Here is a 61,481-nt window from a genome sequence, read left to right as displayed (position 1 = left end):
GCCCCACTCCCCACTGCAGATAGTTGTCTCACAGCCGGGTTATGAGCCGTCGGGAACCCGGCGTAGGGAAGGGCGTTAGCACCAGGAGCAGGGACCAGCAGCAATGCCCGTCTGGAGGGGACCCAGAGCCCCGGCCTCTGCCCCCTGAGTCCCAAACCAGCAGCCTCAGTCCCTCCCCAGTACACCCTTCCCGACTGCCTCCGGGCTTCGTCTGTCCCCTGGGCAAACCGGTCCCCTGGGTGCTCTGTACCCAGCCCCTCCGGCTGGATCCTCACAGGGGACGGGCCCCAGCCATGGGGTGCCGGGCTACAGCGTGTGGGCCGGTCTCTGCACCCTGTTAGCCAGTCGCCGTCACTCCGGCCTCTAGGGGTTGCTGCACCCCCGAGAGATAGGAGTGACACGTGGGGAAACTGAGGCGCGCACACAGTGGTCAGACATGACATGAAGAACGTTCCCGCTTTGGCGCAGGAAGAATCTAGAGTGCGGAATGACAGAATAACGGACAGACGTTCATGGTTACGCTGCGAACGCCATGCCCAACAAGCTCCGAGGGTGAACCAAGCCAGCGTGAAACAAGAAAGTGTCGTTTGGTTGCCAAAGGGTCGGGCTTTGAAGAGTTTACAGAAGCTGTGGAAGCGAGTGATTAACCCGGGTGGGGCATCCGAAGCACGCTGTACAAAGGTGTCACACCATCGCCGCGTGTTCAAGAGTTGAAGAGAAACGCGGGCCGAGTTTGAAGAGGACAAAGCCAAGCGGAAGCAGAAACTTCAAGACTTTGAGGGGGGAAAACACCACAATGCCCAGGTCCTGCCATACTTTCCCCGTCCTGTAGCAAGCCGTGGGCTGGGAGAGGATTGTCGCAGATGAATCTGCGTGGCGAGATGAGAGAAATCGGTTGGAAATGGACGCAGAAAAAGCCGAACTACGGATTTGTTTTGGTTTTCAAAACGCTGCATGCGAGGCCCCGTCTCCAGCGTCCCTCGGCCATAAGAAGTCCTTCGTGGCTGCCGGGCAGGGGAAAAAATACAAGTAGACAGTGAGGTAAGGTTCGGGCACGCTGTCTGTGCCATATAATTAGTGTTGACGGAGCTTTGTCCTCGTTTTTAGAAGCAGTCCGGCTGATTAACGGTAGAGGCGACGGCTCATGCACCGTGGGGTTCAGTATGAAATACACTCGAGCGCCCAAAGAACCAGCGTCAGCCAGGTGTATAAATACGGTACAGGAAACAAGTTCTCTCCGGTGCCAGTCTCCGGGAAGCCGGCCTGTGCGGCATCGTTACGTTCCCCCCTGACGCACTTCAGCCGGTGGTATTTATACCGCATTTTCACAAGTGACCTGTCGCTACCCCCCCACCCAGCCGCCTGGCCCAGTTCCCTGGCTGGTTCGGTCCCGCTCTTCGCTGGGTTTTGGATCCGGGGGCCGGGCCGCGCACCCAACGTCTCTAGCTTGATTTCGAGCCGTTTTCGATTGGCTTGGGCCAGATGCCGACTTTGGCGAGGGCCGGGGGGTGATGGGAGGGCGGCGGCTAGCAGGGTGCAGGGCCAGGCTGCGTTAGGCCAATTCACCGGCCCAGGCTGCGGGGTGTATGAATGGAGGGGTGTGACGGGGAGAATCCACGTTCGGAGGAGCGGGGTGGGGGTTGACGGGCGGGTGTGAGTCAAGGGGACCACGGACTCGTCCTCCAGGCGCCTGGGATGGCCACCCCGCCTTGCCCGGAGTCATGGCCAGGTCCGCAGGTGACCCTGCCCTTCCCCAGAGTCACGTGACCCAGTCCCCATGCCCTTGTCCAGTCACGTGACCTGGTCCCCATCTGACCCTGTCCCCATGTGGCCCTTCCCTTCCCCAGAGTCACATGACCCGGTCCCCATGTGGCCCTGCCCTTGTCCAGTCACGTGACCCTGTCCCCATATGGCCCTGCCCTTCCCCAGAGTCACATGACCCGGTCCCCATGCCCTTGTCCAGTCACGTGACCTGGTCCCCATCTGACCCTGTCCCCATGTGGCCCTGCCCTTCCCCAGAGTCACATGACCAGGTCCCCATGTGGCCCTGCCCTTGTCCAGTCATGTGACCCTGTCCCCATGTGGCCCTGCCCTTCCCCAGAGTCACATGACCTGGTCCCCATGTGGCCCTGCCCTTGTCCAGTCATGTGACCCTGTCCCCAATAGGCCCTGCCCTTATCCAGAGTCACGTGACCCTGCCCTTGCTCAAGTTAAGGCCCTGTCATGTGACAGCCCTTCCCCCACCGCCCCAGTTCTTTGGACTGTACCATTTGCGCCAGGGAAGGGGTTGTTTTTCATTCCCCTTATTTAACTCTCCCAGCTTATGGGGATTTTACCCACCCCCACTCCTGAGGGGGATTTGGGGCTCTCGGAAACCCGCGTCTATAAATAGCCGGGGTTCGCCCCCCCCCCCCCGCCCGGTTGAGGATGGAACGGTCCGGGGGCGCTCGACCAATCGGATGGCGGAGCTGGAAGCGGCCGGGGCCGGTTCCATTGCGCCACAAGGGGGACGTGTCCCCACCCCCCCCAGTCTTTGCAGAGTGGTTGCGCCCGGTCAGCTGACTCCTCCCTCCGGGGGCCGCGGCCGCCCTCAGTCTGCTGCGTCGGCCCGGCCAGCAGCAGCCCGAGGAGGAGGCTCCGCGCCGCCCGCCCCCCCGGCCCGGCCATGGCCTCCCTGCTCTGCTGCGGGCCCAAGCTGGCCGCCTGCGGCATCGTGCTCAGCGCCTGGGGCGTCATCATGCTGGTGAGCGGGGCCCTGGCCGCCTGGGGGGGCGGGGGGAGAAGGTTGGGGGCGGGGGGGAAGATTGGGGTGCACCAGGGCTGGTGGGGGGCTGTGGGGGAAGGTGGAGGGCAGGGGAAGGATTGGGGGGCGGGAGGGTTGGGGTGCCCCAGGGCTGGTGGGGGGCTGTGGGGGAAGGTGGAGGGCAGGGGAAGGATTGGGGGGCGGGAAGGTTGGGGTGCCCCAGGGCTGGTGGGGGGCTGTGGGGGAAGGTGGAGGGCAGGGGAAGGATTGGGGGGCGGGAAGGTTGGGGTGCCCCAGGGCTGGTGGGGGGCTGTGGGGGAAGGTGGAGGGCAGGGGAAGGATTGGGGGTCGGGAAGGTTGGGGTGCCCCAGGGCTGGTGGGGGGCTGTGGGGGAAGGTGGAGGGCAGGGGAAGGATTGGGGGGCGGGAAGGTTGGGGTGCCCCAGGGCTGGTGGGGGGCTGTGGGGGAAGGTGGAGGGCAGGGGAAGGATTGGGGGGCGGGAAGATTGGGGTGCCCCAGGGCTGGTGGGGGGCTGTGGGGGAAGGTGGAGGGCAGGGGAAGGATTGGGGGGCGGGAGGGTTGGGGTGCCCCAGGGCTGGTGGGGGGCTGTGGGGGAAGGTGGAGGGCAGGGGAAGGATTGGGGGGCGGGAAGGTTGGGGTGCCCCAGGGCTGGTGGGGGGCTGTGGGGGAAGGTGGAGGGCAGGGGAAGGATTGGGGGGCGGGAGGGTTGGGGTGCCCCAGGGCTGGTGGGGGGCTGTGGGGGAAGGTGGAGGGCAGGGGAAGGATTGGGGGGCGGGAAGGTTGGGGTGCCCCAGGGCTGGTGGGGGGCTGTGGGGGAAGGTGGAGGGCAGGGGAAGGATTGGGGGGCGGGAAGGTTGGGGTGCCCCAGGGCTGGTGGGGTGCTGTGGGGGAAGGTGGAGGGCAGGGGAAGGATTGGGGGTCGGGAAGGTTGGGGTGCCCCAGGGCTGGTGGGGGGCTGTGGGGGAAGGTGGAGGGCAGGGGAAGGATTGGGGGGCGGGAAGGTTGGGGTGCCCCAGGGCTGGTGGGGGGCTGTGGGGGAAGGTGGAGGGCAGGGGAAGGATTGGGGGGCGGGAAGGTTGGGGTGCCCCAGGGCTGGTGGGGGGCTGTGGGGGAAGGTGGAGGGCAGGGGAAGGATTGGGGGGCGGGAAGGTTGGGGTGCCCCAGGGCTGGTGGGGGGCTGTGGGGGAAGGTGGAGGGCAGGGGAAGGATTGGGGGGCGGGAAGGTTGGGGTGCCCCAGGGCTGGTGGGGGGCTGTGGGGGAAGGTGGAGGGCAGGGGAAGGATTGGGGGGCGGGAAGATTGGGGTGCCCCAGGGCTGGTGGGGGGCTGTGGGGGAAGGTGGAGGGCAGGGGAAGGATTGGGGGGCGGGAAGGTTGGGGTGCCCCAGGGCTGGTGGGGGGCTGTGGGGGAAGGTGGAGGGCAGGGGAAGGATTGGGGGGCGGGAAGGTTGGGGTGCCCCAGGGCTGGTGGGGGGCTGTGGGGGAAGGTGGAGGGCAGGGGAAGGATTGGGGGGCGGGAAGGTTGGGGTGCCCCAGGGCTGGTGGGGGGCTGTGGGGGAAGGTGGAGGGCAGGGGAAGGATTGCGGGGCGGGAAGGTTGGGGTGCCCCAGGGCTGGTGGGGGGCTGTGGGGGAAGGTGGAGGGCAGGGGAAGGATTGGGGGGCGGGAAGGTTGGGGTGCCCCAGGGCTGGTGGGGGGCTGTGGGGGAAGGTGGAGGGCAGGGGAAGGATTGGGGGGCGGGAAGGTTGGGGTGCCCCAGGGCTGGTGGGGGGCTGTGGGGGAAGGTGGAGGACAGGGGAAGGATTGGGGGACGGGAGGGTTGGGGTGCCCCAGGGCTGGTGGGGGGCTGTGGGGGAAGGTGGAGGGCAGGGGAAGGATTGGGGGACGGGAGGGTTGGGGTGCCCCAGGGCTGGTGGGGGGCTGTGGGGGAAGGTGGAGGGCAGGGGAAGGATTGGGGGGCGGGAAGGTTGGGGTGCCCCAGGGCTGGTGGGGGGCTGTGGGGGAAGGTGGAGGGCAGGGGAAGGATTGGGGGGCGGGAAGGTTGGGGTGCCCCAGGGCTGGTGGGGGGCTGTGGGGGAAGGTGGAGGGCAGGGGAAGGATTGGGGGGCGGGAAGGTTGGGGTGCCCCAGGGCTGGTGGGGGGCTGTGGGGGAAGGTGGAGGGCAGGGGAAGGATTGGGGGGTGGGGGGAAGGTTGGGGTGCACCAGGGCTGGTGGAGGGAGGGGGAGGGTGGGGTGCACCCGGTCTGGGGGGGGAGGGGAAGGATGGGGTGCACTAACGGTGCAGGGGAGGGCAACCTGGGTGTGTATGGGAGGGGGGACTTGGGGGCAGAAGTGGGTGGCAAGAGTGGTTGGGTGGGGACTAGTGGGGTGGACGGGGGGCACGGGGAGCACTGTGTGACGGGGCGGGGGCTGCCCCACAGTGGCTGGATCCAGCCTGGGCTGCGGTGGGGGGCACCTCCCCCCTCCAACTTCCCCAGCGACACTGACTTCCCCACGCGAGTGGGAAAAGGTGACGGGGCGGCTGAAGCGCCAGCTGAATCACCCCTGGGTGCCGCAGGGGTGGAGCGACCCCCGAGGCCGTGCCCGGCGCCCCCTCTGGGCAAACCCTGGGGCTGTGTGCGGGGGGTGTGTGTGTGTGTGTCCCGCTGCCGGGCCTGGCGCCCCTTGGGTCTAACAGGCGCCCCCTTAGTAATGGGATAGATGAAGACACAAAATCTCCTGAATGTGAATCCGTGGGACGCCCGCGGCTTGAGTCCTGTGCGCTGGCGTGGTGGCCCCGTCTCTTGGGACTGGAAAAGGCTCAGCAGAGGGCAACGAAATCGGTTAGGGGTGTGGAACGCCGGCCGTGCGAGGAGAGCTTAATAAAACGGGGACTTTTCAGCTCGGGAAAGAGACGGCTAAGGGGGGATATGACAGAGGTCTATGAAATCATGATGGGTGTGGGGAAAGTAAATAGGGAAGTGTCATTTTCTCCTCATAACCCAAGAACTAGGGGCCACCCAATGAAACGAACAGGCAGCGGGTTTAAAACCCACACAAGGAAGTCTTTCTTCACCCAACCGTTAACCTGTGGAACTCCTTGCCAGAGGACGTGGTGAAGGCCAAAACTATAACAAGGTTCAGAAAAGAACTAGAGAAGTTCCTGGAGGACAGGTCCAGCAATGACTATGAGCCAGGCTGGGCAGGGCTGGTGTCCCTGGCCTCCGTTTGCCAGTAGCTGGGGATGGGCGACAGGGGAGGGGTCACTGGATGATTCCCTGTTCGGTCCATTCCCTCTGGGGCCCCTGGCCCTGGCCACTGGCCACTGTCGGCAGATAGGACACTGGGCTAGATGGACCCTTGGTCTGACCCAGTCTGGCCGCTCTTATGATCTGTCCTGGGCATTGACTTTCTGCTCCTGGGAAGGTCGCGTTCTCTCTCCTTGGCCGGTTCCATCCGACCCGGGGCCAGTTCTCTCCAGGAGCCGGCTGGGCACGGTAGGGACGCTCGGGTGCCGGGTGTTGTGTACACAGGCTCGGGGCTAGGTCCTGATTCCCTGGTGTAGGGGATGGGGCCTGCCAGGTCCCTCTGCCCTGCTGCGGCTGGTCCCTAAAGTAGGACTTGGGGGCTGCCCCGTGGGGCGTGGATCCTGCTGGGGGCACAGGGCCAAGGTGGGTTGAGGGGGTGGCACTGGGCTTAGCCAGGTGTATGTGGCGGTGGTCTGGGCTGTGCCCTGCCCATGGGCGGGGTGCAGTGCTGGGATGAGGGGGGTGCTTTCCCTGCCCTGCTCACCCCCCGATCTCTGGCCTCTCCCTGTAGATTCTCCTGGGGATCTTCTTCAACGTGCACTCGGCGGTCCTCATAGAAGACGTTCCCTTCACGGAGGAAGATTTCAAGGGGTAAGTGCCGCCCACGGGGCCTGGCCCCTCTCGGGCAGGGACTGGCTGGCTCAGGGGGGCGGGGAATGGGGCACGGGGCCTGTCCCCTCTTGGGGCGCCGGCTCCAGGACTGACCCCCCCCCCCTCCTTCCGCCTCGCAGCGGCCCGGAGAAGATCCACCACCTCTACGAGCAAGTCAGCTACAACTGCTTCATCGCGGCCGGGCTCTACGTGCTGCTCGGGGGCTTCTCCTTCTGCCAGGTCCGGCTGAACAAGCGCAAGGAGTACATGGTGCGCTAGGCGGGGCGGCCGCCCCCCGCCGGGACCCCGCCGGGACCCTCTATTTATTACAGCTCCTCCCTGGCGCCCCTGGGCTTGGGAGCCCCCCTGCTGGTGGGGGCTGTGCCTGGGCCCTGCCTCCCCCCATCCTCCCCGTGTGTGGCAGGCTCTGTGCCCCCCAGTGTGGAGTGCCCCCTTGGTCTCACTTTCAAAATCCCACCCTCCGTTGTCGCCCATCCCCTCCCCCATGTCTCCAGCTAGGGGTGGGGGGGTCGGTAGCCGCTGAGATGGGTGAGATGCTGAACTGGGTCTGATGGTCCCCCCCCAGCCGGGTCGCGATCTGTGTCCCTTTGTGTCCAGTCTGGAATTGGTTCCTGCCCAATAAAACACGTTGGATCCCCTGCCTGTGGCCCAGTGTTTACTGGGGCGCGGTGGGGGGGTATGAGGGGAGGAGTGTGTGTGGGGGGGTGCCTGGGGACTGGGTGGTTTTAGGAGGAGGGCTGGGGGGCTTTGGGGGGGTGCTGGGCCAGTGGGGTGCTCAGAGGGGGGCTGCAGGGAGGGGGGAGCTGGGGGCTGCAGGGCCAGTGGGGGGCTCGAGGGGGGCTGCAGGGTGGGGGAGCTGGGGGCTGCAGGGCCAGTGGGGGGGCTCGAGGGGGGCTGCAGGGTGGGGGGAGCTGGGGGCTGCAGGGCCAGTGGGGGGCTCGAGGGGGGCTGCAGGGTGGGGGGAGCTGGGGGCTGCAGGGCCAGTGGGGGGGAGCTGGGGGCGGGCTGCAGGGCCAGTGGGGGGGGCTCGGGGGGGGCTGCAGGGTGGGGGGGAGCTGGGGGCGGGCTGCAGGGCCAGTGGGGGGGCTCGGGGGGGCGGCAGGGTGGGGGGAGCTGGGGGCTGCAGGGCCAGTGGGGGGGGCTCGGGGGGGGGCGGCAGGGTGGGGGGGAGCTGGGGGGTGCAGGGCCAGTGGGGGGGGCTCGGGGGGGGCTGCAGGGTGGGGGGGAGCTGGGGGGTGCAGGGCCAGTGGGGGGGGCTCGGGGGGGGCTGCAGGGTGGGGGGAGCTGGGGGGTGCAGGGCCAGTGGGGGGGGCTCGGGGGGGGCTGCAGGGTGGGGGGAGCTGGGGGGTGCAGGGCCAGTGGGCGGGGCTCGGGGGGGGCTGCAGGGTGGGGGGAGCTGGGGGGTGCAGGGCCAGTGGGGGGGGCTCGGGGGGGCTGCAGGGTGGGGGAGCTGGGGGCTGCAGGGCCAGTGGGGGGGCTCGGGGGGGGCGGCAGGGTGGGGGGAGCTGGGGGGTGCAGGGCCAGTGGGGGGGCTCGGGGGGGGCGGCAGGGCCAGTGAGGGGGGCTCGGGGGGGGCGGCAGGGTGGGGGGAGCTGGGGGGTGCAGGGCCAGTGAGGGGGGCTCGGGGGGGGCGGCAGGGTGGGGGGAGCTGGGGGGTGCAGGGCCAGTGAGGGGTGCTCGGGGGGGGCGGCAGGGTGGGGGGAGCTGGGGGGTGCAGGGCCAGTGAGGGGGGCTCGGGGGGGGCTGCAGGGTGGGGGGAGCTGGGGGCTGCAGGGCCCGTGGGGGGGCTCGAGGGGGGCTGCAGGGTGGGGGGAGCTGGGGGCTGCAGGGCCCGTGGGGGGGCTCGAGGGGGGCTGCAGGGTGGGGGGAGCTGGGAGGGTTCTGGGCCAGTGGGGGGCTGGGGGGTGCAGGGCCAGAGGGGGGCTCAGAGGGGGGCTGCGGGGTGGGGGAGCTGGGGGGCTGCAGGGCCAGTGGGGAGTCTCAGGGGGGCTGCAGAGTGGGGGTAGCTGGGGGGTGCAGGGCCAGTGGGGGGGCTCGAGGGGGGCTGCAGGGTGGGGGGAGCTGGGGGCTGCAGGGCCAGTGGGGGGGGCTCGGGGGGGCTGCAGGGTGGGGGGAGCTGGGGGGTGCAGGGCCAGTGGGGGGTGCTCGGGGGGGGGCTGCAGGGTGGGGGAGCTGGGGGGGTGCAGGGCCAGTGGGGGGTGCTCGGGGGGGCTGCAGGGTGGGGGGAGCTGGGGGGTGCAGGGCCAGTGGGGGGTGCTCGGGGGGGCTGCAGGGTGGGGGAGCTGGGGGCAGGCCATGGGGTTGCGCGCGGGGGCTGCAGTGGGGGGTTCTCGGGGGGGCTGCAGGGTGGGGGGAGCTGGGGGTGCAGGGCCAGTGGGGGGTGCTCGGGGGGGCTGCAGGGTGGGGGGAGGGCCAGTGGGGGGGCTGGGAGGGGGGGGAGCTGGGGGGTGCAGGGCCGGGGGGGCTCGGAGGGGGGGCGGGTGGCCTGGGGCAGGGGGGGGGGCGGGCAGCAGCTGGCTCTGGGGCGGGGCTGGGGAGCGGACGGGGGGCGGAGCCTGCGCTGCGAGGGGCCACGTGCCCTGCGGGGGAGGGGGGCGGCGAAGGGGTTAAGACCAGCGAGCGCTCGGTCCTCCCGCAGCCTAGAGCGGGGCCGGAAGTGGCGGCCGGTGCTGCTTCCGGCTGCGGCCCGCCCCGTTTTCCCGCCATCGCGCGCAGGGCGCGCGCGCAGCACGCCGGGGGCGGGGCCAGCAGCTGGGGGCCGCGAGCGGCGGCGCCGGCCGGAGAAACCCCCCGGGCGGGGGCAGGAGCGTCCGGGGCGCCATGACGTCAGCGTCCACCAAGGTTCGGAGAGGGGCGGGGCCGGCAGTGGGCGGGGGGGGGGCTGGAGGCGGGCCCGGGGGGTCCCCGGTGGGGGGAGGGGACGCGGGGGGGGGGGCTGGAGGCGGGCCCGGGGGCTCCCCGGGGGGGAGGAGGGGATGTGGGGGGGGGCTGCAGGCGGGCCCGGGGGGTCCCCTGCGGGGGGAGGGGACGCGGGGGGGGCTGGAGGCGGGCCGGGGGGAGGAGGGGACGCGGGAGGGGGGCTGGAGGCGGGCAGGGGGGTCCCCGGGGTAGGGAGGGGACACGGGGGGGCTCTAGGCGGGCCGGGGGGAGGAGGGGACGCGGGGGGGGGCTGGAGGCGGGCAGGGGGGTCCCCGGGGTAGGGAGGGGACGCGGGAGGGGGCTGGAGGCGGTCAGGGGGCCCCCGGGGGAGGGACGGGACGCGGGGGGGGGCTCTAGGCGGGCCGGGGGGAGGAGGGGACGCGGGAGGGGGGCTGGAGGCTTGCCCGGGACGTCCCCGGGGGGGAGGAGGGGACGCGGGGGGGGGCTGGAGGCGGGCAGGGGGGTCCCCGGGGGGAGGAGGGGACGCGGGGGGGGGGGCTGGAGGCGGGCAGGGGGGTCCCCGGGGGGAGGAGGGGACGCGGGGGGGGGCTGGAGGCGGGCAGGGGGGTCCCCGGGGGGAGGAGGGGACGCGGGGGGGGGGCTGGAGGCGGGCAGGGGGGTCCCCGGGGGGAGGAGGGGACGCGGGGGGGGGGCTGGAGGCGGGCAGGGGGGTCCCCGGGGGAGGAGGGGACGCGGGAGGGGGGCTGGAGGCGGGCAGGGGGGTCCCCGGGGGAGGAGGGGACGCGGGAGGGGGCTGGAGGCGGGCAGGGGGGTCCCCGGGGGGAGGAGGGGACGCGGGAGGGGGGCTGGAGGCGTGCCCGGGGCGTCCCCGGGGGGGGAGGAGGGGACGCGGGGGGGGGCTGGAGGCGGGCAGGGGGGTCCCCCTGGCGGGGGGGCTCCCTGACACCCCCGTCCCCCCGCAGGTGGGCGAGATTTTCTCCGCGGCCGGCGCCGCCTTCACCAAGCTGGGGGAGCTGACCATGCAGCTGCACCCCGTGGCCGACTCGTCCCCCGCTGGGTGAGCCGGGGGGGGGCCTGGGGGCGGGGGGAGGCCTGGCCGCCGCCCTGCCCCCCACGGCGGGGGGGCTGTGTTATTGCAGGGTCTCCGGGGCAGGGGGCGGTCTGGAGGGAGGGGGAGCGGCTGGGTGGGTGGGGCGGGGCAGGGGAGGCCCTGACCCATGTGTGTCCCCCCCCCACGCCCCCCCCCCGTTACCCCAGGGCCAAGTGGACGGAGACGGAGATCGAGATGCTGCGGGCGGCCGTGCGGCGCTTCGGGGACGACCTGAACCGGATCAGCGCCGTCATCAAGGAGCGGACGGTGTAAGGGGGGGGCGGTGTCTCTGGGGGGGGACGACGATGACATGGGGGGTCCTGGCTGGGGGGGGGAGCCCTGCGCGGTGACTCCCCCCCCTCCCCTCTTTCCTCTCCCCGCAGGGCGCAGATCAAAGCCACGGCCAAGCGTAAGGCCTATGAGGACAGCGGGGTGCCCCTGCCCGCCGACTCCCCCAAGAAGGGCCCCAAGAAGGGGCACGGGCTGGGGGGGGCGGCGGCGGTGGCCGCCCCGGCCCTGGCCCCCCCCGCCCAGGTTGGGGGCCCCGCCGGGCTGCAAGACACGCCCGCCCCGCCCATGAAGAAGCAGAAGGCATCGGGTGAGCGGCACCCCTGGGTGTTCCCGCCCCGAGGCCCTATGGGGCGGGGTCCTGTCTGGGGGGCGGCTATGTGCCTGGGGGGGTCGTGTGCCCTGGGGGGGGCCGTGTCTGGGGGGGTCGTGTGCCCTGGGGGGGCCCGTGTCTGGGGTGAGGCGTGTGCCCTGCGGCAGGGCCGTGTCTAGGGGGTGTTGTGTCCCTTGGGGTGGGAGCTGTCTGGGGGGAGGCGTGTGCCCTGGGTGGGGCTGTGTGTGGGGGGGGGTTGTGTGCCCTGGGTAGGGGGGCTGTGTTGGGGGGGGTCATGTCCCTTGGGGTGGGAGCTGTGTGGGGGTGTCGTGTGCCCTGGGGCGGGGCCGTGTCTGGGGGGGTTGTGTGCCCTGGGTAGGGGGGTGGTGTGTGGGGGGGTATGTCCCTTGGGCTGGGGCCGTGTCGGGGAGGGGGTCGTGCACCCTGGGGTGCGGGAGGGGCCAGTCTCTCAGTGGATCGGGTGGGGGCGGGGTCTCTAGGGTGGGGGGGGCCGTGTGCGGGCGGGGAGGGGGGACCCCACGCGCCTGGCTGACCCCTCTCTCCCCCCCGCCCCCCCGGCAGACGTCACGCTCAGCGCCTTGAACGACTCGGATGCCAACAGCGACCTGGTTGACATCGAGGGGCTGGGGGACGCCCCCCCCGCCAAGAAACTCAACTTCGACCAGGGTATGGGCCGGGGGGCGGACCCACACCCGGGCTGCTGGGAAGGGGCGGAGGGGCGGCTGGGGGGACCCCCCTGCCCCCCAGGGAGATGTGGGGGTTTGGGCAGACCATTTCCTCCATTGGCAGACATCATCCCAGCGGGGGGTGGGCGGGGGGTGTCGATCGGCTGGTCCCCCCTCGAGAGCCGTGGGGTGGGAGTTCTCGGGAAAATCCCCCCCTTGGGAAGGCGGGAACCGACGAGAGAATCGGGGGCCCCCCGTCCCCAAACGGGGCTCCGGGGTGTGGGAAAAGGGGCAACACAGCTGGGGAGGGGAGAGATTTCTCAGGCCTGGAAAAGGGACGGCTCGGGGGAGCCGGGGGGGGGGGGGGGGTGTGATCAGGGTCTAGAAAATCCTGACCGGGGCGGGGGGAGAACGCGCAACTCCCTCCTCCTCGTAACACGGCCTGGGGGCCAGCCGATGCAGTGAGTATTGAAAACCAGGGAAAGGCCCTGTTTCCTCACCTGCCCAGCTGTTAACCTGGGGAACTCCTTGCCGCAGGATGTTGCGGAGGCCGGGGTGATCCCAGGTTGCAAAGAACTCGAGAAGTTCATGGGGGACAGGTCCAGCAGTGGCAACGAGCCAGGCTGGGCAGTCCCTTGCCCCTGTTTCTGTGAGGCCCCGCCCCCCCATGTGCAGGCCCCGCCTCCCCCTCCCTCAGCCTCTCTTGTGATCTCTCTCCCTCTCTCAGACAGTCTGACCCTGGACACCGGGCTGCTGATCACGCCCGGCGACCTGCCCCTGCTGTCCCGCTGAGCCCCCCGCGAACGGACCCGACCCACGCCTGCGAGGAGCCCCCCCCCTTTGGGGAGGAGTCACACACCCCCTGCCTATGGGGGGGAGGAGGCTGCTGGGAGGTGTCTTTGGGCAGACCCCCCCCCCCCCCCCGGCTTTCCTGCTGTTTTCCCGGCCCTGGGTTTGTTTTTTATTTTAAATAAAAGTGACCCCCCCCTTCCCCGGGTGTGTCTGGTAATTGTCAGGGAGGCACTGGGGTGAGCGGGGGGGGCCTCCCAAAGAGATGTGTTGGGGGGGTGCAGTGGGGAGCAGCCAGACCCCAAAGGCAGATGGCCCCAGGTCCCCGGAGGGGACAGCGGCTGTGGGACCGGGTTCCCTTCCCTGGCAGGCGACGGGGTTATTTTTGGGGGCCCGGGTACCCCTGTCCAGGGGCTGGGTTATTTGGGGGGCTGGGTTATTTGGAAGGCCAAGTTCCCCTCTCTGGTGGGGGACTGGGTTATTTTGGGGGGCTGGGTACCCCTGTCCGGGGGCTGGGTTATTTGGGGGGCTGGGTTTGCCTCTCTGGTGGGGGACTGGGTTATTTTGGGGGGCTGGGGGGGAGGGCTGGGTGCCCCTGTCCAGGGGCTGGGTTCCCCTCTCTGGTGGGGGACTGGGTTATTTTGGGGGCCTGGGTACCCCTGTCCAGGGGCTGGGTTAATTGGGGGGCCGGGTTCCCCTCTCTGTGTTTGGCTGAGCACGGGGGGGCTGCTTCCCTCCAGGAGCCAGGTCTCTGAGCCGCAGCCGGGCTGGACCCCCGGAGTGAGGGGCTGCGCCCCAGTGTTGCCACAGGCCCTGGGGGGGCCACCTTGGGGCACCAGCCCCCACCATGGCCCCGCTCTGCCTCCAGGGCCCAAGCCCGAGGCCAGAGACCCGCCAGGTTGGGCCCTGTGGCCGTGAGCCCCCCACTCAGCCCTGGCACCCCCCCACCCCGATTCCTCAGCGCCGGCCACTCCCCCGGACCCCCTTTATCCCCTGCCGCTCCTCACCCGGCCCGGTGCTCTCCAGCCGGGCCTCGGGGGCGGGGCTCAGTTCTTGGCTCCTGTCCTGTGCCACCCCCCACTTGGAGAAACTGAGGCACCGGGCGGAGTGGTACAAATCCCACCAGCTTTGTCATGGGAGTGGGTTTGGGGGGCTGGCGTGGGAGAGCCTGGGCAGCTGGCGGGGACCCCAACCCTGGGGAGCAGGCTCGGTTGGGGTAAAGTGAGTCAAGGGAGACCCCTCCAAGGCTCCCCAGAGCTGTGGGCCTAGGCGAGGAGGGTGGAGGGATCCCGCAGCGGGGACCTGTCTACTAGGGGAGCTGACCGCTGGGGGCCCTCGGAGAGACATGAGGGGCCCTTGGCGAAAGCCCAGCACAGTCGTGGGGGTGCTGCCGGTAGAGACCCCATAAAGCCAGGCCAGGGCGCGCCCTCCCTGGCATGCAGCACTGGCCGCCCCGCCCCAGAGCTGGCCGCATCTCAGCGCTGGGCAAGGGGTCCCCGTGTCACCCCAGAGGTGGCCGTGTCTCCGCGCCGGGCGAGGGGTCCCCGTGTCACCAGCTGCCCCGCCCCAGAGCTGGCCGCATCTCCACGCCAGGCGAGGGGTCCCTGTGTCACCGGCTGCCCCGCCCCAGAGCTGGCCGCATCTCAGCGCCGGGCAAGGGGTCCCCGTGTCACCCCAGAGGTGGGCGTGTCTGGGCGCCGGGCGAGGGGTCCCCGGGTCACCCCCGAGGTGGGCGCGTCGGGGCGCCGGGCGAGGGGTCCCCGGGTCACCCCAGAGGTGGGCGCGTCTGGGCGCCGGGCGAGGGGTCCCCGGGTCACCCCCGAGGTGGCTGCGTCGGGGCGCCGGGCGAGGGGTCCCCGGGTCACCCCCGAGGTGGCTGCGTCGGGGCGCCGGGCGAGGGGTCCCCGGGTCACCCCCGAGGTGGGCGCGTCTGGGCGCCGGGCGAGGGGTCCCCGGGTCACCCCCGAGGTGGCTGCGTCGGGGCGCCGGGCGAGGGGTCCCCGGGTCACCCCCGAGGTGGGCGCGTCGGGGCGCCGGGCGAGGGGTCCCCGGGTCACCCCCGAGGTGGGCGCGTCGGGGCGCCGGGCGAGGGGTCCCCGGGTCACCCCAGAGGTGGCTGCGTCTGGGCGCCGGGCGAGGGGTCCCCGGGTCACCCCAGAGGTGGGCGCGTCTGGGCGCCGGGCGAGGGGTCCCCGTGTCACCAGCTGCCCCGCCCCAGAGCTGGCCGCATCTCCACGCCAGGCGAGGGGTCCCTGTGTCACCGGCTGCCCCGCCCCAGAGCTGGCCGCATCTCAGCGCCGGGCCCGTGTCACCCCAGAGGTGGGCGTGTCTGGGCGCCGGGCGAGGGGTCCCCGGGTCACCCCCGAGGTGGCTGCGTCTGGGCGCCGGGCGAGGGGTCCCCGGGTCACCCCAGAGGTGGGCGCGTCTGGGCGCCGGGCGAGGGGTCCCCGGGTCACCCCCGAGGTGGCTGCGTCTGGGCGCCGGGCGAGGGGTCCCCGGGTCACCCCCGAGGTGGGCGCGTCTGGGCGCCGGGCGAGGGGTCCCCGGGTCACCCCCGAGGTGGGCGCGTCGGGGCGCCGGGCGAGGGGTCCCCGGGTCACCCCCGAGGTGGGCGCGTCGGGGCGCCGGGCGAGGGGTCCCCGGGTCACCCCAGAGGTGGCTGCGTCGGGGCGCCGGGCGAGGGGTCCCCGGGTCACCCCAGAGGTGGGCGCGTCTGGGCGCCGGGCGAGGGGTCCCCGGGTCACCCCCGAGGTGGGCGCGTCTGGGCGCCGGGCGAGGGGTCCCCGGGTCACCCCAGAGGTGGGCGCGTCTGGGCGCCGGGCGAGGGGTCCCCGGGTCACCCCAGAGGTGGGCGCGTCTGGGCGCCGGGCGAGGGGTCCCCGGGTCACCCCAGAGGTGGCTGCGTCTGGGCGCCGGGCGAGGGGTCCCCGGGTCCCCGGCCGCCCCGCCCCAGAGGTGGCCGCGCATCTCGCAGGCCGCAGTCGCACGCAGGCTCCTGTCGCTTGGCCCCCCAGGCCCCGGCCCCGGCCGCGCGTGGCCCGGCCCCGCTGGGGCAGCACAAGGAAATACTGGCCGGCCAGCGGGACGCTGCCAATATTTCTGTGCTGCTGGAGCGGGACGGGCAGGGCCAGGCCCGACGCCGGGGTAGATGGGCTGGGGGCGGCGTGGTCGCTCCGTGGCCGCGGTCCCGGCCCGCGCGGTAACACCACAAAATGGTTTGTGCGTCCAGACCCTCAGACAAACCATGATGTGCTGCTGGGGCGAAGGCCGGGGGTGGGTAGGTGGGGGGGGGCGTCCAGGCCTGCGGGGGGGGGCAGGCGGGGGGGAGTCGTCTGCCCAGCCACGGGACAGGACCGGGGTGGGGGGGGTCCTGCAGCAGATAAACACAACCGATTCGGGGGAGGGTTGCGGGGGGGGGAATCCGGAGTCAGACCAGGTTTAATTGGGGGGGGGGTTGTCTACCATATAAGGGGAGCTGGGGTGGGGGCGACTGGTAGAATGGGGGGGAGCCCTTCATGTGGGTGCCCCAGCTGGGTACATGTGTGGGGGGGGTGTTGCTGCTGGATCTCCGCCCCCCCCCCCCCCCGGCCAATCCCACCCAGCCCAAAATGGAGCCGGGCCCCAGTCAGAAAATGGAAGCCTTTTGTTTCCCAGCAGCCTCTGGGGCAGCAGCTGGCTCTTAACATCCCCCCCGCCGCCCGCTGCCCCCCACCAGGAAAAAAAAAACAGTCCGAAGGGTTAATTTCGTCACCCTCCCCAATGAAACCAGCCCCGAATACAACCCCCCGCCCCCCACCCCGGCCTCGTCCCCTCACCCCCTGTGCTGCGTGGGGTCCCCCCCCGAAAACAAGGACAGAAACTCCCCCCCCCCGGCCCCCGCTGCAAGCTGGGGAGATTTGTGGGGTTTAACGGCTGAGAACGAGGAGGGGGGGGTTGAGCCCCACAACGGGTCCCCCCCAAACCTCTCCCTGCCTCAGTAGGTCAATTTGTCCCCCCAAATCGCCACCCCCTCACCGCCCGCCCCTCCCCAGCTGGTATAAAATCATGGGGGCTCAGATGCCCCCCCCGACATGCACGCCCCCCCTCCCCCACGACTGGCTCACAGCCCAGCCCACTGGTTCTGGGGTGTGTCCGTGTGTGTGGGGCGGGGGGCAGCGACCCACAACGACTTGCGGCTCCCTGCCCTTCCCCACACCGACCCCCCAAACCCGGGGCACCAGCGAGCCCCCCCATCCACCCAGCGACACCCCTCCAACCTCAGCACACACGCCGGACCGACTGCCCCCGCGTACCCCCATTCAAAAACAACACACACAGAGCCCCCCCCCACACACATACCCCCGGCTCATTCACCCCCCAGGCCCAGCACCTCCCGGATCAGAGCCCCAAAGCGACGCCAAGATTTCGGGGAGCCAGCTGGGCCGGTGATGGGGGGGGGGCGCAGTCCAGTGTAAATCTGTGGGCATTTAGGCAGCGAGCCCCCCACTTCCCAATCTGCCCCCCGGGTGCAGGCCAGGCCGGAGCTGCCGCGCCCTGGGGCAGCCCGGGGGGTGCCGTGGGGGTGACGCAGGCAGAAATGGCGAATTGGGACAAAGCCACGGCCCTCCCCCCGCCCCGTGCACCCCGGATTTTCGTTCCCGAGCTTTTTTTGGGGGGGGGCGTCTCTCATTTAACCTCCTGCCTCCGAAATCCGGGGGGGGAGGGGGGGTTTGAAGGAGTTGTTCTAGACAGGGACCAAATCGCAGCCCCCCCCCCCGCGCTGGCGGGTTTTCGGGGTGCCGCGGACATTGCAGGGGGAGGCCGGGCAGGATCCCAGGCCAATTCGGGGCTCCCGGTTCTGGAGGGGGCGGTTTCCCCGAATGATGGTGATTTTCCAGTCGCGATTCGGGGTGAGGCCGATTCCGGGGCCTCTCAGGATCCCCCCCGGCCGACCTCTGCCTTCTCCCGGGCCCTTTTGGGGGGCGCCGATCCTAGGGGGTCCGGGGTCCCAGCTCCGGGCGGTTTCCCGGGGCACGATTCTGGGTTTTCGCCGTCGTTTTGGGGGGCCGATCCTCCGTCTTTTCCACCCGTTGGCGTTACGACGCCTCCGCCCCCCCCGGCGCTTTGTTCGGCTCCCGTTCGCCCCCCAGAAAATAATCGGGGGGGGGGTGTTTCGTTGCTGACGAGTTTCCCCATGGCTGGATTTTTTTCTCTCTTTTTTTTTTCCCTCCCTCCTTGCACATAAAAAAAAACCCCCCCAAAACCGCCCAAAGCCCGAGTGAGCGACGCAGCCGGACGCTCACTGGCTCACACCCTGCGTGCAAAGCGGGACGTTCCCCCGGCTGGGTCGGTGCCCGGCGGGGGACCCCCAGCCCCCCGCCGCCCCCTGCCCCCCCACTTACCTGCCGCCAGGCCGGGGCCCGACTTTTGTGCCAGCTCCTTCCTGACCCCTGAGAAATATTCGGGGAGCTGGGGGGAGTGGGGGGGTCGCCCGCCGGGCGCCCCGGGACAAAGAAATCCAACGCAAAAAAAGATCGGTATCCGTCCGGGGGGTGGGGGGGGAGGAATCCAGCCCCCCCGCCAGGTCCTGCCCCAGCCTGGGTGCCATGGGGCAGGTCCCTTTCCCAAAGCCGCCCCCCGGCAGGCCGGCACCCCTGCTCGGTCGAGGGGGGATCGCGGCCCCCCGCCTGGAAAAGGGGCGCCCCCCCCCCGAGCCGCAAGCCCGTTCGGTGCAATTGTGGCGAGGGAGGGGAAAGAAACCCCGAGCCCGGGTGAGCAGTGACGGCTCGGTCTTTTTCCCCCTGTACAACTTTCTACACTTGAATAAACCCCCTTGGGCGGGCGGGAAAAATCCGCCAAAATTCCCGGGCGCGGCCCCGGCCCCCCCCTGGGCGTGGGTGAAGTTTGGGGGCGATCGGCCCGGCGGGGCGCCGGGGAAAAATTCCCCTTTCCAGGGCTCGGCCCGCGCGAACGCGAACGTCCCCAGCTTGTCTTTGTCCCCGTGCCAACTCGGAGCCACTTGGCAGGCTCGGGCGCTTCGCAAGCGGCCAGTGTGTCTCCCCCGCCCCACGGGGCCCCCCCGGCGCGCGGCCGCCGGCCCCCCCTGCTGCCCCGGGGGGTGCCCCTGCCCCCCACGCCCTGGGAGCCCCGGGGGGCCGGGGGGGGGGAAGGGTCTGGTTTGTGCTGTTCACACTCGGGCTCCGCGCATCCACTGCAGGCTCGAATCTGCTGGTGCCGACCCACAGCCGGATTTACCCCGGGCCCGGCGCGTGCCCCCCCCCCCCGCCGTGGGGATGGGGACCCCCCCATCTCCCGCTGCGCTCAGCTCCTGCTGGGGGGCCGTGCCGATGGGGAGGGGGAGCTAAGGGCGACCCTCCCCCCCCTGCAGGAAATCAGAGGCCAGCCCCTTCCCCACCCCCCGGGAACAGAGCCGGGGCCCCCCAGTCTCCATGGGACAGGGCTGGGGAGCAGCTGGCTGGGCAAGGGCCGATTGAGGAGGTTGGGGGGGCGTCCCCCCACCCCCTCCCCGGAGCAGGATCTTGGGGGCAGTTGGGGGGTTACCGGTAAATGGGTTTGTGAGATTAAAGGGGACATTATGTGGGGGGAGGGCATGGAGAGAACCCAGGAGTCCTGGCTCCCAGCCCGCCATGCTCTGACCCACCGGCCCCCACTCCCCTCCCAGAGTCGGGGAGAGAACCCAGGAGTCCTGGCTCCCAGCCCCCCCACCCTACCCAGAGCTGCGGAGAGAACCCAGGAGTCCTGACCCCCAGCCCCCCGTGCTCTGACCCTCCAGCCCCCCACTCCCCTCCCAGAGCCGGGGAGAGAACCCAGGAGTCCTGGCTCCCAGCCCCCCCTGCTCTGACCCTCCAGCCCCCCACTCCCCTCCCAGAGCCGGGGAGAGAACCCAGGAGTCCTGGCTCCCAGCCCCCCCACCCTACCCAGAGCTGCGGAGAGAACCCAGGAGTCCTGACCCCCAGCCCCCCGTGCTCTGACCCTCCAGCCCCCCACTCCCCTCCCAGAGCCGGGGAGAGAACCCAGGAGTCCTGGCTCCCAGCCCCCCCTGCTCTGACCCTCCAGCCCCCCACTCCCCTCCCAGAGCCGGGGAGAGAACCCAGGAGTCCTGGCTCCCAGCCCCCCCACCCTACCCAGAGCTGCGGAGAGAACCCAGGAGTCCTGACCCCCAGCCCCCCGTGCTCTGACCCTCCAGCCCCCCACTCCCCTCCCAGAGCCGGGGAGAGAACCCAGGAGTCCTGGCTCCCAGCCCCCCCACCCTACCCAGAGCTGCGGAGAGAACCCAGGAGTCCTGACCCCCAGCCCCCCGTGCTCTGACCCTCCAGCCCCCCACTCCCCTCCCAGAGCCGGGGAGAGAACCCAGGAGTCCTGGCTCCCAGCCCCCCCTGCTCTGACCCTCCAGCCCCCCACTCCCCTCCCAGAGCCGGGGAGAGAACCCAGGAGTCCGGGTTCCTCCCAGCTCTGTCCTAGTGGTGAGCACTGAACTGTCAATCAATTATCTTGAGTCTCCCAATCAGCAAAGGTCAAAGGGCAGCCGTAACCTGACCCCTCAATGACCTGCCCTGGGAGCCAACCTGCAGCCCCCCCAGCCCTGCCGGTGCCCCTCACTCCCGACCCGCAGCCCCTGCCCCCCAGCCCTGCCCCCCAGCTCTGCCGGTGCCCCTCACTCCCGACCCGCAGCCCCTGCCAGCCCAGCCCTGCCCCCCAGCTCTGCCGGTGCCCCTCACTCCCGACCCGCAGCCCCTGCCAGCCCAGCCCTGCCCCCCAGCCCTGCCGGTGCCCCTCACTCCCGACCCGCAGCCCCTGCCAGCCCAGCCCTGCCCCCCAGCTCTGCCGGTGCCCCTCACTCCCGACCCGCAGCCCCTGCCAGCCCAGCCCTGCCCCCCAGCTCTGCCGGTGCCCCTCACTCCCGACCCGCAGCCCCTGCCAGCCCAGCCCTGCCCCCCAGCCCTGCCGGTGCCCCTCATTCCCGACCCGCAGCCCCCTGCCCCCCAGCTCTGCCCCCCCAGCCCTGCCGGTGCCCCTCGCTCCCGACCCGCAGCCCCTGCCCCCCAGCTCTGCCCCCCCCAGCCCTGCCGGTGCCCCTCGCTCCCGACCCGCAGCCCCCTGCCAGCCCAGCCCTGCCCCCCAGCCCTGCCGGTGCCCCTCGCTCCCGACCCGCAGCCCCTGCCCCCCAGCTCTGCCCCCCCAGCCCTGCCGGTGCCCCTCGCTCCCGACCCGCAGCTCTGCCCCCCCAGCCCTGCCGGTGCCCCTCACTCCCGACCCGCAGCCCCTCCCCCCAGCTCACCAGTGGATCCAAGCGTTTGCCCAAGGATGGATCCTGCCTGGGACCAGCATCACCTCCCTTCCAGGTAACCCGGCCCTGAGACCCCTGCCAGCCCAGCCCTGCCCCCCAGCCCTGCCGGTGCCCCCCACTCCCGACCCACAGCCCCCTGCTAGCCCAGTCCTGCCCCCCCCAGCCCTGCCGGTGCCCCCCACTCCCGACCCACAGCCCCCTGCTAGCCCAGCCCTGACCCCCCCAGCCCTGCCGGTGCCCCCCACTCCCGACCCACAGCCCCCTGCTAGCCCCCAGCCCTGCGCCCCCAGCCCTGCCGGTGCCCCTCACTCCCGACCCACAGCCCCCTGCTAGCTCAGCCCTGCCCCCCCAGCCCTGCCGGTGCCCCTCATTCCCGACCCGCAGCCCCTGCCAGCCCGTCCCTGCCCCCCAGCCCTGCCGGTGCCCCTCGCTCCCGACTCGCAGCCCCTGCCAGCCCGGCCCTGCGCCCCCAGCCCTGCCGGTGCCCCTCACTCCCGACCCACAGCCCCCTGCTAGCTCAGCCCTGCCCCCCCAGCCCTGCCGGTGCCCCTCATTCCCGACCCGCAGCCCCTGCCAGCCCGTCCCTGCCCCCCAGCCCTGCCGGTGCCCCTCGCTCCCGACTCGCAGCCCCTGCCAGCCCGGCCCTGGGCCCATTTTCTGCTTCTGGGGCTCCTGGTTCTGCCCCCGACCTCGTGGGGGTCCTCGGGGGAGTCCCTGCGGCCCTGGGGTCGCCCAGCCTGCGTCTGTCTATCGGGGTGGGAGCTTGTGAGAGTCAGGAGGGCGTTGCCCTGGGTCCATGCAGCGCCTGGCGCAGTGGGGGGGGCTGATCTCAGTTGGGGGGGGTGTCCGTGCAGCGCCTGGTGGGGAGACCCCCGGGGTAATTCAGCTGCCCAGCGCCCAGAAACGGGGTCTGGGATAAGCCCCTGGTGGGGGGAGGGGGGCAGGTCCCAAGAGCGACATGAGTTTGATGGGCCTCGACACCCCCCCTGCCCCAAAGGCCAAACAGGGGGAGTGGGCACCTGGGGGGGGTCTGTGGGGTGCCGGGGGGGCTCCAGAACCCCATGGAGGATTTGGGGGGGCTGCCCCCCCCGTACAGAAGGACAAGAGGTGACAAGTCAGCTCCTGCTTTATTCACCCTTTAAAAACAGTCGCTTAGCGGCAGGGGCGGGGGGCAGGGGCAAAGGGGGGCTCCCCCCCCAAGGAAATCGACCTCTATTGCAGGCCGGTAAGGCAACAACCAGCCCCCCAGACAACACGGGACTGGGGGACCCCCCTGCAAAAATGGGGATCAACCCCCCCATCCCAGCTGTGCCCCCCATGCACGGTCCCTGATGCTGAGCACACCCCAATTCCTTCTGGCTCCTCGGGGTCCCAGCTGGGGGACGCCTCCAAATATCCCACTTCAGCGCGGGCAGGGGCCCGGGTCACAGGCCGGGCGGGGGCTGAGCGGCTGTGGGGGGGCTCCCGGGCAAGGGGCTGCCCTTGGTGAGGCTGTGGGGAGAAGAAGCGAGAGTTAGAGGGGATCTGAGCCCCCATATGCCCCCCCCGGAACAGAACCACCCAGAACTGGGGACCCCCAGAGCGTCCTGGACCCCAAACTGCCCCCATAGAGACCCCCGCAAACATCTCTGAACCTACAAACTGCCTCCCCACCGACCCCCAGGATCCACCCCCCCGTAACGTGTGGGGCCGCGGGGCACCGGGCTACAAACAGCTGTTTGGGGGGGCGAGTCGACCTCCAGGCCTCTTGCAAAGGGGGGGTTCAGGGGAACGGGGGTGGGGCTATTTACGGCTGGGACAGACGCTTGCCCTGCGGGAGGGGGACAAACGGACAGGCCTGGCTATATACGGGGGGGGCAGAAAAAGGGGGACCCCCCCGGACCCCGAGAACCTGCCTCACCCCCACCTACCTGGGGAAGCGCCGGGTGAGGATCTGGGGGTCCCGGCCGAGCCAGGGGGGCCCAGGGGCAGTAACAGGGTACAGTCAGAGGTCTCCTGCCCCCCAACCCCCCACCTGCTGTCCCCGCCCCCCACAGAGCCCTGTCCCACCCACCGACTCTGCAGGCGGGGGGGGGGGGTGAACCTGCCCCCCAGCCTCCCCTCTGCCCCCCAACTGAGCTTTGGGGGGGTTGGTGGACTTGTCCCCGGGCTCCTCCCCCCGGCATGGGGGGCAGCCCCGCCCCCTGGCGCCCCCTGGCGCCCCCTTCCCGGCCCCCCAAATACCGGGATCCAGCCGCGGCCCGCGAGCTGCAAATCGGGGCCGGATGGGAGCCCCCTGGCGGCCACTAGCGGAACTGCACCATCCCACCACACGTGCCCCCCACGCCGACCCACAGCCCCCTGCCAGCCCCCAGCCCTGTCCCCCCCAGCCCTGCCGGTGCCCCCCACGCCCGACCCACAGCCCCCCCCCATCTCTGCCGGTGCCCCCCACGCCCGACCCACAGCCCCCCCCATCTCTGCCGGTGCCCCCCACGCCCGACCCACAGCCCCCTGCTAGCCCAGCCCTGCCCCCCCCCAGCCCTGCCGGTGCCCCCCACGCCCGACCCACAGCCCCCCCACAGCCCTGCCGGTGCCCCCCACTCCCGACCCACAGCCTCCTGCTAGCCCCCAGCCCTGCCCCCCCCAGCCCTGCCGGTGCCCCCCACTCCCGACCCACAGCCCCCTGCTAGCCCCCAGCCCTGCCGGTGCCCCCCACTCCCGACCCACAGCCCCCTGCCAGCCCAGCCCTGCCCCCCCATCTGCCGGTTCCCCCCACGCCCGACCCACAGCCCCCTGCCAGCCCAGCCCTGCCCCCCCATCTGCCGGTGCCCCCCACTCCCGACCCACATCCCCCTGCTAGCCCAGCCCTGCCCCCCCCGTCTGCCGGTGCCCCCCACTCCCGACCCTCAGCCCCCTGCTAGCCCCCAGCCCTGCCCCTCCAGCCCTGCCCGTGCCCCCCACTCCCGACCCACAGCCCCCTGCTAGCCCAGCCCTGCCCCCCCCATCTGCCGGTGCCCCCCACTCCCGACCCACAGCTCCCTGCTAGCGCAGCCCTGCCCCCCCCAGCCCTGCCGGTGCCCCCCACGCCCGACCCACAGCCCCCCCCCATCTCTGCCGGTGCCCCCCACGCCCGACCCACAGCCCCCTGCTAGCCCAGCCCTGCCCCCCCCCAGCCCTGCCGGTGCCCCCCACGCCCGACCCACAGCCCCCCCACAGCCCTGCCGGTGCCCCCCACTCCCGACCCTCAGCCCCCTGCTAGCCCCCAGCCCTGCCGGTGCCCCCCACGCCCGACCCACAGCCCCCCCCCAGCCCTGCCGGTGCCCCCCACTCCCGACCCACAGCCCCCTGCTAGCCCCCAGCCCTGCCCTTGCCCCCCACTCCTGACCCACAGCCCCCTGCTAGCCCAGCCCTGCCCCCCCACAGCCCTGCCGGTGCCCCCCACTCCCGACCCACAGCCCCTGCTAGCCCAGCCCTGCCCCCCCCGCCCTGCCGGTGCCCCCCACTTCCGACCCACAGCCCCCTGCTAGCCCAGCCCTGCCCCCCCCAGCCCTGCCGGTGCCCCCCACTCCCGACCCACAGCCCCTGCTAGCCCAGCCCTGCCCCCCCGTCTGCCGGTGCCCCCCACTCCCGACCCTCAGCCCCCTGCTAGCCCAGCCCTGCCCCCCCCAGCCCTGCCGGTGCCCCCCACGCCCGACCCACAGCCCCCCCACAGCCCTGCCGGTGCCCCCCACTCCCGACCCTCAGCCCCCTGCTAGCCCCCAGCCCTGCCCCCCCCCAGCCCTGCCGGTGCCCCCCACGTCCGACCCACAGCCCCCCCCATCTCTGCCGGTGCCCCCCACGCCCGACCCACAGCCCCCTGCTAGCCCAGCCCTGCCCCCCCCAGCCCTGCTGGTGCCCCCCACGCCCGACCCACAGCCCCCCCACAGCCCTGCCGGTGCCCCCCACTCCCGACCCACAGCCCCCTGCTAGCCCCCAGCCCTGCCCCCCCCAGCCCTGCCGGTGCCCCCCACGCCCGACCCACAGCCCCCTGCCAGCCCAGCCCTGTCCCCCCCAGCCCTGCCGGTGCCCCCCACGCCCGACTCACAGCCCCCTCCCAGCCCTGCCGGTGCCCCCCACGCCCGACCCACAGCCCCCCCCATCTCTGCCGGTGCCCCCCACGCCCGACCCACAGCCCCCTGCCAGCCCAGCCCTGTCCCCCCCAGCCCTGCCGGTGCCCCCCACTCCCGACCCACAGCCCCTGCTAGCCCAGCCCTGCCCCCCCCCATCTGCTGGTGCCCCCCACGCCCGACCCACGGCCCCCTGCCAGCCCAGCCCTGCCCCCCCCGTCTGCCGGTGCCCCCCACTCCCGACCCACAGCCCCCTGCTAGCCCAGCCCTGCCCCCCCACAGCCCTGCCGGTGCCCCCCACTCCCGACCCACAGCCCCCTGCTAGCCCAGCCCTGCCCCGCCCATCTGCCGGTGCCCCCCACTCCCGACCCACAGCCCCTGCTAGCCCAGCCCTGCCCCCCCGTCTGCCGGTGCCCCCCCACTCCCGACCCACAGCCCCCTGCTAGCTCAGCCCTGCCCCCCCAGCCCTGCCGGTGCCCCCCACTCCCGACCCACAGCCCCCTGCTAGCCCAGCCCTGCCCCCCCGTCTGCCAGTGCCCCCCACTCCCGACCCACAGCCCCCTGCTCGCCCAGCCCTGCCCCCCATCCCTGCCGGTGCCCCCCACGCCCGACCCACGGCCCCCTGCTAGCCCAGCCCTGCCCCCCAGCCCTGCCGGTGCCCCCCACTCCCGACCCACAGCCCCCTGCCAGCCCAGCCCTGCCCCCCCAGCCCTGCCGGTGCCCCCCACGCCCGACCCACGGCCCCTGCTAGCCCAGCCCTGCCCCCCCCAGCCCTGCCGGTGCCCCCCACTCCCGACCCACAGCCCCCTGCTAGCCCAGCCCTGCCCCCCCCAGCCCTGCCGGTGCCCCCCACTCCCGACCCAAAGCCCCCTGCTAGCCCAGCCCTGCCCCCCCCAGCCCTGCCGGTACCCCCCACTCCCGACCCACAGCCCCCTGCTAGCCCAGCCCTGCCCCCCCATCTGCTGGTGCCCCCCCACTCCCGACCCACAGCCCCCTGCTAGCCCAGCCCTGCCCCCCCCGTCTGCCGGTGCCCCCCACTCCCGACCCACAGCCCCCTGCTAGCCCCCAGCCCTGCCCCCCCAGCCCTGCCGGTGCCCCCCACTCCCGACCCACAGCCCCCTGCCAGCCCAGCCCTGCCCCCCCATCTGCCGGTGCCCCCCACTCCCGACCCACATCCCCCTGCTAGCCCAGCCCTGCCCCCCCCGTCTGCCGGTGCCCCCCACTCCCGACCCTCAGCCCCCTGCTAGCCCCCAGCCCTGCCCCTCCAGCCCTGCCCGTGCCCCCCACTCCCGACCCACAGCCCCCTGCTAGCCCAGCCCTGCCCCCCACTCCCGACCCACAGCCCCCTGCTAGCCCAGCCCTGCCCCCCCGTCTGCCGGTGCCCCCCACTCCCGACCCACAGCTCCCTGCTAGCGCAGCCCTGCCCCCCCAGCCCTGCCGGTGCCCCCCACGCCCGACCCACAGCCCCCTGCTAGCGCAGCCCTGCCCCCCCAGCCCTGCCGGTGCCCCCCACTCCCGACCCACAGCCCCCTGCTAGCCCAGCCCTGCCCCCCCATCTGCTGGTGCCCCCCCACTCCCGACCCACAGCCCCCTGCTAGCCCAGCCCTGCCCCCCCCGTCTGCCGGTGCCCCCCACTCCCGACCCACAGCCCCCTGCTAGCCCCCAGCCCTGCCCCCCCAGCCCTGCCGGTGCCCCCCACTCCCGACCCACAGCCCCCTGCCAGCCCAGCCCTGCCCCCCCATCTGCCGGTGCCCCCACTCCCGACCCACATCCCCCTGCTAGCCCAGCCCTGCCCCCCCCGTCTGCCGGTGCCCCCCACTCCCGACCCTCAGCCCCCTGCTAGCCCCCAGCCCTGCCCCTCCAGCCCTGCCCGTGCCCCCCACTCCCGACCCACAGCCCCCTGCTAGCCCAGCCCTGCCCCCCACTCCCGACCCACAGCCCCCTGCTAGCCCAGCCCTGCCCCCCCGTCTGCCGGTGCCCCCCACTCCCGACCCACAGCTCCCTGCTAGCGCAGCCCTGCCCCCCCCAGCCCTGCCGGTGCCCCCCACTCCCGACCCACAGCCCCCTGCTAGCCCCCAGCCCTGCCCCCCCGTCTGCCGGTGCCCCCCACTCCCGACCCATAGCCCCCTGCTAGCCCAGCCCTGCCCCCCCCATCTGCCGGTGCCCCCCACACAAACCCACAGGTGCCTGCTAGCCCAGCCCTGCCCCCCCGTCTGCCGGTGCCCCCCACTCCCGACCCACAGCCCCCTGCTAGCCCAGTCCTGCCCCCCCAGCCCTGCCGGTGCCCCCCACTCCCGACCCACAGCCCCCTGCTAGCCCAGCCCTGACCCCCCCAGCCCTGCCGGTGCCCCCCACTCCCGACCCGCAGCCCCCTGCTAGCCCAGCCCTGCCCCCCCAGCCCTGCCGGCGCCCCTCACTCCCGACCCGCAGCCCCTGCTAGCCCAGCCCTGCCCCCCCCAGCCCTGCCGGTGCCCCTCACTCCCGACCCCCAGCCCCTGCTAGCCCAGCCCTGCCCCCCCAGCCCTGCCCGTGCCCCTCACTCCAGACCCACAGCCCCCTGCCAGCCCAGCCCTGCCCCCCCAGCCCTGCCCGTGCCCCTCACTCCAGACCCACAGCCCCCTGCCAGCCCAGCCCTGCCCCCCCAGCCCTGCCCGTGCCCCTCACTCCAGACCCACAGCCCCCTGCCAGCCCTGCCCTGGGCTCCCCTGACCCCGCAGCTATCAGGAATCAGGGCCTGTAGCAGCGGGACTCTCGGGGCCACTGGCCTGCGGGAGGGTGTATATTGGCCAGGCTGGCTGAGGTCAGTGCGGTTGGTGGTTCCTGCGGCGAGGGAAGCCGGTGCAGGGAGCTGCCGTGTTGTGGGGCTGGAAACAGAAGCCTGGAGGAACGTGGGGCCGAGGGCCCCCGGAGAGGCGCTTTCCTGGCCACGGGGAAGGCTCCCAGCCAGGGCGGGAGCAGGGCAGCTTCCTGTCGTGGCTTCTGTGCCCCGACCAGCCCAGCGGGTCCGCGGAGACGGGATTTCTCAAGTCTCACTCTGCAGGTCAGAGCAGGGCGAGTCCCCAGCAGTCTAGGGCCACTGACACACGGGCCGTCCCAGGGCAGCGTCCGTCTCCATCCGCGTCCAGCAGAGACACGGGCGGGAAGGGGCCGAACGAGCTGCCGAATGGGTGGTGGGTGGCTGGGGAAGGCCAGGCCGGACAAGCCCCGGGACTGAGGAGCAGCGCTGGGTTCACCGTTCGGCCTCAGGGACGCGGCTGGGAGAAGCTCGACTCCGTCCGTGCTCAGAGGTCGTGAATGGCGTGTGGTGCCTTCACCCTGCCAGGGGCCGCGGGGGCTGCAGGGGGCTGGGGGGCTGCAGGGAGCCGGGGGGCTGCAGGGAGCCATGGGGATGCCCAGTGGGGAGAGATGGGACCCAAACGCGGCTGCCTCCCCGGCCCCGAGCGAGGGTTGCCAGGTGGGGGGTGTTCGACCAGAACGCCTGGTCGAAAAGGGAGCCTGGAGGCTCTGGTTGGCTCTGCGCAGAGCCCCCTGGCTGCACCTCTGCCTAGGGGCTGGATGTGCCGGCTGATTTGGGGGGCAGCGCGGAGCCGGGGCAGGCAGGGAGCCTGGATTAGCCCCAGGGCCACGCTGTGCCACTGACTGGGAGCTGCCCGGATGGAGCCCCCACCCTGAACCTCCTGCCCCAGATCAGACCCCCTCCCACACCCTAACTTCCTTCCAGAGCCCACACACCAACCCCTGCCCTAGTCCAGAGAAAGCGACTGAGGGCGGGAAGCTGGAGCGGGTGGGGGTGGGGCCTCAGAGAAGGGGCGGGGTCTCAGAAAAGGGGGCGGGGCAAGGGCGTGAGGTTTTGCGCACTTAGAAAGTTGCCGACATCAAGGACGCGGCCCTCGATGTGACCAGGACGTCGGGGCACAAATTCCTGTTTGTTCCCCATGCCCCAGCGGGCCGGGAGCTGCGGTCCAGCGTCGCAGGGGGAGCGTGGTGGGAAATGTAGGGGCCTGAAAGGAGCCATGTTTTGCCACTGCCCATAGCGAGGAAATGGGGGCCCCGGACCTGCAGGGGAGTGGGGGAGAATTTAATTCCCAAATCCTCCCCGGTGCTCAGCAGGGGACCTGGCGCCGCCCTGAGGGCCACTGGGAAGGTCACCAGTGGATCCAAGCGTTTGCCCAAGGATGGATCCTGCCTGGGACCAGCATCGCCTCCCTTCCAGGTAACCCGGCCCTGAGACCCCTGCTAGCCCAGCCCTGCCCCCCCAGCCCTGCCAACGCCCCTCACTCCCGACCCGCAGCCCCCTGCTAGCCCAGCGCCCCCCGGCCCTGCCGGTACCCCTCACTCCCGACCCCCAGCCCCTGGCCCCCCAGCCCTGCTGGTGCCCCTCACTCCCGACCCGCAGCCCCTGCCCCCCAGCTCTGCCGGTGCCCCTCACTCCCGACCCGCAGCCCCTGCCCCCCCAGCTCTGCCCCCCCAGCCCTGCCGGTGCCCCTCACTCCCGACCCCCAGCCCCTGCCAGCCCAGCCCTGCCAGCCCAGCCCTGCCGGTGCCCCTCACTCCCGACCCGCAGCCCCTGCCAGCCCAGCCCTGCCGGTGCCCCTCACTCCCGACCCGCAGCCCCTGCCAGCCCAGCCCTGCCGGTGCCCCTCACTCCCGACCCCCAGCCCCTGCCCCCCAGCTCTGCCGGTGCCCCTCACTCCCGACCCGCAGCCCCTGCCCCCTCAGCTCTGCCCCCCCAGCCCTGCCGGTGCCCCTCACTCCCGACCCACAGCCCCTGCCAGCCCAGCCCTGCCGGTGCCCCTCACTCCCGACCCACAGCCCCTGCTCCCCCAGCCCTGCCAGCGCCCCTCACTCCCGACCCGCAGCCCCTGCCAGCCCAGCCCTGCCGGTGCCCCTCACTCCCGACCCGCAGCCCCTGCCAGCCCAGCCCTGCCGGTGCCCCTCACTCCCGACCCGCAGCCCCTGCCAGCCCAGCCCTGCCGGTGCCCCTCACTCCCGACCCCCAGCCCCTGCCCCCCAGCTCTGCCGGTGCCCCTCACTCCCGACCCGCAGCCCCTGCCCCCTCAGCTCTGCCCCCCCAGCCCTGCCGGTGCCCCTCACTCCCGACCCACAGCCCCTGCCAGCCCAGCCCTGCCGGTGCCCCTCACTCCCGACCCACAGCCCCTGCTCCCCCAGCCCTGCCAGCGCCCCTCACTCCCGACCCGCAGCCCCTGCCAGCCCAGCCCTGCCGGTGCCCCTCACTCCCGACCCACAGCCCCTGCCAGCCCAGCCCTGCCGGTGCCCCTCACTCCCGACCCACAGCCCCTGCCCCCCCAGCCCTGCCGGTGCCCCTCACTCCCGACCCACAGCCCCTGCTCCCCCAGCCCTGCCAGCGCCCCTCACTCCCGACCCGCAGCCCCTGCCAGCCCAGCCCTGCCGGTGCCCCTCACTCCCGACCCACAGCCCCTGCCCCCCCAGCCCTGCCAGCGCCCCTCACTCCCGACCCCCAGCCCCCCATGTCAAGGCAGAGTCTGTGTCTTTAAATCTTTTATTGGGCGGTTCACACACACAGGCCGGCCCGGAGGTGCACATTGGCCATGCAGGTTGAGGAGGGGAGGGGGCCTCCGAGCAGCCCCCCCACTTGTTGGTGCAGCTTCCCGCTGAGGCTTCGTGGGCTGCTGGGGGAGCCCTGACATGGGGCGCGGGTGGGATTGAGGGGAGGTGGGGCTGGGGTAGGACTTGGGGGACAGTCGGGGGAAGCAGCTGTAGGATTCAGCTAATATATATGGGGAGGGCTGGGGGGCTTCAGGAGGGAACACTGGGGGGTTGAAACGGTACTAGGGAAGTTTGGGGTCAGTGTGGGGAAGGGTTGGGGGCCTGGGAGTTGGGGGTCAGTGCAGGGACGGGTTGGGAGTTGGGGGTCAGTGTGGGGAGGGGTTGGGGGCTGGGAGTTGGGGGTCAGTGTGGGGGGTCAGTATGAAGAGAGGGGGCTGGGAGTTGGGGGACAGTGTGGGGAGGGGTTGGGGCTGGGAGTTGGGGGTCAGCATGGGGAGGGGATGGGGTTCAGTGTGAGATGGGGTTGGGGGCTGGGAGTTGGGGGTCAGTGTGGGGGGTCAGTATGAAGAGAGGGGGCTGGGAGTTGGGGGACAGTGTGGGGAGGGGTTGGGGCTGGGAGTTGGGGGTCAGCATGGGGAGGGGATGGGGTTCAGTGTGGGATGGGGTTGGGGGCTGGGAGTTGGGGTTCTGTGTGGGGAGGGGTTGGGGGATGGGAGTTGGGGGTCAGTGTGGGGAGGGGTTGGGGCTGGGAGTTGGACAGCGTGGGGAGGGGTTGGGGGTCAGTATGGAGAGGGGTTGGGGCTGGGAGTTGGGGGTCAGTGTGGGGAGGGGTTGGGGCTGGGAGTTGGACAGCGTGGGGAGGGGTTGGGGGTCTGTGTGGGGAGGGGTTGGGGGATGGGAGTTGGGGGACAGCGTGGGGAGGGGTTGGGGGTCGGGGTGGGGGGCAGCGCGGGGCTCACGGGCAGCGACTCGGGGTGCCACGTACACAATATAGATATTTGTCTATTTCTCACACATCTCTGACGTGACCCTTATATACAGATATGGGGGGGGGGGGGTGACACACACACACACACACCCCGTGGGCTGGGGGGGGTGGGGTCTCAGATTGCACAGCCCGGTTAAACCCCCCTTTCCCCGTGGCCGGGGGTCCGGGCGGGGGGCGGAGGGGGGCTGGGGAGGAGCCTGGGGGAGGGGTGTGGGGTTGACAGGGGGCCGCCCCCTCACTGCTCGGAGCAGCGGCGGGGGGCTGAGGCGGGGGGGGTTGGTGGGGGGCCGTTGGGGGGCCGCCCCCTCACCGCTCGGAGCAGCGGCGGGGGGCTGAGGCGGGGGGGGTTGGTGGGGGGCCGTCGGGGGGCCGCCCCCTCACCGCTCGGAGCAGCGGCGGGGGGCTGAGGCGGGGGGGGTTGGTGGGGGGCCGTCGGGGGGCCGCCCCCTCACCGCTCGGAGCAGCGGCGGGGGGCTGAGGCGGGGGGGGTTGGTGGGGGGCCGTCGGGGGGCCGCCCCCTCACCGCTCGGAGCAGCGGCGGGGGGCTGAGGCGGGGGGGGTTGGTGGGGGGCCGTCGGGGGGCCGCCCCCTCACCGCTCGGAGCAGCAGCGGGGGGCTGAGGTGGGGGGGTTGGTGGGGGGCCGTCGGGGGGCCGCCCCCTCACCGCTCGGAGCAGCGGTCCTGCCGGCTGTAGTGGTCGAACTGGCTCTTCCAGTGGCCCATGTACGCACTCCAGCGGTGAAATTCCAGTCTCCATTGACGCTCGGCCTCCTCGATGTTATCTGCGGAGGGGTGTGTGGGGAGGGGAGAGATGGGGGCCGTTAGCGTCCTCCAGAGCTGGGCCCAGAGGCCCCCTGCCCCTCTCCCGGAGCCGCCAACGCCCCCCCCTCCCCCCCGTCTCCAGGAGAGGGTCCCCAGCGATCGGCAGCCGGGGGGCGTGGGCGGCGGGGGGCGGGGTTTGCCCCCACGCTGATTTCTGCTCCCCGCCGAGTCCGGCACGGCCGAGTCCCCGCCCCGGCCGCCCCGGCAGGGACGTCCATGTTTCATGCTCGTATGGCACCTTGCGCCTCCGGCTGGACCGAGCCGCGTCTCCCGGGCTCCGGCTTTGCCCGTGGCGGCGGGAGCCTGTCCCCGAGCCGCCGAATCCTTGCGCCTGGCCCGGGGGGGGGGGCTGGGTGGGCCGGGGCGGGGGGCAGCCAGGGGGTCTTGGTTTCCGGAGGCGGCCAGTCGCTCCCGGCCCTGCTCCGGTGCCGCGGCTAGGGCTGAATCTCTCTTCAGCTGGGGGTCGCCGTGCGGTTTGGAGCTGTCCGCCCGACCCCCAGGGCCTTGGCTGCTCCGCTCTGTCGCCACCCACCTGCCTCCGGGGCGGAAAGCGGGCGCCGGCCAGCACCGGCCCCCCCCGTTGCGGTGACCCCCGTGGCTGTCGGCAGGGGCCGGGGAGCGACGTGGAAGCTAAGCGGGGCCACGTCGCGGAGACCCTGCGTGTCCTGGACCGGCCGTGGGGCCCGTGGACCCGCCCCAGACGTGATCCTCATCTGGGGCCGCGCCGCCCGGCCAGGTAGGGCTGAGCGGGGCCCACAGGAGGGTGTTTGACACCCAGTGGCTGAACAGGTTCCCTCCCCGGCTGGGGGGTGACAGCAGGGGGGACTGGGAGCCAGGACGCCTGGGTTCTCTCCCCGGCTCTGGGAGGGGAGTGGGGGCTGGGGGGTTAGAGCAGGTGGGCTGGGAGCCAGGACGCCTGGGTTCTCTCCCCGGTTCTGGGAAAGGAGTGGGGGCTGGTGGGTTAGATGGGGCAGTGGCCAGGTGTTGATGTGTGGGTGGGGGTTCCCACATGTGGGGTAGTGTCTGGGGGGGGCACAGCCAAGCAACCCCTCCCCCTCATCTCGCATCTGCAAAGCAGCGTCCCCCTCAGGACCCAGTCCCCCCCGCCCCAAACCTTGTTCCCTGTAAACCCCCCTCCACTGGGGGAGGGGCCCCTATCTCCACCCCCTGAGTTCTCCCAGCCCCCCATCTCAGAGCCCCTCCCCCCATACCAGATCACCCCCTTTATACTGAGAGCCCCTCCCCCCCACCACTCTGTGTCCCCTCTTCACCCCTCCACCTCACTGACCCTTCTCTTCACCTCGGGGCCCTCCCCCCCATAGGGGGGCCCACTCCACCCCCCCATGTGCCCCATCTCTCGCCCTCCAGCTCCCCAACACACCCTGCCCCACTCCCCACACTCACTTTATTACGGGGGGGGGGGGAGTGAATCGTCAAAGACATGAAGATGACATGCAAAAAGAAACACTAAAAAAATGTCTTTTATAAGTGGCCAGAAACCCCCCAGCCGGGGCCGCCGGCCAGGCTCAGGGGAGTTGGGCGGGTGACAACCCACGTGGCAGGTCTCGGAGCTGGCCTGCTGCGGCAGCCCCCCCCAAGGGCCCTCGTGCGGGCGCGTGGGTGCCGTGATTGTGCCATGGGGGTGTGGGCGGGCGTGCAGGGACTTAGCCGCGTCCAGGTGCCAGGTGACGGCTGTGTCATGTGCACAGGGAGGGCGCCGTGTGTCCCTGTGCAGTGGGTGGGCAGTGAGGGGACAGTGTGTCCCTGTGCAGGGGTGGGCAGTGAGGGCGCAGTGTGTCCCTGTGCAGTGAGTGGGCAGTGGGGGCGCCGTGTGTCCCTGTGCAGTGGCTGGGCAGTGAGGGCGCAGTGTGTCCCTGTGCAGTGAGTGGGCAGTGAGGGTGCAGTGTGTCCCTGTGCAGTGAGGGCACTGTGTGTCCCTGTGCAGTGAGTGGGCAGTGGGGGCGCCGTGTGTCCCTGTGCAGTGAGTGGGCAGTGAGGGTGCAGTGTGTCCCTGTGCAGTGGGTGGGCAGTGAGGGCGCAGTGTGTCCCTGTGCAGTGAGTGGGCAGTGGGGGCGCCGTGTGTCCCTGTGCAGTGAGTGGGCAGTGAGGGTGCAGTGTGTCCCTGTGCAGTGGGTGGGCAGTGAGGGCACCGTGTGTCCCTGTGCAGTGGTTGGGCAGTGAGGGCGCTGTGTGTCCCTGTGCAGTGGGTGGGCAGTGAGGGCGCTGTGTGTCCCTGTGCAGTGGGTGGGCAGTGAGGGGGCAGTGTGTCCCTGTGCAGTGGGTGGGCAGTGAGGGGGCAGTGTATCCCTGTGCAGTGGCTGGGCAGTGAGGGCGCCGTGTGTCCCTGTGCAGTGAGTGGGCAGTGAGGGGGCAGTGTGTCCCTGTGCAGTGGGTGGGCAGTGAGGGTGCAGTGTATCCCTGTGCAGTGGCTGGGCAGTGAGGGCGCCGTGTGTCCCTGTGCAGTGAGTGGGCAGTGAGGGGGCAGTGTGTCCCTGTGCAGTGGGTGGGCAGTGAGGGGGCAGTGTGTCCCTGTGCAGTGGGTGGGCAGTGAGGGCGCCGTGTGTCCCTGTGCAGTGAGTGGGCAGTGAGGGGGCAGTGTGTCCCTGTGCAGTGGGTGGGCAGTGAGGGCGCCGTGTGTCCCTGTGCAGTGAGTGGGCAGTGAGGGCGCCGTGTGTCCCTGTGCAATGAGTGGGCAGTGAGGGTGCAGTGTATCCCTGTGCAGTGAGTGGGCAGTGAGGGCACCGTGTGTCCCTGTGCAGTGGGTGGGCAGTGAGGGTGCAGTGTATCCCTGTGCAGTGGCTGGGCAGTGCGGGCGCCGTGTGTCCCTGTGCAGTGAGTGGGCAGTGAGGGGGCAGTGTGTCCCTGTGCAGTGGGTGGGCAGTGAGGGTGCAGTGTATCCCTGTTCAGTGGCTGGGCAGTGAGGGCGCCGTGTGTCCCTGTGCAGTGAGTGGGCAGTGAGGGGGCAGTGTGTCCCTGTGCAGTGGGTGGGCAGTGAGGGGGCAGTGTATCCCTGTGCAGTGGCTGGGCAGTGAGGGCGCCGTGTGTCCCTGTGCAGTAAGTGGGCAGTGAGGGGGCAGTGTGTCCCTGTGCAGTGGGTGGGCAGTGAGGGGGCAGTGTGTCCCTGTGCAGTGGGTGGGCAGTGAGGGCGCCGTGTGTCCCTGTGCAGTGAGTGGGCAGTGAGGGGGCAGTGTGTCCCTATGCAGTGGGTGGGCAGTGAGGGCGCCGTGTGTCCCTGTGCAGTGAGTGGGCAGTGAGGGCGCCGTGTGTCCCTGTGCAATGAGTGGGCAGTGAGGGTGCAGTGTATCCCTGTGCAGTGAGTGGGCAGTGAGGGCACCGTGTGTCCCTGTGCAGTGGGTGGGCAGTGAGGGTGCAGTGTATCCCTGTGCAGTGGCTGGGCAGTGTGGGCACCGTGTGTCCCTGTGCAGTGAGTGGGCAGTGAGGGGGCAGTGTGTCCCTGTGCAGTGGGTGGGCAGTGAGGGTGCAGTGTATCCCTGTTCAGTGGCTGGGCAGTGAGGGCGCCGTGCGTCCCTGTGCAGTGAGTGGGCAGTGAGGGCGCCGTGTGTCCCTGTGCAGTGGGTGGGCAGTGAGGGCGCCGTGTGTCCCTGTGCAGTGAGTGGGCAGTGAGGGCGCCGTGTGTCCCTGTGTAGTGAGTGGGCAGTGAGGGTGCAGTGTGTCCCTGTGCAGTGAGTGGGCAGTGAGGGCACCGTGTGTCCCTGTGCAGGGGTGGGCAGTGAGGGGGCAGTGTGTCCCTGTGCAGTGGGTGGGCAGTGAGGGTGCAGTGTATCCCTGTGCAGTGGCTGGGCAGTGAGGGCGCCGTGTGTCCCTGTGCAGTGAGTGGGCAGTGAGGGTGCAGTGTATCCCTGTGCAGTGGGTGGGCAGTGAGGGCGCCGTGTGTCCCTGTGCAGTGGCTGGGCAGTGAGGGGGCCGTGTGTCCCTGTGCAGTGGGTGGGCAGTGAGGGTGCCGTGGGTGTGCGTGCGCGCCTGCCTGGGTACACACAGTGTAGCGCATCTCTGTGCAGTGCAGTGCGTGTGAAGTACACATGTGCAGTGCCCATACAGTGCGCCCTATTCTTGCAATCAGTGTGCAGTGTCCAGGGGTCCGTGAGCAGGGTCCACCTGCCGTGTGTCAGTGGGCTGTGCGCATAGCATGCCGTGAGCACAGTGTGGGTGTGGAGTGAGTGTGCAGTGCATGAGCAGTGTGCGTATATGCAGTGTGCGCGTGTGCAGTGCGTGTGTGGTGTGTTCAGTGTGCGTGCAGTGAGTGTGTGCAGTGCGTGCGCGTGCAGCATGTGTGTATTGGCTGTGTGCGTATGCGTTCGCAGTGTATGCAGTGTGCGCGCAGTGTGCGTGCAACGCAGGTGCTGGGTCTCAGGTGTGCGGCGGGTCGGCGCAGCTCGCGCCTCGTGTCGACGTGTGAACAGAAGTGCGGACGTGCCGCGGTTGGGCAGCGAGGCTCCGCCCTCTCCCTGCCGCCCCACCCCCTCTGCTGCTGCCGAGGGCCCCAGGGCGGGGGGCGGGGGGGCCGGCAGCAGCCTCGGAGCCGCGGTTGCTCTGGGCCGCGGCCGGAGCGTTAAAATCCTGTCTAGGAAATGCCCCCACTGCTCCCGGGGCGGGGCGCTGTCCCCCCGGCTGGGTGCCCCCTAGTGGCCTGTTGAGGGAGCTCCGGCTGGGTGCCCCCTAGTGGCCTGTTGAGGGAGCTCCGGCTGGGTGCCCTCTCGTGGCCCGTTCAGGGAGCTCCGGCTGGGTGCCCCCTAGTGGCCCGTTGAAGGAGCTCCGGCTGGGTGCCCTCTAGTGGCCCATTGAGGGAGCTCCGGCTGGGTGCCCCCTAGTGGCCCATTCAGGGAGCTCCGTCTGGGTGCCCCCTAGTGGCCCGTTCAGGGAGCTCCGTCTGGGTGCCCCCTAGTGGCCCATTCAGGGAGCTCCGTCTGGGTGCCCCCTAGTGGCCCGTTCAGGGAGCTCCGGCTGGGTGCCCTCTAGTGGCCCATTGAGGGAGCTCTGGCTGGGTGCCCCCTAGTGGCCCGTTCAGGGAGCTCCGTCTGGGTGCCCCCTAGTGGCCCATTCAGGGAGCTCCGTCTGGGTGCCCCCTAGTGGCCCATTGAGGGAGCTCCGTCTGGGTGCCCCCTAGTGGCCCGTTCAGGGAGCTCCGTCTGGGTGCCCCCTAGTGGCCCGTTCAGGGAGCTCCGGCTGGGTGCCCCCTAGTGGCCTGTTGAGGGAGCTCCGTCTGGGTGCCCCCTAGTGGCCCATTCAGGGAGCTCCGGCTGGGTGCCCCCTAGTGGCCCGTTGAGGGAGCTCCGGCTGGGTGCCCTCTAGTGGCCCATTGAGGGAGCTCCGTCTGGGTGCCCCCTAGTGGCCCATTGAGGGAGCTCCGTCTGGGTGCCCCCTAATGGCCCGTTCAGGGAGCTCCGTCTGGGTGCCCCCTAGTGGCCCGTTCAGGGAGCTCCGGCTGGGTGCCCCCTAGTGGCCTGTTGAGGGAGCTCCGTCTGGGTGCCCCCTAGTGGCCCATTCAGGGAGCTCCGGCTGGGTGCCCCCTAGTGGCCCGTTGAGGGAGCTCCGGCTGGGTGTCCCCTAGTGGCCCGTTGAGGGAGCTCCGTCTGGGTGCCCCCTAGTGGCCCGTTCAGGGAGCTCCGGCTGGGTGCCCCCTAGTGGCCCGTTGAGGGCGCTCCGGCTGGGTGCCCCCCTAGTGGTGAGGAATTCCACAGGCCCCGATCGGCCCCCGTCTGGGGCCGGCTCCGCCCTGAGCCCACCCTGTGACGGCCGGGGCTGACCCCGCCCCGCCCCGCTGTCCGATGCATGCAGGAGCTGCTCTCAGGGCCTGAGCCGCAGGGCGAGGAGGGGAAGGAGGGCGAGGAGGGGCAGTGGGGCTGGGGGGGGCCCTGGCCCCCGGTCGGTTGCCGCACATGGCTCTACAGGGGAGAAAAAGAAAAGAGGAGCGGGGGTTAAGCCATGGCCTGGACCCTGTGGGGCAGGGATACCAGGCTGGCTGGGCCGTGATGGTGGGGGAAGGGGATATCGTTGGTTTGTCCTGCCTCAGTTTCCCTCTGTGAGCTCCCCTCCCACTTCCCCCATCCATTTAGCCTTCCCATTCCCCCCATGAGGCAAAGATCCCTCCCATGCTGCCCCACAGCCCCCCTCCCGATACAGGGTCCCCCCAGTGGTCTCCAGCCCCCAACCCCGATACAGGGCTCCCCCGCGCCCCCCCCTGCCCCGGCATCTTACCAGTGATGTTAAGCAGCTTGGGCAAGAAGCGGTTCCAGAAGGCGCAGACCTGGGCCCGGAGCCCCTGCCCCACAGCCAAGGGTCGCGGATTCAGTTGTACGTACTGCTGCTGCCGTGGGGTGTAGGGGGGCCAGCGCGCCCCCCTCTCTGACGGTTCGTTGGGGTCCCTGCCCAGGAGGGGGAGAGGGGTCACGCCTTGCTGGCTGGGGACCCCCAAACCCACCCGCCTGCCCCCACAGTGTGGGGACTCCCCTCCACTGACTCACCTCTGGGCACCCCCAAACCCACCTACCGATCCCTCAGTGTGGGGACCCCCCTCTGGGGACCCCCAAACCCACCCAACTACCTCCCAGTCTGGGGACCCCCCAGAGATCTCCAAACCCACCGACCTGTCCCCCACTGCGGGGACCCCCCTCCAGGCGCCAAGTGCACCCACCTGTCCCCCCTGAGTGTGGGGACCCCTCTCCACAGACCTCCCCCCTCTCCAAGGGCCTCCCCAAGCCCCCCCAGCTTGAGGCCCTGCCCCCCAGATGTCCCCCCACTCACGCCCCCCCCGCCGGTACCCAGTGCGGGCGAAGTTGGCCCAGTAGCGCATCATCCGGCGGCTGAGCGTGGCCTCCTCGGCCGTGTAGTTGAGGCCGGGGTCGAGGGGCAGGCCGAAGACGAACTCGATCTCGTAGCCGTGGGGCACCCCCATCCAGGGGGGCCAGAGCATGTTGGAGGCCCGGTGGTCGAAGAGGTAGGTGTAGACCCGGGCGCCCCGCTCGGCCAGCCGCAGGGCGAAGTGGGTGACGGGGCAGATCACGTTGTGGTCCCCCACGATGTCGTCCATGGCCTCCCGGTTCTTCACCGGGTTGTCCTGGTCCAGCCAGTCGGTGTATTGCAGTACCACGGCTTCGGCCGCCAGCTCGTTGGCCTGGGGCACCCCCATGCGCACCCCGCCCAGGAAATCCTCCCGGCTGATCAGGCTCTCGTTGTCCTTGCTGAACCCGGGCACCCCGTAGACGAGGAAGTAGGTGCCCTCGTCCCGCACCACCCCTACCAGCGCCTGGGTCTCCTTGAAGCTGCCGGCGCCCGGCAGGGCCTCGGGCAGCTCGCCGGCGAAGTCCCCGTCGGCCACCGGCACGAAGGAGAAGCGGAAGACGCTCTGGTGGGGCAGCACCTGCCACTCCTGGTCGATCAGCTCCTGCGGGCTTTTGGCCCGCAGGCAGGCCACCAGCTCCGAGTCGTTGCCCGGCGGGCAGCCCACCAGCTTGGCCAGCTGGCCCGCCCGGCGCCGGCCCTCGGCCGGGGGCACGGTGGCCCAGGGGGCGTTGGGCACCCCGCTCTGCAGGATGGCGCGGCGGAAGAGCGGGCGGCTGCCGGGCGAGAGCAAGTGCATGCCTACCGAGGCGGCCCCGGCGCTCTCCCCGAAGATGGTCACCGCCTTGGGGTTGCCCCCGAAGAAATGCACGTTGCCCTGCACCCACTGCAGGGCCAGCCGCTGGTCCAGCAGCCCCACGTTGCCCGGCGCCTCCTGGCTGCCCGAGAGGGCCAGGAAGCCGAGGGCCCCCACCCGGTAGTTCATGGAGACCACCACGACCTGCTCGGCGTAGGCCAGGTAGCGCCCGTCGTAGACGTCCAGCGAGGCCGAGCCGCTGTAGAAGCCGCCCCCGTAGATCCACACCAGCACGGTGGCGTTTCTGGGGCGCGGGGAGGGCGCCCAGAGGTTGAGGTACAGGCAGTCCTCGCTCATCTCCCGGTTGGGGTTCCACATCTCGGTGCCGGGGAAGCCGGGGTAGAGGGTGTCCACGTACTGGTAGCAGGCGTGGCGGTAGGCGCCGGCGTCCAGCACCCCGCCCCAGGCGGCCTTGGGCTCCGGCCGCCGGAAACGCAGCTTGCCTACGGGCGGCTCGGCGTAGGGGATGCCCAGGAAAGCGGAGACCTGGCCGGCGAGGACGGGCACCCGCAGGCCCCGCACTCGCCCCGCCCGGGTGCTGGCCACCAGCTCGTCGGCCCGGGCGCCGAGGGCCAGCGCGGCCCAGAGCAGGAGAACGGGGGCTGCGGCCATGGCACTGTCTGCGGGGGGAAGGGGAGAGACGGGGTGAGGGGGCAGCAGGAGACGTGTCCCCCCTCCCCGGCCCCCGGGCTCCCCGGCCAGAGACAGCCCCCCCCCACCCCTGGGACCGCGGCACGATGCAGCCAGGACGTCCCCGTCCCCCGAGTCCGCCCTGATAAGGGACCCACGGGGCCTATCCCTGCCCAGCAGCTCCAGCCACCTTATAAGCAGCATGCAGAGACTGGGGCACCGGGAGGGGCGGGGTGGTTAGAGCCGGGGCGGGGGGCTGGGAGCCAGGATGCCTGGGTTCTCTCCCCAGCTCTGGGAGGGGAGTGGGGGCTGGTGGGTTAGAGCAGGGGGGGCTGGGAGCCCGGACGCCTGGGTTCTCTCCCCGGCTCTGGGAGGGGAGTGGGGGCTGGGGTTAGAGTGGGGGGGGGCTGGGAGCCAGGACTCCTGGGTTCTCTCCTCAGCGGTGGGAGGGGAGTGGGGGGCTAGTGGGTTAGAGCAGGGGGGGCTGGGAGCCAGGACTCCTGGGTTCTCTCCCTGGCGCTGGGAGGGGAGTGGGGGGCTAGTGGGTTAGAGCAGGGGGGGCTGGGAGCCAGGACTCCTGGGTTCTCTCCCCGGCGCTGGGAGGGGAGCGGGGGCTGGTGGGTGAGAGCAGGGGGGCTGGGAGCCAGGACTCCTGGGTTCTCTCCCCGGTGGTGCGAGGGGAGTGGGGGGCTAGTGGGTTAGAGCAGGGGGGGCTGGGAGCTAGGACTCCTGGGTTCTCTCCCCGGCGCTGGGAGGGGAGCGGGGGCTGGTGGGTTAGAGCAGGGGGGGCTGGGAGCCAGGACTCCTGGGTTCTCTCCCTGGCGCTGGGAGGGGAGTGGGGGCTGGTGGGTTAGAGCAGGGGGGCTGGGACCAGGACTCCTGGGTTCTCTCCCCGGCGCTGGGAGGGGAGCGGGGGCTGGTGGGTTAGAGCAGGGGGGGCTGGGAGCCAGGACTCCTGGGTTCTCTCCCTGGCTCTGGGGTGTAGCGGGAGGGGCAGTAATCTTGGTGTCCGGGAGCAGTTCCTGGAGCGGGAGGGGCCGCTGGGGTGTGGTTAAAGCTGAGGCATCCATGGGCTGTAACCGGGGTAACCCGCCCTTAACACGACTCCCCACAGATCCCCCCCCAGCCCGGCCCCGGTATCGCTCCCCCGCCCCCCAGCCGACAGCCGGCTCATGTGTACGACCCCCCCGGCCCAGCCCGCAACAGCCGGGAACCCATCGCACCCCGGTCAGGACACGTGCCTGGGAAACACGCGTCACCCCAAGGACCCGGCCTGTCCCCCCATCCACAACACACAACCCCCGCCGCCGCACACAGCCGTCACCCCGCCGCACACAGCCGTCACCCCCCCGCACCCCCCCGGAGTCACAACACCCCACGCCACCCCCCCCAAAGCGCAGCGCAACAGCCAGCCCGCCCACACACAGTCATACCGGACCCGGACCCGCTCCCCGACCCACACCTTGACCCCACAGCCGCCCCATAACACAGCGCAACAGCCCGCCCGCCCACACACAGTCATACCGGACCCGGACCCGCTCCCCGACCCACACCTTGACCCCACAGCCGCCCCATAACACAGCGCAACAGCCAGCCCCCCACACACACAGGGTCATACCACACCCGGACCCGCTCCCGGACCCACACCTTGACCCCACAACCGCCCCATAACACAGCGCAACAGCCAGCCCACCCACACACACAGGGTCATACCACACCCGGACCCACTCCCGGACCCACACCTTGACCCCACAACCGCCCCATAACACAGCGCAACAGCCAGCCCACCCACACACACAGAGTCATACCGCACCCGGACCCACTCCCGGACCCACACCTTGACCCCACAACCGCCCCATAACACAGCGCAACAGCCAGCCCACCCACACACACAGAGTCATACCGCACCCGGACCCACTCCCGGACCCACACCTTGACCCCACAACCGCCCCATAACACAGCGCAACAGCCAGCCCACCCACACACACAGAGTCATACCACACCCGGACCCGCTCCCGGACCCACACCTTGACCCCACAGCCGCCCCATAACACAGCGCAACAGCCCGCCCACACACACAGAGTCATACCGGACCCGGACCCGCTCCCGGACCCACACCTTGACCCCACAACCGCCCCATAACACAGCACAACAGCCAGCCCACCCACACACACAGAGTCATACCACACCCGGACCCGCTCCCGGACCGACACCTTGACCCCACAGCCGCCCCATAACACAGCGCAACAGCCAGCCCACCCACACACACAGAGTCATACCGGACCCGGACCCGCTCCCCGACCCACACCTTGACCCCACAACCGCCCCATAACACAGCACAACAGCCAGCCCACCCACACACACAGAGTCATACCACACCCGGACCCCCTCCCGGACCCACACCTTGACCCCACAGCCGCCCCATAACACAGCGCAACAGCCCGCCCGCCCACACACAGTCATACCGGACCCGGACCCGCTCCCCGACCCACACCTTGACCCCACAGCCGCCCCATAACACAGCGCAACAGCCAGCCCCCCACACACACAGGGTCATACCACACCCGGACCCGCTCCCGGACCCACACCTTGACCCCACAACCGCCCCATAACACAGCGCAACAGCCAGCCCACCCACACACACAGAGTCATACCGGACCTGGACCCGCTCCCCGACCCACACCTTGACCCCACAACCGCCCCATAACACAGCGCAACAGCCAGCCCACACACACACAGAGTCATACCACACCCGGACCCGCTCCCGGACCCACACCTTGACCCCACAGCCGCCCCATAACACAGCGCAACAGCCAGCCCACCCACACACACAGGGTCATACCACACCCGGACCCACTCCCGGACCCACACCTTGACCCCACAACCGCCCCATAACACAGCGCAACAGCCAGCCCACCCACACACACACACAGAGTCATACCGCACCCGGACCCACTCCCGGACCCACACCTTGACCCCACAGCCGCCCCATAACACAGCGCAACAGCCAGCCCACACACACACAGAGTCATACCGGACCTGGACCCGCTCCCGGACCCACACCTTGACCCCACAACCGCCCCATAACACAGCACAACAGCCAGCCCGCCCACACACAGAGTCATACCGGACCCGGACCCGCTCCCCGACCCACACCTTGACCCCACAGCCGCCCCATAACACAGCGCAACAGCCAGCCCGCCCACCCACACAGAGTCATACCGGACCCGGACCCGCTCCCGGACCCACACCTTGACCCCACAACCGCCCCATAACACAGCGCAACAGCCAGCCCACCCACACACACAGAGTCATACCACACCCGGACCCGCTCCCGGACCCACACCTTGACCCCACAGCCGCCCCATAACACAGCGCAACAGCCCGCCCACACACACAGAGTCATACCGGACCCGGACCCGCTCCCGGACCCACACCTTGACCCCACAACCGCCCCATAACACAGCGCAACAGCCAGCCCACCCACACACACAGAGTCATACCGGACCCGGACCCGCTCCCCAACCCACACCTTGACCCCACAACCGCCCCATAACACAGCACAACAGCCAGCCCACCCACACACACAGAGTCATACCACACCCGGACCCACTCCCGGACCCACACCTTGACCTCACAACCGCCCATAACACAGCGCAACAGCCCGCCCACACACACAGGGTCATACCACACCCGGACCCCCTCCCGGACCCACACCTTGACCCCAGAGCCGCCCCATAACACAGCGCAACAGCCAGCCCGCCCACACACAGAGTCATACCGGACCCGGACCCGCTCCCGGACCCACACCTTGACCCCACAACCGCCCCATAACACAGCGCAACAGCCAGCCCACCCACACACACAGAGTCATACCACACCCAGACCCGCTCCCGGACCCACACCTTGACCCCACAGCCGCCCCATAACACAGCGCAACAGCCAGCCCACCCACACACACAGAGTCATACCGGACCCGGACCCGCTCCCGGACCCACACCTTGACCCCACAACCGCCCCATAACACAGCACAACAGCCAGCCCACCCACACACACAGAGTCATACCGGACCCGGACCCGCTCCCCGACCCACACCTTGACCCCACAACCGCCCCATAACACAGCGCAACAGCCAGCCTACCCACACACACAGAGTCATACCACACCCGGACCCGCTCCCGGACCCACACCTTGACCCCACAACCGCCCCATAACACAGCGCAACAGCCCGCCCACACACACAGAGTTATACCACACCCGGACCCGCTCCCGGACCCACACCTTGACCCCACAACCGCCCCATAACACAGCGCAACAGCCCGCCCACACACACAGAGTTATACCACACCCGGACCCACACCTTGACCCCAGAGCCGCCCCATAACACAGCGCAACAGCCAGCCCACCCACACACACAGGGTCATACCACACCCGGACCCACTCCCGGACCCACACCTTGACCCCACAGCCGCCCCATAACACAGCGCAACAGCCAGCCCACACACACACACAGAGTCATACCACACCCGGACCCGCTCCCGGACCCACACCTTGACCCCACAACCGCCCCATAACACAGCGCAACAGCCCGCCCACACACACAGAGTCATACCGGACCCGGACCCGCTCCCGGACCCACACCTTGACCCCACAACCGCCCCATAACACAGCGCAACAGCCAGCCCACCCACACACACAGAGTCATACCACACCTGGACCCGCTCCCGGACCCACACCTTGACCCCACAGCCGCCCCATAACACAGCGCAACAGCCAGCCCGCCCGCACACAGTCATACCGGACCCGGACCCGCTCCCCGACCCACACCTTGACCCCACAACCGCCCCATAACACAGCGCAACAGCCAGCCCGCCCACACACAGAGTCATACCACACCCGGACCCGCTCCCGGACCCACACCTTGACCCCACAGCCGCCCCATAACACAGCGCAACAGCCAGCCCACCCACACACAGAGTCATACCACACCCGGACCCGCTCCTGGACCCACACCTTGACCCCACAACCGCCCCATAACACAGCGCAACAGCCAGCCCACCCACACACACAGAGTCATACCGGACCCGGACCCGCTCCCCGACCCACACCTTGACCCCACAACCGCTCCATAACACAGCGCAACAGCCAGCCCACCCACACACACAGAGTCATACCACACCCGGACCCGCTCCCGGACCCACACCTTGACCCCACAGCCGCCCCATAACACAGCGCAACAGCCAGCCCACACACAGAGTCATACCGGACCCGGACCCGCTCCCCGACCCACACCTTGACCCCACAGCCGCCCCATAACACAGCGCAACAGCCAGCCCACCCACACACACAGAGTCATACCACACCCGGACCCGCTCCCGGACCCACACCTTGACCCCACAACCGCCCCATAACACAGCGCAACAGCCAGCCCACCCACACACACAGAGTCATACCGGACCCGGACCCGCTCCCCGACCCAGACCTTGACCCCACAACCGCCCCATAACACAGCGCAACAGCCAGCCCGCCCACACACAGAGTCATACCACACCCGGACCCGCTCCCGGACCCACACCTTGACCCCACAGCCGCCCCATAACACAGCGCAACAGCCAGCCCACCCACACACAGAGTCATACCACACCCGGACCCGCTCCTGGACCCACACCTTGACCCCACAACCGCCCCATAACACAGCGCAACAGCCAGCCCACCCACACACACAGAGTCATACCGGACCCGGACCCGCTCCCCGACCCACACCTTGACCCCACAACCGCTCCATAACACAGCGCAACAGCCAGCCCACCCACACACACAGAGTCATACCACACCCGGACCCGCTCCCGGACCCACACCTTGACCCCACAGCCGCCCCATAACACAGCGCAACAGCCAGCCCACACACAGAGTCATACCGGACCCGGACCCGCTCCCCGACCCACACCTTGACCCCACAGCCGCCCCGTAACACAGCGCAACAGCCAGCCCACCCACACACACAGAGTCATACCACACCCGGACCCGCTCCCGGACCCACACCTTGACCCCACAACCGCCCCATAACACAGCGCAACAGCCAGCCCACCCACACACACAGAGTCATACCGGACCCGGACCCGCTCCCGGACCCACACCTTGACCCCACAACCGCCCCATAACACAGCGCAACAGCCCGCCCACACACACAGAGTCATACCGGACCCGGACCCGCTCCCGGACCCACACCTTGACCCCACAGCCGCCCCATAACACAGCGCAACAGCCAGCCCACCCACACACACAGCGTCATACCGGACCCGGACCCGCTCCCCGACCCACACCTTGACCCCACAACCGCCCCATAACACAGCACAACAGCCAGCCCACCCACACACACAGAGTCATACCACACCCGGACCCACTCCCGGACCCACACCTTGACCTCACAACCGCCCCATAACACAGCGCAACAGCCAGCCCACCCACACACACAGAGTCATACCACACCCGGACCTGCTCCCGGACCCACACCTTGACCCCACAACCGCCCCATAACACAGCGCAACAGCCCGCCCACACACACAGGGTCATACCACACCCGGACCCGCTCCCGGACCCACACCTTGACCCCACAGCCGCCCCATAACACAGCGCAACAGCCAGCGCACCCACACACAGAGTCATACCGGACCCGGACCCGCTCCCGGACCCACACCTTGACCCCACAACCGCCCCATAACACAGCGCAACAGCCAGCCCACCCACACACACAGAGTCATACCACACCCAGACCCGCTCCCGGACCCACACCTTGACCCCACAGCCGCCCCATAACACAGCGCAACAGCCAGCCCACCCACACACACAGAGTCATACCGGACCCGGACCCGCTCCCCGACCCACACCTTGACCCCACAACCGCCCCATAACACAGCGCAACAGCCAGCCCACACACACAGAGTTATACCACACCCGGACCCGCTCCCGGACCCACACCTTGACCCCACAACAGCCCCATAACACAGCGCAACAGCCCGCCCACACACACAGAGTTATACCACACCCGGACCCGCTCCCGGACCCACACCTTGACCCCACAGCCGCCCCATAACACAGCGCAACAGCCAGCCCACACACACACAGAGTCATACCGGACCCGGACCCGCTCCCGGACCCACACCTTGACCCCACAGCCGCCCCATAACACAGCGCAACAGCCAGCCCACCCACACACACAGGGTCATACCACACCCGGACCCACTCCCGGACCCACACCTTGACCCCGCAGCCGCCCCATAACACAGCGCAACAGCCAGCCCGCCCGCACACAGTCATACCGGACCCGGACCCGCTCCCCGACCCACAACTTGACCCCACAACCGCCCCATAACACAGCGCAACAGCCAGCCCGCCCACACACAGAGTCATACCACACCCGGACCCGCTCCCGGACCCACACCTTGACCCCACAGCCGCCCCATAACACAGCGCAACAGCCAGCCCACCCACACACAGAGTCATACCACACCCGGACCCGCTCCTGGACCCACACCTTGACCCCACAACCGCCCCATAACACAGCGCAACAGCCAGCCCACCCACACACACAGAGTCATACCGGACCCGGACCCGCTCCCCGACCCACACCTTGACCCCACAACCGCTCCATAACACAGCGCAACAGCCAGCCCACCCACACACACAGAGTCATACCACACCCGGACCCGCTCCCGGACCCACACCTTGACCCCACAGCCGCCCCATAACACAGCGCAACAGCCAGCCCACACACAGAGTCATACCGGACCCGGACCCGCTCCCCGACCCACACCTTGACCCCACAGCCGCCCCATAACACAGCGCAACAGCCAGCCCACCCACACACACAGAGTCATACCACACCCGGACCCGCTACGGACCCACACCTTGACCCCACAACCGCCCCATAACACAGCGCAACAGCCAGCCCACCCACACACACAGAGTCATACCGGACCCGGACCCGCTCCCCGACCCAGACCTTGACCCCACAACCGCCCCATAACACAGCGCAACAGCCAGCCCGCCCACACACAGAGTCATACCACACCTGGACCCGCTCCCGGACCCACACCTTGACCCCACAGCCGCCCCATAACACAGCGCAACAGCCAGCCCACCCACACACAGAGTCATACCACACCCGGACCCGCTCCTGGACCCACACCTTGACCCCACAACCGCCCCATAACACAGCGCAACAGCCAGCCCACCCACACACACAGAGTCATACCGGACCCGGACCCGCTCCCCGACCCACACCTTGACCCCACAACCGCTCCATAACACAGCGCAACAGCCAGCCCACCCACACACACAGAGTCATACCACACCCGGACCCGCTCCCGGACCCACACCTTGACCCCACAGCCGCCCCATAACACAGCGCAACAGCCAGCCCACACACAGAGTCATACCGGACCCGGACCCGCTCCCCGACCCACACCTTGACCCCACAGCCGCCCCATAACACAGCGCAACAGCCAGCCCACCCACACACACAGAGTCATACCACACCCGGACCCGCTCCCGGACCCACACCTTGACCCCACAACCGCCCCATAACACAGCGCAACAGCCAGCCCACCCACACACACAGAGTCATACCGGACCCGGACCCGCTCCCGGACCCACACCTTGACCCCACAACCGCCCCATAACACAGCGCAACAGCCCGCCCACACACACAGAGTCATACCGGACCCGGACCCGCTCCCGGACCCACACCTTGACCCCACAGCCGCCCCATAACACAGCGCAACAGCCAGCCCACCCACACACACAGCGTCATACCGGACCCGGACCCGCTCCCCGACCCACACCTTGACCCCACAACCGCCCCATAACACAGCACAACAGCCAGCCCACCCACACACACAGAGTCATACCACACCCGGACCCACTCCCGGACCCACACCTTGACCTCACAACCGCCCCATAACACAGCGCAACAGCCAGCCCACCCACACACACAGAGTCATACCACACCCGGACCTGCTCCCGGACCCACACCTTGACCCCACAACCGCCCCATAACACAGCGCAACAGCCCGCCCACACACACAGGGTCATACCACACCCGGACCCGCTCCCGGACCCACACCTTGACCCCACAGCCGCCCCATAACACAGCGCAACAGCCAGCCCACCCACACACAGAGTCATACCGGACCCGGACCCGCTCCCGGACCCACACCTTGACCCCACAACCGCCCCATAACACAGCGCAACAGCCAGCCCACCCACACACACAGAGTCATACCACACCCAGACCCGCTCCCGGACCCACACCTTGACCCCACAGCCGCCCCATAACACAGCGCAACAGCCAGCCCACCCACACACACAGAGTCATACCGGACCCGGACCCGCTCCCCGACCCACACCTTGACCCCACAACCGCCCCATAACACAGCGCAACAGCCAGCCCACACACACAGAGTTATACCACACCCGGACCCGCTCCCGGACCCACACCTTGACCCCACAACCGCCCCATAACACAGCGCAACAGCCCGCCCACACACACAGAGTTATACCACACCCGGACCCGCTCCCGGACCCACACCTTGACCCCACAGCCGCCCCATAACACAGCGCAACAGCCAGCCCACACACACACAGAGTCATACCGGACCCGGACCCGCTCCCGGACCCACACCTTGACCCCACAGCCGCCCCATAACACAGCGCAACAGCCAGCCCACCCACACACACAGGGTCATACCACACCCGGACCCACTCCCGGACCCACACCTTGACCCCGCAGCCGCCCCATAACACAGCGCAACAGCCAGCCCACCCACACACACAGAGTCATACCGGACCCGGACCCGCTCCCCGACCCACACCTTGACGCCACAACCGCCCCATAACACAGCGCAACAGCCAGCCCACACACACAGAGTTATACCACACCCGGACCCGCTCCCGGACCCACACCTTGACCCCACAACCGCCCCATAACACAGCGCAACAGCCCGCCCACACACACAGAGTTATACCACACCCGGACCCGCTCCCGGACCCACACCTTGACCCCACAGCCGCCCCATAACACAGCGCAACAGCCAGCCCACACACACACAGAGTCATACCGGACCCGGACCCGCTCCCGGACCCACACCTTGACCCCACAGCCGCCCCATAACACAGCGCAACAGCCAGCCCACCCACACACACAGGGTCATACCACACCCGGACCCACTCCCGGACCCACACCTTGACCCCGCAGCCGCCCCATAACACAGCGCAACAGCCAGCCCGCCCACACACAGAGTCATACCACACCCGGACCCGCTCCCGGACCCACACCTCAGGCCCACAGCACACAACCACCCCCGGACCTGTCCCCGTGCCAAGGCAGAAATCACGCACTTGGTCACTGCAAGCCCCCCCCTGCCCCCGTCCTGACACCTGGCTCTCACCCCCCCCAATCCCACAACCTGCCCCCCAGGCCAGTGACACGCCAGCCCACACACTCATAACACACCTGTGCACAATCCCCCCTCCCTCGGCGTCACTGCCGCCTGCCTGGCTCTGAGAGCGGCCGGGGTTGGAGTCCACGGGGCGGGGAGGGGGGCGGCCGGAGCCGGAGGGAAACGGGCCCTTGATCCCAGCGCAGAGAGGGCGGCACCAAAACCCCGGGGCATTGGCACCGTCTCCAGGGGAAACCGGATCCACCGAGCTGGGGCGTGGGGACGGACACAGAGCCCTGCCGGGGCCCCTCCCTCCCACCCGCAGGCCCCCTGCCAGCCCGGGGCTCCCCCCAGCCCTGCCGGGGCCCCTCCCTCCTGACCCGCAGCCCCCCCCAGCCCTGCCGTGCCCCTCCCTCCCGACCCACAGCCCCTCCAGCCCTGCCGGTGCCCCTCCCTCCCGACCCACAGCCCCACTGCCAGCCTGGGGCTCCCCCCAGCCCTGCCGGTGCCCCTCCCTCCTGACCCGCAGCCCCCCTGCCAGCCCGGGGCTCCCCCCAGCCCTGCCTGTGCCCCTCCCTCCCTCCCGACCCACAGCCCCACTGCCAGCCTGGGGCTCCCCCCAGCCCTGCCGGTGCCCCTCCCTCCCGACCCGCAGCCCCCCTGCCAGCCCGGGGCTCCCCCCAGCCCTGCCGGTGCCCCTCCCTCCCGACCCGCAGCCCCCTGCCAGCCCGGCCTGAATGGGTCGGACCAAGGGTCCATCCAGCCCAGTGTCCTGTCTGCAGACCGTGGTCAGGGTCAGGGGCCTCAGAGGGAATGGACTGAGCAGGGAATCACCAAGTGACCCATCCCCTGTCGCCCATCCCCAGCTCCTGGCTGTCAGGAGCTTAGGGGCACCCAGGGCATGGGGCTGCATCCCTGGCTAATAGCCACTGCGGGACCTGGCCTCTGTGAACTTAGCTAATTCTCTTTTGAACCCTGTCATACTTTTGGCCGTCTCCACATCCCCTGGCAAGGAGTTCCCCAGGCTCACGGGGTGTTGTGTGACCAAGTGCTTCCTCTTGTTTGCTTTAAACCTGCTGCCTGGTGCTTGCATTGGGGGGCCCCTCGGGCATGTGCCAGGAGAAGGCGTCAACAACACTCCCTTACTCACTTTCTCACATGATGAGATTTTATAGCCCTCAGTCACACTCCCCTTCGCCGTCTCTTTCCCAAGCTGAACAGTCCCCGTCTTATTCATCTCTCCTCGTACGGCCGCCGTTCTGCACCCCTCATCATTTCTGTTGCCCTTTTCTGAGCCTTTTCCAATCCCAACAGATCTTTTCGGAGACGGGGCCACCACATCAGCGCGCAGGACTCAACCCGCGGGCGTCCCACGGATTTAGAGAGAGGCAACAGGAGATTTTCTGTCTTATTCTCTCTCCCTTTCCTAACGATTCCCCACATTCTCTTCGCTTTTTTGACGGCCGCTGCCCATTGAGTGGATGTTTGCAGAGAACTATCCACAGTGACCCCAAGATCTCTCTCTTGAGTGGTCACAGCTCATTTAGACCCCATCATTGTTTACGCACAGTTGGGATGATGTTTCCCAATGTGCATCACTTTGCATTTATCAACACTGAATTTCATCGGCCGTTTGGTTGCCCCGTCGCCCAGTTTTGAGAGATCGCTTTGTAACTCTTCCCAGTCTGCCTGGGACTGAACTATCCTGAGTAGTTTTGTATCATCTGCAAATTTTGCCACCTCACTGTTGACCCCTTTTTCCAGATCATTTATGAATATGTTGAATAGGACTGGGCCCAGTACAGACCCCTGGGGGACACCACTATTCACCACTCTCCACTCTGAAAACTGACCATTTATACCTCCCCTTTGTTTCCTGTCTTTTACCCAGTCACTGATCGAGGAGGGGACCTTCCCTCTTATCCCATAACAGCTGAGTCTGCGTAAGAGCCTTTGGTGCGGGACCTTGTCAAAGGCTTTCTGAAAATCTAAGTACGCTACATCCACTGGATTCCCCTTGTCCGCGTGCCTATTGACCCCCTCCAGGAATTCTAGCAGATGGGTGAGGCAGGATTTCCCGTTGCTAAAACCATGTTGACTCTTCCCCCCAAAATTACGTTCATCTCCGTGTCGGATAATTCTGTTCTTTACTAGAGTTTCAGCCAGTTTGCCCTGTACTGAAGTCCAGCTCATCAGCCTGTAATTGCGGGGATCGCCTCTGGAGCCCTTTTTAACAATGGGCGTGAGGTTAGCTCCCCTCCAGTCATCTGGCCCGAAGCTGATTTAAAGGACAGGTGGCAGACGACAGTGAGTCATTCTGCAATTTCACATCTGAGTCCTTCCGAACTCTTGGGCGAATCCCATCTGGTCCTGATGACTTACTGCTGTTTAATTTATCCGTTGGGTCCCAAACCTCCTCGAATGACACCTCAATCTGGGACAGTTCCTCAGATCTGTCCCCTAAAAACACTGGCTCGGGTTTGGGAAACTCCCTCACATCCTCAGCCGTGCAGACCGATGCAAAGAATTCCTTTATTTCTCCGCCATGGCCTGGTTTCCCCTGCGGGCTCTCTCAGCACCTCGATGGGCCACTGGCCCCCCTGGGTGTTTGCCGGCCTCCCTGCTTCTGACGAACTCTGAATTTTTTGGGGGTGGGTTTGGGCCCCTTTAGCAAATGGCGTCTCGCTGCGCAGCTGGGTTCTGGCGGGCGGCTCAGGTGCCCAGGGCGCCCGTTTGCGCCCTTGGGCCCCCGTTCCCCGGCCGCTGAGCCGTCCTCGGGTGTTTTTAGGGGCACTCCGTGCTGCTGGCAGGCACGGGACCCACGCCGTCCGCCCCCCAAAGCGCTGCTGGGGGGCACGGAGCTGGCCCCAGCCAAATGAACCAGCCTCCCTGGGCACTCTGCCCCACTCCCTGGTTCCTGGCCCCACCTTCAGGAGGGGGGCAGCTCCTGGGTACTCCAGCCTTGGCCTCTCCCAGCAGGGGGCGCCGTGGGGTGGAAGCACTGGCTGTGGGGGGAGCTCCCTGCAGGGGGCGCTGTGGGGCAGGATCCTGGCTGTGGGGGGAGCTCCCTGCAGAGGGCGCTGTGGGGCAGGATCCTGGCTGTGGGGGGACCTCCCTGGAGGGGGCGCTGTGGGGCAGGATCCTGGCTGTGGGGTGAGCTCCCTGCAGGGGGTGCTGTGGGGCAGGATCCTGGCTGTGGGGGGAGCTCCCTGCAGAGGGCGCTGTGGGGCAGGATCCTGGCTGTGGGGGGAGCTCCCTGCAGGGGGTGCTGTGGGGCAGGATCCTGGCTGTGGGGGGAGCTCCCTGCAGAGGGCGCTGTGGGGCAGGATCCTGGCTGTGGGGGGAGCTCCCTGCAGAGGGCGCTGTGGGGCAGGATCCTGGCTGTGGGGGGAGCTCCCTGCAGGGGGTGCTGTGGGGCTGGAGCACGGGCTGTGGGGGGAGCTCCCTGCAGGGGGTGATGTGGGGCTGGAGCACTGGCTGTGCGGGGGGGGAGCTCCCTGCAGGGGGTGCCGTGGGGTGGAAGCACTGGCTGTGGGGGGAGCTCCCTGCAGGGGGCGCTGTGGGGCAGGATCCTGGCTGTGGGGGGAGCTCCCTGCAGAGGGCGCTGTGGGGCAGGATCCTGGCTGTGGGGGGAGCTCCCTGCAGGGGGTGCTGTGGGGCAGGATCCTGGCTGTGGGGGGAGCTCCCTGCAGAGGGCGCTGTGGGGCAGGATCCTGGCTGTGGGGGGAGCTCCCTGCAGAGGGCGCTGTGGGGCAGGATCCTGGCTGTGGGGGGAGCTCCCTGCAGGGGGTGCTGTGGGGCAGGATCCTGGCTGTGGGGGGAGCTCCCTGCAGGGGGTGCTGTGGGGCAGGATCCTGGCTGTGGGGGGAGCTCCCTGCAGGGGGTGCTGTGGGGCAGGATCCTGGCTGTGGGGGGAGCTCCCTGCAGAGGGCGCTGTGGGGCAGGATCCTGGCTGTGGGGGGAGCTCCCTGCAGGGGGTGCTGTGGGGCTGGAGCACGGGCTGTGGGGGGAGCTCCCTGCAGGGGGTGATGTGGGGCTGGAGCACTGGCTGTGGGGGGGGGGAGCTCCCTGCAGGGGGTGCCGTGGGGCAGGATCCTGGCTGTGGGGGGCACTCCAGCCTCTTCCAGGATCCCCCCCACTGCAGTAGCTTGGAGGGGGGGGGGCTGGTATTTTGCTTGGCTGGGCCCTGAGCTTTGCTGTTGGGGGGGGGCCGGAAGCGGGGCTTGAAGGGGATATGAAGGAGAGGGTGGGGGATGGGTGCTGCCCCCCATACCAGCCCCCCGCCCCGCAGGGCCCTGAGCCAGCCCCCAGCCCGCCCCCCCGCTGTGGGGGAGCAGCTGTAGGGCGGGCGTCAGCCCCAGCTGTTCGCACCTAAAATACCCGGGACGGAAATAACCCGGCGCTTGCTCCGGGGACTGATGGGCGGAGGCTGATGATGTGGGGGGGGCTCATGGGGGCGCAGTTGTACCAGGGCCTGGACCTCGGGGACCCCCCCTTCTGTGTAACTAAAGGGAAAGGAGAGGGGGTGGGGGTCCCCGAATGTCTTCCCATGGGCCTGTGGGGGGCGGGTGTTGGGGTCTCTCTGCCCCTCAGAGCCCCCGGCCCCCCCCCGGCCCCCACACAGAGGGATGATTTGGGGTACGGGAGGGCTGGGCAGTATGGGGCCGTCGGAGCCCCCCCCACCCCAGCCCATCTGCTTTATCCATCGCCCAGCCAGGGGAGCCGTGTGGCCGGAACTGACACCCCCTGGATGTGGGGGGGTCGCTGGAAACTCAATAGCCCCCCCCCGGCTTGGCAGCCAGCAGCTTCCGAGTGCCGGAGCCGGCCCCCGCCCCCGGCCCCTGTAACCTGACCCCCCTCCTTCCAGACCTACCCCCCCAGCCCCTGTAACCAGCCCCCCCACGCTAGCCCCCTCGCCAGACCTACCCCCCACATGGCCCCTGTAACCTGACCCCCCCCCGCTAACCCCTCCTTCCAGACCTACCCCCCCAGCCCCTGTAACCAGCCCCCCCACGCTACCCCCTCCCCAGACCTACCCCCACCCCGGCCCCTGTAACCTGACCCCCCCGCTGATTCCTCCTTCCAGACCTACCCCCCCAGCCCCTGTAACCACCCGCCCCGCTGACCCCTCCTTCCAGACCTACCCCCCCGGCCCCTGTAACCAGCCCCCCGGCTAGCCCCTTCATCAGACTTACCCTCCACCTGGCCCCTGTAACCAGCCCCCCCGCTAGCCCCCTCCTCAGACCTACCCCCACCCTGGCCCCTGTAACCACCCTCCCGCTGATCCCTCCTTCCAGACCTACCCCCCCAGCCCCTGTAACCAGCCCCCCCACGCTACCCCCTCCCCAGACCTACCCCCACCCCGGCCCCTGTAACCTGACCCCCCCGCTGATTCCTCCTTCCAGACCTACCCCCCCAGCCCCTGTAACCACCCGCCCCGCTGACCCCTCCTTCCAGACCTACCCCCCCGGCCTCTGTAACCAGCCCCCCGGCTAGCCCCTTCATCAGACTTACCCTCCACCTGGCCCCTGTAACCAGCCCCCCGGCTAGCCCCTTCGCCAGACCTACCCTCCACCTGGCCCCTGTAACCAGCCCCCCCACGCTAGCCCCCTCGCTAGACCTACCCCCCACCCGGCACCTGTAACCTGACCCCCCCACTGATCCCTCCTTCCAGACCTACCCCCCCGGCCCCTGTAACCAGCCCCCCGGCTAGCCCCTTCGCCAGACCTACCCCCCACACGGCCCCTGTAACCTGACCCCCCCGCTGATCCCTCCTTCCAGACCTACCCCCCCGGCCCCTGTAACCAGCCCCCCGGCTAGCCCCTTCGCCAGACCTACCCTCCACCTGGCCCCTGTAACCAGCCCCCCCACGCTAGCCCCCTCGCTAGACCTACCCCCCACCCAGCACCTGTAACCTGACCCCCCCACTGATCCCTCCTTCCAGACCTACCCCCCCGGCCCCTGTAACCAGCCCCCCTACGCTACCCCCTCGCCAGACCTACCCCCTACCCGGCCCCGGTAACCTTACCCCCCCCCCCGCTGACCTCTCCTTCCAGACCTACCCCCCGGCCCCTGTAACCTTACCCCCCCCCGCTGACCCCTCCTTCCAGACCTACCCCCCCGGCCCCTGTAACCAGCCCCCCCTCGCTAGCCCCCTCGCCAGACCTACCCCCCACACGGCCCCTGTAACCTTACCCCCCCCTCCGCTGACCTCTCCTTTCAGACCTACCCCCACCCCGGCCCCTGTAACCAGCCCCCCCGCTAGCCCCCTCCCCAGACCTACCCTCCACCTGGCCCCTGTAACCAGCCCCCCAGTTAGCCCCCTCCCCAGACCTACCCCCACTCGGCCCCTGTAACCAGAGCCCCCCACGCTAGCCCCCTCGCCAGACCTGCCCCCCACCCAGCCCCTGTAACCAGAGCCCCCAACCCAGCTGGGCAGTGGGGAGAGAGGCCACGGAGCCAGGGCCCAGCAGGGAATCCTCCCCCCGTCTACCCCCTACTCCCCCATGGAGGCTGGGGCCAGACATCTCCCGTAGCCCCCCCCACAGGGGGGCCGTTCAGGAGAGACGTGCCACGTGAGCACACACCCACAGCATATGGTGCCCCCCCCCGGAAGACACACACGCGTGGGACGCGCGGCGCGTCCAGCCGTGGACACGCTCACGGACACGCACACGCCGTGCCTGAGGTCGCTCCCCGCCCCCGTCTCTTTCCAGCTGCCCCCGGGGCCGTGCTGGGATTGGGGGGGGTCGCCGGCGGAGAGCCAGGGTGCCCCCCCACTGCAGATCTGGAGGGGGAGGGGGAATCCTCTCCAAAGGTGAGTCCTGATTGGTCACAATGGGTCCCCCCCCAAATATCCCCCCCCCCAACTGTCTGTCAGTGCCCCCTGCCCTGGGGAGAGCCCCCCCCACACACCGTTCAGCTCAAGCCATGGGAGCGAGGGGCATGTTTTTGCTCATGGGGGGGATCCCGCCGGGGGGGGGGAAATCCTGCCCCCCCCCCATTCACGGCTGTTAATAACCCAGCGATGATTCCTGCCCTCTGTTTGCAAACATAGCCGGGGTCTCCATGGGCACAGGCTGGGGGGGGGCGGTTTTGGGCCTCTGGGAGCGGACACCCCCCCTCCCACCCCTCCTGCCTGACCCCTCCCCCCACCCCCTCTTCTGACCCCTCCCACTCTTCTCTGCCCCACCTACCCCCCCCCCCCCGCCTGCTTCCCTCCCCCCAACGCCACCCTGCCTGGCTCTCTGCCCTCTCTCTCTCGGCTCCAGCCCTGCCCCCCGCCCCAGCTCATTCCCCTGTGTGTGCGGCGGGGGGGGGGTCTCACCCCAGTGGCTGGGGCGGGGGGGATCCCAGGCTGTTGGCTACCAGCCCTGGGGAGGGACAGCTTGCCAGCCAGTGCCCCGCCCCCTCCCCTGCCCCCAGCCCTGTCCACTGCCCCTCCTATGCACCATACCCCCAGCTCCTGGCTCCTCCCTCTTCTGCCCTCCCCTGCCCCATCCTCTGCCCCCAATCTCCCCAGCCCTGTGCCCCACCCCTCCTCTGCCCCCTTCTGCCCCAAACCCCCAGCCCTGTGCCACACCCTGTCCTCTGCCCCCCCCAACCCTGCCCCATCCTCTGCCCCGAACCCCCAGCCCTGTGCCCCCTGGCTCCCCCCTCTCCTCTGCACATAGCCTGTCAAGGGACCAGGTGCTGCCCCCCCATATAGCCAGTCAGAGCCCCCCTCCCGGCCTGACACACAGACCCCCCCCAGCCAGACGCCCCCTACCCACAGATACCTCCCCACCCTCCAATTTGCTGCAGGCCCCACCCAGTTTCCTTCCTCATCTTTGCTGGCAACGCCCATCCCCGTCCCATCCCAGCCCCGGTCCATCAGCACCCAGACCCTGGCCTCCCCCGGGGAGCCCCCCACCCCAGCCCAGGCACAGCGCCCGCCTCGCCCAGCCCAGAATGGGGGGGGCACCCCCGGCACCAAGCTCCATTGCCCTGGGCAGGGCCCCAACCAGCCCCCCCGCTCAAACTGTCCCCCCTGCCCTGGAGAGCTCAGCCATGGGGCGCAGGAGGAAAGGGGGGCAGGGGGGTGTGGCTGGCTGGGTCGACAGACAGACAGACAGGCAGTTAGAGGGGGCGTGCGGGGATGGATAGACAGATGACAGAGGGGGTGTGTGGGGAGGATGGTGGAGAGCAGGAGGGGTGTGTACAGGGATGGACGGATGGGGGTGGGGATAGGTGGACAGAGGGGTGTGTGGGGGGCTGGCTGGGGGACGGTCAGCTGGCTAGATTAGATGAGGAGGGGGAGTGTCTGCAGGGGTGGCTGGGGGGGCTGGCTAGGGGGAAGTCACTGGGGGGAAGGACCCCCGCTCACTGCAGGGCTGGCTGGGGGGCTCACTGGGGGGACTGGCCAGGCGGGCTCACAGGGGGCTGGCCGGGGGGGTCACTGTGGGTCTGGCTGGGGGGGCTCACTGGGGGGGCTGGCCAGGGGGGCTCGATGGGGGTCTGGCTGGGGGACTCACGGGGGGGCTGGCTATGGGGGAGTCACTGCGGGGCTGGCCGGGGGGGGCTCACTGGGGGCTGGCTAGCGGGGAGTCACTGGGGGGAAGGCTGGGGGGGCTCACTGCGGGGCTGGCTAGCGGGGCGTCACTGGGGGGAAGGCCGGGGGGGCTCACTGCGGGGCTGGCCAGGGGGGGCTCACTGGGGGCTGGCTAGCGGGGAGTCACTGGGGGGAAGGCCGGGGGGGCTCACTGCGGGGCTGGCCAGGGGGGGCTCACTGCGGGGCTGGCTAGCGGGGAGTCACTGGGGGGAAGGCTGGGGGGGCTCACTGGGGGCTGGCTAGGGGGGAGTCACTGGGGGGAAGGCCGGGGGGGCTCGATGGGGGTCTGGCTGGGGGACTCACGGGGAGGCTGGCTATGGGGGAGTCACTGCGGGGCTGGCCGGGGGGGGCTCACTGGGGGCTGGCTAGCGGGGAGTCACTGGGGGGAAGGCTGGGGGGGCTCACTGGGGGCTGGCTAGGGGGGAGTCACTGGGGGGAAGGCCGGGGGGGCTCACTGCGGGGCTGGCCAGGGGGGGCTCACTGGGGGCTGGCTAGCGGGGAGTCACTGGGGGGAAGGCCGGGGGGGCTCACTGCGGGGCTGGCCAGGGGGGGCTCACTGCGGGGCTGGCTAGCGGGGAGTCACTGGGGGGAAGGCTGGGGGGGCTCACTGGGGGGCCGGCCGGGGGGGTCACTGGGGGCTGGCTAGGGGGGAGTCACTGGGGGGAAGGCTGGGGGGGCTCACTGCGGGGCTGGCCAGGGGGGGCTCACTGGGGGCTGGCTAGCGGGGAGTCACTGGGGGGAAGGCTGGGAGGGCTCACTGGGGGGCCGGCCGGGGGGGTCACTGGGGGGGGGCAGCTGGGGGAGGGGGATGTGCAGGTTTTTGCATCTCTCTCTCCCCCGCTGCTGCTTTGGCCGGAGCGCGGAAAGCACCAGGCCGTGAGGGGTTAAATCCCACAGGGGCGCGTGGGTCTGCCGGGGGGGGGGGGCGGCGCAGGTCACATGGTCCCGGACCCTCCCCCCCCACAGCCGGGCTATTCCCAGCCTCCTGCCTGTCGCTGCCCCCCCCCCCGCCCCCGTGGCCGGCTCCATCCCTCCTGGGGGGGGAGCTCGGTGCTGCACCCTCCCCCCCCAAGCCCTGGCTGCAGCCCCCGAACCCCCCCCCGCGCCCTCCCCCTGGGCAAGGGGGGGCTGAAAAGGAAGGAGGGACCAGGGGATGGGGGGGCCCATAGCCCCACAGGGAAGCGGGGAGGGGGGGGAATCTGGGTAGCAGCCCCCCCCCCCCCGGTTGTGTAACCTCCCCCCGCCCCGGCAGGTTGCTGCAGATGCGTCCAGATGTGCGCACCTGGCTGCTGATGCAGACGGGCCCGGGGGAGGCGGGGGGGGGAGGTGCAGGGACCCCCCCGCCCCGGTGCGCAGGGATGGAGCCGGGGGGGGGGGAGGGTCGCGCTCACCTGCGGTGGGGGGGGCGCGGGGGGAGCCCTGGGTCCGGGCAGGCGGGAGCCGCCGGCTGCAGCTGCTGGCTCCGGGCTCTGGACTGGAATAAACGCCCGGCCCCCCCCCGCCTCGGCCCCCCCCTCGCTCCCGCCCCCCAGCCTCTCCGCAGCCACATCTCGCGAGCCTGCGGAGCCCGGTGCTAGGCAGAGACGGGGGGGCTGGGCTGGGGGGCCGAGGGGAGGTGGAGGGGGCTAGACTTGGGGGGCAGGCTGCCGGTAGGTTGCTGGGCTTGGGAGGTCGGTGGGGGGCCGCTGGGGGGGGGTCAGAGCATTGGCACAGGGGGACGGAGGCAGGAAAGCTGCAGCAGCCGCCGGCT

At 70.1% G+C, this 61,481-nt stretch overlaps 3 protein-coding genes across 5 annotated transcripts; 2 read left to right on the top strand and 1 right to left on the bottom strand.

Annotated features, from left to right (window-relative positions):
* Positions 1-2,583: 2,583 nt before the first annotated feature.
* On the top strand, positions 2,584-7,299 carry RNASEK (ribonuclease K). Its single transcript, XM_084616593.1, has 3 exons — positions 2,584-2,743; positions 6,561-6,640; positions 6,781-7,299. Exons 1-3 carry the CDS (start codon positions 2,666-2,668, stop codon positions 6,917-6,919), a joined length of 297 nt encoding a protein of 98 aa, XP_084472719.1. The 5' UTR covers positions 2,584-2,665; the 3' UTR covers positions 6,920-7,299.
* A 2,051-nt stretch (positions 7,300-9,350) lies between these two features.
* Positions 9,351-12,909, top strand: BACC1 (BPTF associated chromatin complex component 1). 3 transcript variants are annotated; one of them, XM_084616631.1, is made up of 6 exons: positions 9,352-9,502; positions 10,504-10,598; positions 10,799-10,900; positions 11,015-11,229; positions 11,815-11,919; positions 12,650-12,909. In XM_084616631.1, exons 1-6 carry the CDS (start codon positions 9,482-9,484, stop codon positions 12,652-12,654), a joined length of 543 nt encoding a protein of 180 aa, XP_084472757.1. In that variant the 5' UTR covers positions 9,352-9,481; the 3' UTR covers positions 12,655-12,909. The 3 variants fall into 3 exon arrangements, with proteins under 3 accessions (XP_084472758.1, XP_084472757.1, XP_084472756.1); XM_084616630.1 differs by having other exon boundaries at positions 12,646-12,909; XM_084616632.1 differs by lacking the exon at positions 10,799-10,900 and having other exon boundaries at positions 9,351-9,502; positions 12,646-12,909.
* A 9,304-nt stretch (positions 12,910-22,213) lies between these two features.
* Positions 22,214-61,196, bottom strand: ACHE (acetylcholinesterase (Yt blood group)). Its single transcript, XM_084616568.1, has 5 exons — positions 61,123-61,196; positions 39,198-40,692; positions 38,635-38,801; positions 32,261-32,378; positions 22,214-22,485 (listed from the first exon to the last, which is right to left on the bottom strand). Exons 2-5 carry the CDS (start codon positions 40,682-40,684, stop codon positions 22,419-22,421), a joined length of 1,839 nt encoding a protein of 612 aa, XP_084472694.1. The 5' UTR covers positions 40,685-40,692; positions 61,123-61,196; the 3' UTR covers positions 22,214-22,418.
* Positions 61,197-61,481: the final 285 nt, after the last annotated feature.

The sequence above is a fragment of the Lepidochelys olivacea genome (genome assembly GCF_965140295.1).
Source record: "Lepidochelys olivacea isolate rLepOli2 genome assembly, chromosome: 28".
Classification (NCBI taxonomy): domain Eukaryota; kingdom Metazoa; phylum Chordata; order Testudines; family Cheloniidae; genus Lepidochelys; species Lepidochelys olivacea.
Note: the sequence above shows the minus strand (reverse complement) of the source record. Positions and strands in the feature narration are given on the sequence as shown.

Coding starts and splice junctions, on each gene's coding strand:
- BACC1 (XM_084616630.1), top strand. CDS start 9,482: ATGACGTCAGCGTCCACCAAG. Junction 9,503..10,503: donor TGACGTCAGCGTCCACCAAG/GTTCGGAGAGGG, acceptor GTCCCCCCGCAG/GTGGGCGAGATTTTCTCCGC. Junction 11,920..12,645: donor GAAACTCAACTTCGACCAGG/GTATGGGCCGGG, acceptor TCCCTCTCTCAG/ACAGTCTGACCCTGGACACC.
- ACHE (XM_084616568.1), bottom strand. CDS start 40,684: ATGGCCGCAGCCCCCGTTCTCCTGCTCTGGGCCGCGCTGGCCCTCGGC. Junction 38,802..39,197: donor GCCAACTTCGCCCGCACTGG/GTACCGGCGGGG, acceptor CCTCCTGGGCAG/GGACCCCAACGAACCGTCAG. Junction 22,486..32,260: donor CAGGACCGCTGCTCCGAGCG/GTGAGGGGGCGG, acceptor TTCTCCCCACAG/CCTCACCAAGGGCAGCCCCT.
- RNASEK (XM_084616593.1), top strand. CDS start 2,666: ATGGCCTCCCTGCTCTGCTGCGGGCCCAAGCTGGCCGCCTGCGGCATC. Junction 2,744..6,560: donor CCTGGGGCGTCATCATGCTG/GTGAGCGGGGCC, acceptor CTCTCCCTGTAG/ATTCTCCTGGGGATCTTCTT. Junction 6,641..6,780: donor ACGGAGGAAGATTTCAAGGG/GTAAGTGCCGCC, acceptor TCCGCCTCGCAG/CGGCCCGGAGAAGATCCACC.